This window comes from Cryptomeria japonica, chromosome 6 (genome assembly GCF_030272615.1).
Source record: "Cryptomeria japonica chromosome 6, Sugi_1.0, whole genome shotgun sequence".
In the NCBI taxonomy this organism is placed as follows: Eukaryota; Viridiplantae; Streptophyta; class Pinopsida; order Cupressales; family Cupressaceae; genus Cryptomeria; species Cryptomeria japonica.
Window position 1 is genome coordinate 426,603,588 of NC_081410.1, and position 72,089 is coordinate 426,675,676.

Below are 72,089 nucleotides of genomic sequence, written 5' to 3' on the forward strand. Positions count from 1 at the left end.
TGCGGTAGTAACTGGTGCTGATGCTGCAGGCACTGCCTTTGCCTTCTTTACTGCAGGTTCTTTTCCTTTCTTCGCAGAGGGTTCCTCAACCACTGTAACCCTTTCCAGATAGGTTCCGGTCCTCTTTGCCTTAGGGTCAAGAGGTGAGGCAATAAGGGTAGAGGCATACCCTTCCAGCATGTCATACATCACCTCATAGCCCATTGGCTCAACTTTTTCCTGTCTGGGTTCAATAGCCTCCATTATGCATTGATCCACTTTGATGGTGAAACAGATGTCATCTTCATATTTCTTGATGATATCACCTGATATCCTCATCCTTTGGCTCATTTTTCATCTGTACTCATCAAAATACTTATTCAGAACCTCGGGATAATTGGTTCCCACTGCTTGCAAACTTTCCTTTATCTATTTGGTAACCGGTTGGTCCGTAGACCATTGACTGTCTCCCACTCCTGGGAAGTATCCTTGAAAGTAAAAGAACAACCCAACCAATAGTTGTCCAAACTTGAACCTTGGTGCATTATCTTGTTTGATTGATTTCAGGTTCAATAGGAGTTGCCTCTGCATACCGGTGCATAGGTCAAATGATGCATCCTCCTTTATCATCTAGTAAGTGGCATTTACCACTGCAGCAGATACAGAGTTAATTCTGCTGGCTGAGAATGTCCGGTATCCAATCACCATACATGCATACTTCACCAGATCATCCTTGATTGAATTGACTGTCATGCCTCATGAGTCACTCACTGAACCAATGAGCTTGGACATCTCAGTTTTGCTAATTGTCCTTAGGGCTAGCACATCCCCTGTATTGCAGAAACTAGTGACTGCATGAATTGTCTGCGGCCTGATATCATGTGTCCTCTCTAGGTATATTTTGTCACCATGGACTCTGCTCAAAATGATCCTTATATGATCCTCTGTAAAGTCTTCCAGGAAGTATACAGCATTATGGAGTTTATTCTTCTCCAAGATACTATACTCTGGTTTGATTTTCTTATCCTTTCCACAAAACAGACCTAGTTGGGAGTGGATGGCTAGAGACCCTAGGTCTTCAATCTTGCAATCTATGTAGATAGAAATTCCTTCTTCTACTATCACTCCAGCTGGAACTTGTGATAAGGCATTATACTTTGACTTCCATTGAATAAAACTTTCAGACTCAATAGATGCACTAGAATTGGTATGAGATGCAGAAACCATTGTAGAAATTTTAAGAGCTTGAGAAATACCTTTTAAAACATGTGAATTTAGGGCTTTCCAATTCTCCTTCACTCCTCACTTCTTTGGTAGTTGAATCACCACTTTGTGTTCTTCACTTGACCGTTTGCTATTTGAATTTGAATCTCCTTCGTGGTTTTTCAATTTCTCCAAATCTCTACTCAAATTGCCTTTTTTGTCGCTCTTCTCTTTGAAAAACTTTTCTTCGCTCAAAAACTGATACTGAGAAATGATTTCAAAAATGCTTTTAAACATAGTCCTCACCTACCATCATTAATGCTCGTTCATTAGGGCATAAACCCTAATTTTGCCTTTTTACCATTTCCAGTCTTCTGTCAACCGACAGGTATAACATACTGGTTAAGGTCTTTTACCGGTGAAAACTGGGGGTTCGAAACATTTTGTCATTTTCTCCCCCTAAGCTTTTCAGAAGCTTAGTTTGTCAATTTCGTGATTTCCACACTAGGTGCAGAAACCGGTTCCTCTTGTAACACCACTGGTTTCTTCCTCCAGATTTTGTTCATATTCACTTGAATTGTTTCCACATCAATTTCTCCTTCCAGAGTGACTGGTATATCATCTGATATACTCTTTCTGCTTCTGCAGAATCTTGCAATGTGACCCGGTTTGTTGCAGTCATAGCAAACCAATCCAGGTGCTCTCCAAGGTCCATTGTTCATGTTTCCATTCTTCCTTCTACATGTTGCAGCAGTGTGACCATGATCATGACATACCATACAGTTTGCTCTCCATCCGATTGCCGCTTGATAGCCACCGCTTCTTGGCTGATGATTGAAGACATTAAACTGGTTGTGGTTCCGGTTCATAAAAGGTTCAAGACCATCTCCTTGGGTCCTTTGAGGATATCTTCCAGTGTTATTCATAACAGACTTGCATTCAAATTCTCTATGCCCAAAATTGTTATATGCATAGTAGTTACCATTGAATCTATAGGATCTAGGCTTATCATTTAGAAAATAAGGAAAATTGTTGTAAGCCTTACTCCTACACATATTGGCAGTATGTCCTTCCTTAGACGGTTAAAGCAAACAGGTTTAAACTTTTGCTTACCTTTATTCTTTCATGTCGGTTGTTTCTTTGATGCTCCAGCATTTGTACCAGAGGTCTCACCTTCCTCATGACTGGAATAGCCAATTCCATCAGTATTCTTGACCGGTTTGGTAGATTCAAGCTTTTGCTCTAGCTTGACAGTGCTCTTGTTGAACTTAGCAAGTATTTCCTTTGACTCAGAGAGTTATTTGGAAATAGCAACATTTGTTTCCATTAGGTTTTCATTCTCAAACATGGCACTATTTAGTTCACCTTGCATGTCTTCCTTTTCCACCTTGCTTGCATGGAGTTGATCATTTAGAGCACTCACCTCTTGTTTCAACTTGGAGATCTCAAAATCTCTTTCTTTCGCTATGTCATCAGATTTTCTCCGGTTCTCAATCTCTTGACACATCCGGATAGTCAGTCCTTCCAATTCCTTTCTCAAGTTGGACTTTGATTCATTCAGCTTATTTACTTCTACAATTAGGGCTTCCATATCTGCTTCATCTACAGAACTATTTTCAGATAGCTCCATCAACTTTTCTGCATGTTCTCTCCTTTTTGCTTGAGATGCCTTGTATTTGACCATAAGATCATCATAGGCTTGCTTAGACTGAGTGAGCCATTGAGTAAGTTCCCTTAAGGTGTATTCCCCCATATCTCTTTCCAATTGATTAAACTTATAGAAAGGTAGGCTCTGATAACAATTGATGAATACTAAGAGGGGGGGTGAATTAGTATGCCAAAAATCTTTGCACGTAAACACTTTGCAAGACTGATAGTAAACCGGTAAAACAATTTAGCAAACAAACTGGTTGACAAACATGCAAACCAAATAGCTAATAATGCATTCACCCACAGAAGCACAAATACCATAACACAAGAGATTTTGACGTGGAAACCCAAATGGAAAAAACCACGGTGAGATGGAACTCACAAGTAACTATCTGCATAATAGAAACCAGACTGGTTAAGGTCAGACCGATTAAGGTATTACAATGTTCTTCACTAGAACAGATCATGTTAGGAATCTCAATCGCTATTAGGAGATAAGTCTGATTAAAGACTACCTTGCTAGAGGATTTTAGATCCACAGATGTGAACCACCTTGTTAGAGGATTTACTACAAGGCTTTTGGGCCTACCCAGTTAAGGGCTACAGACTTGTCAAAGATGTGAGTAATCAACAAGCGTTTGATCTATTTAATAGCACAGACTGCTCAGTTAGATCCTTGATAGCTCGATCTTAATGCATTACAGCATTACTTCAGTCTTCTATACATTCATACTCTCTCTAACTCCTCAACCACCTTAAACCCTAGCAACAACACAAACTCTTTTATGCGACCTCATCAACTCTCTAAAACCCCAGACATGATGTCCTTATAAAGGAATCTAATTTCATGTCGGTCCAATAGGATTACATTACAATTTCCTAGGTTCAATGAATCTAGACATACTTGGTACCACGACACAAAAAGCACCGTTATAGTGTCGGCACCATCAAACAATCGGTGGATGGTAACTCATCACAAAATGTCGATTGGTAACTCATCACAGAGTATTACCGGTTCATACAAAATACCAGTTGCCGGTTTGTCAAAATGAAGACTGGTAAAAATGTGTTATGCCACTTTAATCCCTTGTACCGCTTGGTATCCACGAACCGCTTGGGGTCAACATGTCACTTCAGACCGGTAAACACATTCTACAAAACATTAATAGTCTAAAGACTATAATACAACATACCTACAACATACCGGTTGGAACAAATATCGGTTGTGCTCTTACTCGTACATATAAGGAGGATCTTAACGCAAGTGTGTGTCCATCAATGACAATCACAACATGAACATCAAAAATGCCAACAAATTTAACTATGTTAGGACAGCAGATATGCTTGCATCTACCCCAAGTGTATAAAGGATGAAATCCTTCTCATAGTTTGGATTTACTAGGGTAGGAGCCTGAGAAATGGCCTATTTGATCTAATCAAATCCCTCTTTCCCTTCATTGGTCCATTTGAAAGGCAAATATTTCTTAAGAATGGCGGTGAGAGGTTTGACCAAGGCTACAAGGTTTGGAATAAACCTTCTAACAAAGTTGATTCTTCCTAGAAAGCTTTGAAGGCATTTCTTGTGATGTGGAAGTGGAAGAGACATAATGGCTTCCACTCTCTCTGGGTCTATGGCCAAACAATCTTTGGATACAATGTGTCCAAGTATTTTTCCCTGATCAGTAGCAAATACACACTTGTTGGGGTTCAAAGACATGTCATACTCCCTACACCTTTTGAATACCTACACAAGGTGAGAAAAGTGGTATATTGCATGCTTGGAGTATACAATGATATGATCAAGATATACTAGTACAAATTCTACTAATATTCCCTTAAAGGTCATATCCATGGCTCTTTGAAAAGTTGCACTTGCATTTGTTAGTCCAAAGGGCATTTTACAATAGGCATAAGTGGCCCACTTAGTAGTAAATGCAGTCTTAAATTGGTCTTATTCTTGGACTAGGATTTGATTATACCCTAAGTATCCATCCAGGAATTAAAATAATTCTAAGCCACTAACTTTGGCTAAGATTTGTTCCATAGAAGGGAGGGGATAATGATCTTTAAGAGAGGCTCTATTAAGATCCCTAAATTCTACACACAATCCAATTTCCCCATTATTTTTCCTAAGTGGAACAAGGTTAGATACTCAAGAAGAATGCTTGATTAGAAAAATAATACTAGATTCTATAATTTGGATAGATCTCTCCTCATCAAAGGCTTAATTTTGCATTTCATAGGTTTTTTCTTTTGTCTAACTGGCTTAGCATTAGGATCTAACTCTATGGTATGTTGAGCTAAACTAGGGTCAAACCCTTTTAGATCCACATATGTAAAAGAAAAAATATCATTATACTCTTGAAAAAGATTGACAAAAGTACCCTGGTCACTTTGGGAATATACCTTTCCCAAGTTGACGGCTCTACCATCAAATATAGGGACTGATTTGTAGTCTCCTCTCTTTGCAGCTAGGTTCATTGCTCTCCTTTTTATCTGATCATCAGTGTTGAAGATCCCCTCCAAGGTGACATATCCCTTAGGTAGCTTGTTTGAGCTTAGCTACATAGTCTGATCTCCATACTAGTCTTGCGGCATGCCCTACTTCTTATGTGAGAACTTTGCCTCATCTTGTAGAAAGCTCACAATCTACTGATCAGAGTCAAAGACCTACCAATTCACTTGGTTATTAGGCACCACAAGTCTCACCACAAGTCTGATTTGTTGCTCTTTCTCTATTGCAACATGAGATGGGATGTCATGTTGAGAACCAACTGCTACTAATCAGTCATCATGTTTATTATGATTTTTAGACACACTAGAAGTATTGAAGGCCTCAAAACCTTCAATTAGATCACATTCTCTATGCTTGTAATATTTGAGAAGGTTATTCATGGTGGTGCTTTGAGCTCTAATTTGATTCACAACCATCTCAGTGTCTCCATGTACCTTCAAGGATTTGATCCCTCTCTTTTGCATCATTTGGAGACCCAAAATCAGAGCTTCATACTCAGCCACATTGTTAGTGCAACCAAAATAAGGTCTAAAAGAAAAGTAATATTTCTCCCCTTTAGACAAAATAAGAAGCACATTGGCTCCTACACCATTCTTATTCCTTGAGATATCAAAGAACATATCCCATAGACCATGCATGTCACTATCATCTTTTAAGAGATTGGGGATAGGGGAATCCTCTTCATGGATGCAATAGGTACCTAGGCCTATGTCTTTGATCTCATCAATGGATCAAACTGAAATGTATTTTCCCATTCATCAAGTAGGGAATCAGGAACCTCCTCCAACTGAGTTGTAGGCTCTCTTACTAAAATTTATTCCTTCTCATGGAGAGTACAATTCATTTTGATAGGATAGGGAGTATAGGGCTCTATGTGATCATTGGAAATAGGCTCAGCCCTAATACACTAGTACATTTGGAGCGGTTTTCCGACGAGCTATGGGATTTCTTTTTTTTTCAAAAATTACCTTGTGTTTGTCAGAATTCTGACGTTTTAAAATTTCATGTCGGAATTTGGACAAAAAAGAGATGAACATTTCTGACTGGCAATGGGATTTACTTTTCTTTGTCATATTAATTTTATATTTTTTCTAAGTATACCTTGTGTTCGTCATAATTCGGACGTGTTGAAATTTCACGTCGGCATCCCGACAAACACGGATTTACCTGTTGATCGGCATATGTTGGTCTGATGATTTTCACAGCCTCTTGATTTCTTCTTACTCATCGAGATAACAAAATTCAATGACCTCTCTTCTTATTGATAGATGCAAGTTATCCCACTAGTCTCATCGAGCATCGGGATAGCTTAAAATGTGTTCAGCCGATGGGCATAATTTCCTCAATGTCTTTTCCCTCGGTGTAGCTCCTCCTGATACGTTATGCCTCCTCAGCATAAGCTTTGAACCTTTATCATTTTAGCCTTTGTCGATGTGTTTTAGTTTTGCCAGTGTCGAGTGGGATAATTCTTACCGATAGCATCATTGGCTAATGGAAATACAAGATTTCTCCATTGTCACTAGTGTGCGTTCTACCGATGGACTTCATCGGTGTATTTTATCCTCATCACATGCTTCTACTTGTGTGTTACCATCAAGTTGACTTTTGTCAATAGTACATATTTCATATTTCACATCAGAATTCCATAGGCATATGTTGGCCCAATGATTTTCACAGCCTCTTGATTTCTTCTTACTCATCGGGATAACAAAAGTCGATGACCTCTCTTCCTGCTGATCGGTGTGAGTTATCCCGCTAATCTCATCGGGCATCGAGATAGCTTAAAATATGTTTAGGTGATGGGCATAATTTCCCCAATGTCTTTTCCCTCAGCATAGCTCCTCCCGATATGTTATGTCTCCTTAGCATAAGCTTTTACCCTTTATCTTCATAACCTTTGTCGATGCATTTTACTTTTGCCAGTGTCCAGCAGGATAAGTCTTACCGATAGCATCAACGGCTATCGACAATACAAGATTTCTCCATTGCCACTAGTGTGCATTCTGTCGATGGACTTCATCAGTGTAATCTATCCCAATCACATGCTTCTACTTGTGTGTTACCATTGGGTTGACTTTTGCCGATAGTGCAGATTTTGTATTTCACGTCAGAATTCTGACAAACATGTGGTATTTTTTTTTTTAAGTAATTATGTGCCATCATTATACGCGGGCTCCGGGTGTGAAAAATTGGGAGGAAGCGAGCACAATTGCTGCAGATAGATGCTCGGTAGCAACTATACAAGAGGTTGGCCCTTTCGTTCTTGCCATCAAAAAAATTTTGCAAGTTGCTTTGTTTTCCTTGCATTCTCTTGTTCACTTTGTTTAATGGTATCCGCTTTGGCAAAATATTGATCCTCAACCTCCTTAACCTCTCAATTTTATGGCTACTAGTTATAAAGACAAGTCACTTCATAGCTTCTAGAGGGGTCAACAATTCTCTGTTACTATAAACCCTTCCAGCCCTCAAAATAGCCCTTTATATGGAAGCAACTTTTATATGATTATTTAGGACTCTACAAGAAGTTGCTTGTATAATTTTCCCCACTGAAAGGGTCTCTTCATTTTCTACAATTAGTAGATAAAATTCCTCATCCTGGGATGGCTCTTTATATGGTGTTCGTCAATCCTTAAATCCATGTACCAATTCAATATTTATGTCAGCAAGAGTTTCCTGCTTTTTATTGGATGTTCGTTGTTCCACACTTCTAGTATATTCATCAATATCAAGGGCCTTTAACACATGGGGATATTTTTTGACATGTTCAACTACCATTTCTTGTATTTCCTCATCCATGTCATCTATATCTTGTCCTGCATCTTCACAGTATACATCCTCAACCATTTTCTTGTCTAGTTCATATGACTCTAGATGAATTATAGTATCATCCAATGGATCCATAACATGGTTCCCAGAAGTTGCTTGACTGGTCCCTCTAACCCTTTAAAAACCAATAGCATTTATAAAGACAAGTCGCTTCATAGCTTCTAGAGGGGTCAACAATTCTCTGTGATTGTAAACCCTTCCAGCCCTCAAAATAGCCCTTTGTATGAAAGCATCTTTTATACGATTATTTAGGACTCTACGGGAAGTTGCTTGTACAATTTTCCCCATTGAAAGGGTCTCTTCATTTTCTCCAGATAGCAGATAAAATTCCTCATCCTGGGATGTCTCTTTATATGGTGTTCGCCAATCCTTAAATCAATGTACCAATTCAATCTTTATGTCAGCAGGAGTTTCTCGCTTTTTATTGGATGTCCGTTGTTTCACACTTCTAGTATATTCATCAATATCAAGGGCCTTTAACACATGGGGATATTTTTTGACATGTTCAACTACCATTTCTTGTGTTTCCTCATCCATATCATCTATATCCTGTCTTGCATCTTCACAGTATACATCCTCAGCCATTTTATTGGCTAGTTCATATGACTCTGGATGAATTCTAGTATCATCCAATGGATCCATAACATGGTTCCCAAAAGCTGCTTGCCCGGTCCCTCTAACCCTTAAAAAACTAGCAACATTTATAAATATAATTCTCTCTATAGCTTATAAAGGGGTCAACAATTCTCTGTGATTGTAAACCCTTCCAGCCCTCAAAATAGCCCTTTGTATGGAAGCAGCTTTTATACAATTATTTAGGACTCTATGGGTAGTTGCTTGTACAATTTCCCCCACTGAAAGGGTCTCTTCATTTTCTCCGGTTAGCAGATAAATTCCTCATCCTAGGATGGCTCTTTATATGGTGTTCGCCAATCTTTAAATCCATGTACCAATTCAATCTTTATGTCAGCAACTGTTTCATGCTTTTTATTGGATGTCTGTTGTTCCACACTTCTAGCATATTCATCAATATCAAGGGCCTTTAACACATGGGGATATTTTTTGACATGTTCAACTACCATTTCTTGTGTTTCCTCATCCATATCATCTATATCCTATCCTTCATCTTCACAGTATACATCCTCAATCATTTTCTTGGCTAGTTCATATGACTCTGGATGAATTCTAGTATCATCCAATGGATTCATAACATGGTTCCCAGAAGCTGCCTACCCAGTCCCTCTAAACCTTAAAAAACTAGCAGCATTTATAAAGACAAGTCGCTTCATAGCTTCTAGAGGGGTCAACAATTCTTTGCGACTGTAAACCCTTCCAACCCTCAAAATAGCCCTTTGTATGGAAGCAGCTTTTCTACATCCAAGATCAGCTACAAATTGCAAAGGAGAAAACATCCATTCATGTGATGCTACTAGGTTTATGTCAACACCAACTTGGCTGGTTACTATAACCATTACCTATTGGACAACTTCATACTTTTCATTTGGACTAAGGAAATGTTCCAATGAATGAAGCTTCAATGATAATATATCTTTGCCAGGACCACATAATGTTGCAACCATGGCCAATGGATTCAGAAGATATCGACCAAGAGCCACAACATGCCTCACAATCTTTGTTATATATGTTCTTCTCCCAGAAGGATTGATTGATCTATTTTTGATATTTTAAAATTATCATCTATCCATCAAGAGATCCTTACTAAAGTGTTAAGAGATGCCCATGTGCCTACTAACATTCATCCTACCTAATTCTAAGCACCAGTATCCCATCTATCATCCTCTTATCAACTAGCCTTAGATAAAAAGGATATGCTACCGATTGATCCAACCCATAAATGTTTTCCTACACATTGAATTCATCATCATAAAACATAAGGTGGAACGAGTCCTAATGGATATTGGTTCTATCATGCAGAATCGTTTTGAGTTGGAGGATTGAAATATGAATAATTTATCTCATTTTATTTGTTAGTTGCATATTTTGTTATGGGTTAATAGAAATCTGGGTACTGTATATAAATTTAAAAGAAACTATAATCTAATCAAAAACTATATTTCATTTGATGTTATCAAGAATTTTGACTAGTTTTCTTCATAATGTGTATCTTGTAGAGTTTATCTTAATATTGACTTTCTTGTATCCTGTAGCAGTTTTGGAAGAATTATCATAACTTTCATTTGAACTGTTGGATCTTTCTATAAATTGGAGGATAATTTTGTAACAATGATATCAAGAGACTGAACAGAGAGATTGGCTTCATTACAAGGTAAGGGTAGCCTTTTTCATGTTTGTCTTCCTCAAAGTATGGTTGGTGTCTATTAAGTTGTTGTCTTGTAAGGGTGTTTTGAAGATTGAGAAGAGACTTTTGGTGGGTATTAATCCCATTGTTTTCAAGTATGCCTAATTTTAATTGAATGTTTCTAAGATTTATGTGCATTAGAAGGCAAATGATTCCTGAGATTGTCGCTTCAATTAAATAAATACTGAAAAACTTTGAATTGCTTGCCTGTAAATGAATGCTTTAAATAAAAGGTTACTTTATTATAAGTATGATTTTGTAATGTCCCCTAATAAAATTCCTTAAAATATCCCAGTTATGGATCTCAGTTCTTAGTGTAGGGGTTAAGAGAAAATACCTTAGCCTCTGTTGTAGTAAAAAACCTACAAAAATAAACTCAGAAGGTGCTACAAATTTCATGAAGGAATGGTCATATAAATGACTATATATAGAATTAACTGCATATAACATAAAGAGGGATCCTTGTAATAATATCAGAGATAGAATCATAAGTTATGTTAGTGAGCTATGATGCAGGAATTGGTGGGGTCTCTTGATTGACCATTTCCCCTTATCCAATATAACCATGTAGGGTGCCTTACACAATAGTTCTCCCTACCCAATATTGTCATGTAGGGTGCCCTATAGTAGTTCTCCCTACCCAATGGTCCTATAGGGTACCCTATAGCAGTTCTCCCTACCCATTTATCAGGTAGGGTTCCCTTCAGTAGTTCTTCCCACTTAATGATCATGTAGAGTTCCCTGTAGCAGTTCTCCCTGCCCATTTATTAGGCAGGGTGCCCTTTAGCAATTCTCCCCACTTAATGATCATGTAGGGTGCCCTTTAGTAGTTCTCCCTACCCATATTATTAGGTAGGGTTCCCTTTAGTAGTTCTCCCTACTCCATATGAATTGATTTAGTTTATTCAGATTATCAATATTAGAATCATAACCAGCATTAAGATTTGATATCAGTTGTTTGAATTATTATCAGTTGTTGAAAATATTGTAAATACTCAGATTATTACCAGTTATTTACTTTGTTACCAATGCTCAAAATATTGTCAGTTATCTAATCTATTACCAGCAATTAGAATGGTTATTAAATTCTAGTTTATCTGTCAGCACTTACAATTTCAGAGAATTAGTAATTTTTCAGATTATTTCCAATTTTATCTTCAAGTGACATTGGCCACTGAATATCAGTGATCGTTCTAATATATATATGTATATATAAAGGTTATTATCATTATTGTAAGAACTTATTATTGCAGAAGTATTAGATCAATAATATACAAAGATTAATATGGGGGTTGTAGTATATGCAAGTGCTAAACAAAAATACATACCAGAAAAAGGGCGGAAGCTTGGATGTGATATCGTGTGCACAGACCAGATTACAATTGCCTATAGTTTCCTCCATGTTCTATATTAATATTACTATCAAATTATCTTCATATATGCCTTTTGGCAAGAGACACACCCTTTCACCATTATCACCCTTTGAAAGAGTGCACCTCTCATTCCCCAATTATCCCCCTTTCAAATGAGGTTCTCTTCTCCCTTTTATATCTCATGTTTGAGGGAGTCACACCTTTTCATTTTATGTCTTTTGATCATTCATTAACTTAGTATTAAATTTTAATTATATTTAATTTATATTTTAATTTAAATGTTATTTTTTTAATCTTTTGTATTTTAATTTTATTATTATTATATATTATTGAATCCTATTTCAAAGTGGGGACATTATAGATTTCTTAATTGAGATTACTCTTCAAACTCCTTATTAAATTATCTTCAAACAATAGTAGACCAATGCCTTCACCCCTGACATAATGTTGCAATTAGTCTTACTAAATTTAACATTGCTCTTAAAGACCAATAAGACACAATGAAGCTTGACATCCAATCCTTCAAACTGAAACTTAACCCACTAGTAAATTTGGGCCTAATTTCTGATGGCTAATTGTCAGAAGTCCGACGACACCATGTCGGACTTTTGACCAATTTAACCTTTGAAAACTCATCATCGGTCTTCACAACGATGCCATTTGCTTCAAACATCCGACGATGTTATGAACCCTTCTGACGGCAGCTATATTTGCTCCCCCAGACAAAAATTTTGACCGATTACGGTCGAAATTCCGACAGATGCTATGTTTTCTCCTCGACGAATATCTGACATGGAAGTGACGTCAGATATACAGCATCCTTGTCAAATGTTTCTTTAGTTGTCATCAGAATTCCAATGGTATCAGATGATGTGGGTCAGACGGCTTTGTCGTCGGTGCATGAAAGCATTGAATGAGTTCTACTTTTAAAAATTGCATAAAACATTCATTATTTATTTGATTTAGTGTTATTTGCAAAAAAGGATTATCAATGATGTTTCCTTTCTCCAATAATTGTCTAAGATATTTCCGTCAGATAATATGTAACATCTAATGACTAAATCTTTTCTTTACAAATGCTTATTTTATTTAATTATTATCTGAGTATGAATTATAATTTATATATGTGCAGAAGCAGAAGATACAAGTTGAAGACTCGTGCACAAGTAAATTCATAAAAGAAAGCAAGCAAGCATTATCTTGAATGACATGGAAACAAGCTCATCAACTTCCTAGAAGAGAGCAATTGGAGAAAAGCAGAGGAAAGTGTTAAAGGGTGATAAATACATAGAGAGTGGTGCAGGAGCACCTAGCTCATTCTCAGCTTCTTTTTCATCTCAGGTTTGATTTGTGTTATTTTAAGTTGGAAAGTTGTTTAGCATGCTTTTTGAAGTTGTTCTAGGTTGTTTGGATGAGTTTTGAACTCATTGTGTGGTTTTGGTTTCCTGTTTTCAACTTTTGCTCAAAATTGCCAGTTTTGGTGTTGCCTGGCAAAATGTTGTAAAAAGTGAGTTTTGAGTGTGTTTTTGTTTTTGAAAATTTTTAGACATGTTTTATGTTTGGATTTAAGGTATAAGAAGTGTTTTTAGATGATGGTTAGTTTTGGAGGTCAATCTTGCATTTTCTAGGCACCAAAAGTTGTCATTTAGGCATCAAAATGTCAAAATTAAGTGCCTTTGGACATGTACCTATCCATATAGGAGGTTAACCAACTTGGAGAGGTATTTAAACTCCTTTTTTAACTTTTGTAAGGTTTGATCATTCGAAGTTATGAGAAGTTTTGCAAACTTGCACTAGTTTTTACTTGGTTTTCTCTAGTTTTTGGCTCCATGTGAACAGCAGTCCGTACACCTGCTGTACTTGTCTGTACTATTCTTGTATTTTCTGATTCTAACATGTTTTCCTAAACTTTTCCCTTTGGTGGCATTAAATTTGATTAAGTTTTGAAGTTGTAGCAAAATTGTTTTGATTTCACATTTTCACTACCCAGTCTAGGAATTTGGGCAAGAATGCTTGACCAACTTGGTTTCTTGGAGTCTTAAAGTGTTCATGGCTTCTCAAGAACCAGTTGGTCAATTTTTACATTATGTGAATATGAGTTTTGGTTTCAAGAGTGCAGGTACAAGGTGTTTTGTGGCCATGGAGCCCTAGGCAAGTAAGCCATTTGGCTAGGGTCTTTGCACAAGTATGATGCTTTGCTCTCCCATAGCATTTGCATCCTTTTGGTGAACAGACATATGTGTTGTCTAAGTGTTGTGAGAAATCAAAGAGACTTCCTAAGTCTAGAAGAGGAAGGTTACATGTTTCAGTTTCATGAATTGTAAGTCAAAACAATGAGTCACTGTTTGGTAGTTGTTTTCTTTCCTAGTTTGCTCTCCACCATTCATTGGTGTGAAAACCTCTATCCATACTTTGTTTTCTTGTAAAAAATTACAAGAAATGATTAAGCCCTTCTCTTGGGTAATGTAAAAGCCAAGATCAAACAATGATCTCCTTAGGCAAAAAAAAAAAAAATGTAAAACGCCGAGCAGGCTGCCACAGTCAAGTATGACTGATTTTTGCATATTGTTAAAGTTGTAAATGGATTTTCTCCTCTTCAAATTGCAGGTATGAAGGACATAATGTATGAAGAAGACAGTTAATTTCTTATAGAGCACAAACAAACCTTCAAATATGTGTTTTAACATTGCAAAGTGCAGGTCCAAAATGGAAAAACAGTGAAAAGAGGAAAAGTGCAGTCCCATTTACTTGACAATGAACTATTTACCATTTGTACTTGCCTAATGCCTTTTGTGTAGAGAAAATTAGATTCCTTCTTGTCTCTAATGTCGTTTATGTTCATATGCTTCTATTATAATTGGAATTTTGCAAAAAAAAAGTGCTTGTGGAAGGCAAAAGTGTAAAATTGTCAATGTTGCATTCCTTTGTATGCATATCATGAAAATCTTGGTCTTCACTTTGTGAGGTTTAAACCTTTTTGGTTATGGTCTTGTTAGCCAACAGCAAGGTATAAATAGGTGTCTTTGAATCATTTTGAGGTTCCCAAGCTTGAAATGTGGTTTTTGACAACAAACCCTTCCAAAACCCTCCTTTTATGCCCATTTTTGGGACAGTCATGGAGAAGGACTTAGGGACCCCCAAACTTGATGAATCTTCAAAAAATACCAAAAGGGTATCCAAAAATATAAACCTTTCAGTCTGGAAGTCCATCACTTGAATAGGGTGAGCACAAAACCCCAAAAGGAGGGCTAATTGCTTGTAGCCTTTTTAGGCCTAAAAATTGAATTTTGGTCAAATCGGGTACACGAATGGTGAATGAAAAGCACAAAAGACATCAATGCCAGTTGAAACAAGTTGTCCTCACATGAATTTGACACCTTTTGTGGGACGGACCCCAAGAACATAGTTTTAGCAAGCCAGAGTGGTTATGGGGTTGAAGCCTTTCAGCATACAAGAGGTCTTGACTTAGGGAGGTGAAACAAGAGGAAGTTTGAGATGGTCTATGAACCTTTGCACTCTGATTACAATAACAAATCCTTGAAAATAGTAAGGTCCTATACTTAGTGAACATATAAGTCACTTGAGCATTCCACTTGCACTGCCTCCCTATTAGAGAGTATGCAATACAAACAAACAATGTCTGGAGTGTGTCATGTGACGTCTCTAATTTATGTCCAGAGGGACTAACTGGTTTTGGAGTTCTAGCAAAACCTATTGGGCCATGCTTGGAGGAAATCAATGTGTTCATGCAAGGAGCACCTTTTTCCTATTATGAGAATGATGCTTTTGCACCGAAGGATATTTGGAAGGCAATATCCAAAAAAATTTGTAGTGTGGAACCAGAGTTGGCGGACTCGAAGTAATTTTCAGCTTTCAGAAGACCAAGAGGTTATGTACACAATCTCCCAATAGAAGGGTGATTTCAAGAATTACCTCTCCCCCCCATGACTATTTAGGAAGCACTTCCTCAGACAAAGGACTATTGGCCTCCATGGGATCAAAGAAAAAAATTGAAGCATAGACTCTAGACGATGTGGTGGTATCCTTCGTGAAGAACTCTGCACTATAATTGAAAATTCACAAGGGAACCTGCAAGATAGTGAATAGAAATACATTCTTGAAAACTGGGAAGAATGGATCTTGGTTTGGTTGGGTCTAGGTCACGTGGCTCCTCTAGAGGTTGACAAGATAGAAATCATATTAGGATTTAAAAAAGATCACACTCGTGGAACTTTGTGTGTGACTGATTGATTGCATTGTTTGGGTAATGCATTCCAAATAGATACAATTGCATACCATTTATCTGCCTTGATCAAAGCATTTTATCTTGATGGCATTAAATTAAAGTTCTTTCTCTATTTTCTAGTGATCTCTAGAGCAGAGGTTGCTTTGCATCAACCTAGGATACATTTAACTTGTGTTGTATTTGCGGAAATATGTATTTTAGATCGATGCAATGCAACCTCTTCTCCACCAATACCAGATAGAAGATAAATTACTTTAATTTAATGCCATCAGAATAAAAGGCTTTAATCAAGACAGATAAATGGTATGCAACTGTATCTATTTGGAATTCATTACCCAAACAGTGCAATCGATCAGTCGCACACGAAGTTCCACGAGTGTGATCTTTTTTCAAATACTAATATTATTCTATCTTGTCAACCTCTAGAGCATCCACCTAACCTGGCCCCACCCAAACCAATTTCAATTCTTCACACTTTTCAAGAATGCATTTATGTTCACTATCTTGCAGTTTCCCTCGTGAATTTTCAATTATAGTGTAGAGTTCTTCATGAAGGACACCACCACATCGTCTAGAGTCTATGGTTCAATTTTTTTCTTTGATCCCATGGAGGCCAATAGTCCTTTGTCTTAGAAAGTGCTTCCTGAATAGTCATGGGGGGAGAGGTAATGCTTGAAATCGCCCTTCTATTAGGAGATTGTGTACATAACCTCTTGGTCTCCTAGAAGCTGAAAAGTACTTCGAATCCACCAACTCTGGTTTCACACTATAGAAATTTTTGGATATTGTCTTTGAAATATCCTTCAGTACAAAAGCATAATTCTCATAATAGAAAAAAGGTGTCCCTTGTATGAACACGTTAATTTCCTCCAAGTGTGGCCCAATAGGTTTCCCACGAATTCCAAAACCAGTTAGTCCCTCTGGACATAAATTACAGACGTCACATCACACACTCTAGACATTGTTTGTTTGTATTTCATACTCTCTATGTATTTATCACCCTTTAACACTTTCCTCTGCTTTTCTCCAATTTCTCTCTTCTAGGAAGCTGATGAGATTGTTTCCATGTCATTCAAGATAATGTCTGCTTGCTTTCTTTTACAAAATTTACTTGCACATGAGTCTTCATCTTGTATGTTATGCTTCCATATAGATATAAATTTTAATTCATGCTTAGATGATAATTAAATAAAATAAGTATTTGTAAAGAAAATATTTAGTCATTGGATGTTACATATTATCTGACGGAAAGATCCTAGATCCAATTCTTGGAGAAAGGAAACATCATTGATAAACTTTTTTTCAAATAACACTGAATCAAATAAATTAAAAATGTTTCATGTAATTTTTAAAAGTAGAACTCATGCAATGCTTTCATGCACTGACGGCAAAGTCGTCTAACCCACACCATTATCCATAATAGAACAAATCAATATAATAGGCTATTATAAAGAATATATACAAAAATATGAAAGAACATTAAATTACGATTACAAATCCATAAACCATTGAATAGTGATAATAGATATAAATTTGTAAATGTTTCCCTACAAACACCACAACCATAACAAAAACAAAGAAAAATCTTACCCGCAAAAACTAGGTAGCTAGTGAGTTGCAAGTCTACAACATCTCTTAGATGATCGAACCATTTCTTAATTTTGTTCTTTTGATTAGTCAATGGATTTAGTTGCATGTATAATTTTTCTATTTGAAGCCTTATGTTTCCTTCTGCATCATTCTTCATGTTTATAGTATTGGATAGTTGTACAATTTGTGATGCTATAATATCTATGTGACCCTTAATATGCTTAGTATATTTAGGCCATTGCCTTTAAAACATGTATGCCGCCACTACATCCTTTACACTTTTCTATAAAAAAATATGCTTTCTTGTAGTTGGATATGTGTTGTTGCACATCTAATCACCAAAACTTCTAGTCTTTTCTCTTCCACCTTCTTCTCTACATCCTTCAAAACTTTGGCTTCCAATTTGAAAGAATGTTCCTTAAATCCATTAAGCATCAATTGTTTTTTCTCTGCACCTGACAAAGACTCATCCAAAAATACTTCTAGAAGTCCTTCATGAAGGACTTTCACTGCATCATTAATAAGTTATGATCCCTATATTTGAGACTTAATAAAATTATTGTGAGTAGAATGGTAAAGTTTATCACCTAAATAAATCATATGAAAGGGGGACAATCACTTAAGGTCCATCTGATCTTGAGACATTGATGCCCACTTTAGCATGTCACATCCTAAACTGACAAGACTCGTGATTGGGACCCAAAATATGACCCCTCATTTCTTGCCTCATGTGTGAGAAAAAATTCAAACACTTTATGTATGATTAGGTATAAAAGGAAGCCTACCCTATCATTTGAAGGGGTCTACCTACAATTCAAGTGATCTCTTAATTGCAAAAGAAACGAAGAGATAGTTGTAAAAGAGATATTATGGAAACATTACCTAATTTAAATGAAGGAAACCAAAAGAATGCAGAGAGATAAAGAAAATCTATAGAGAAACTATTTTACATACCTCAAATACAAAATTGTAGGGTGGAACAATAAAAAATGGCAAATCAAGGAAAGAATGAAAGATCCACACCAAATTCTTATACAATGCAGTCCAGTTGAAGGATTTTCATTCAACACAAGATAGTGAAGGGGTCATTATGATGATTTATTTGAAGGTTCATAAGTTAAAGGTAGTCACTAACATATAAAGAGTGAATAAATTGAAGAGCCCGATGAATTACCAGTGTAGCATGAGGATGTATGATGTTAACAATAGCAAAATGATATTATGATGGTGGTGAAACTACAAAAAGTTTTGATCGTATTTTTATTGAGCATGAAAGAAACCACCTTGAGCTCATGAATGATAGGCATCATGTTGTAGAGTATCAACCCTTCTTGAACAAGGGTATCACATTTTTTAGGCTCGATCAGTGCAAGGAGACATTTTGTGTATATGAAGTGGTTTCAATTAGCCATTTTGTGTATAAGTAGAAAGGATAGGTTGATGTTGTTGTTTATTTGCTTGCAAAACAATGAAAGAGGTCCTAATCAAGGAACACACACGTCCAAGCAAGGAGAGAATTTGGATTCAGGACAATTCTATGCAAGAAAGGATATCAAGTTATAAAAGATAAAAATCAACAAAGGTAAAGTGGATCCTTAAAAAAGAGGAACAATTGACAACTATTATTCTTGCTCCACAATGTAGAGATAAGAAGAACTAGGCTATTAAAATACAATAGATAGGTATCCGAGCTAGCTACTATTTCAACACATTCTAACACATGAATCTATTTCTATGCAATAATTAGTAGTAGCTACATAGACTAGCATGGTACATAAGTTCTTTTATAATAGTGCCCTTCATATGCAATTCTTTCAAGATTATTTAGCTGTATCTACCTTCTTAGGTTATGCAAATGGAGATTAGATAGCCATGAGTTGCTCAAATGTGTGCACCACAATTGTAAATGATTCAAATACTAATAGTATGAATACTATGGAACATTGTGGATAGGGGACAATTATCTTTGGAGTAGTCTCACATGTTGGAGTAGTTAGTTGCTGAAGATAGGGAAGTGCAATGCTTTGATGTTCTTTGTTGAGCTATTGGCCCTTCTTCCTCTATAATTCTCATTGTGTTTAATAAATTTTTATCCCTTTGGTAAAAATAAAGGAGGTTGATGATAAATATCTATGTTGTCTATTAGTTGATTCCCATGCTAAAACTTATCACACAAGCTGAAATATGATAATCTTGGTTAAAAAAACTCATACAAAAGAATAATGAGTTATGTCTTAAGTTTCATTCCATGGTGTTATGTGACATTGGATAAGTTCACTACTGTTAATCATGAAAGATGATGGACTAATCATGGATGGTGCTAAAAATTTTATGACAAACCCAATGGAGTCATGGTTTACTCACAAGGTTGATCAATATGAAATTTCAAGCAGCTTCCCGGGTTCCATAACAATTGCAGTTGTGGTCTACTTCACTCAAATGTCATGAAAACAAAAAGTGTTAAGATCGTATCAAAATTAATAGGCGAATTTGATGAAATATATACTCCTCAAACTTGGCATTTGAGTTAATGAGTGCTCGTGAAAAGCTTGGTTATTCCCCTAGGATGTGTTTCTTAAATATAGTTCCCAACAAAATATGATTACACAACAATGGTACATCCATGAATACATGACAAGCATGACGAATCTCAACAATAAACATGTCCAGGGAGATGGCCATGAAACTTATGGATATGGCAGCGATGAGATACATTTTCAAAATAATTTTATAACGTCAAAGGTTATTATATGAAATATGTTGATGGTATGAATCTTCTTCATTGGTGTATACACCCAACCATATGTACCCCTAAGACCTTGGAAGTATAGTGTTGAATTGTTGTATAATTCAAGTGTAGCTTTTTTATCTTATGTATATGTTTAGATGTCACCCTAAATTTGACCTCTTTAGTCACTCAATTTTTAGTTATAAATAATAGGGTCTCACTTGCATGCTTGTCTACTCATCTATTCATTGGAAACAGACTTAAAAAGTTATTTCTCTTTGTGTATGTGGCTTTGTGAGTAATATGGCTTCGTTGTTCCATGTAGGTTGTATGTTGTTTATTTGTAAATCACAAGCAAACTCTTTGGCTTAAGAGATGAATAGAGGGATGGGCCACAAAAAACCATTGCGTGTCAAGCCTAAGATCCACTCTTGCTCAAGGCTTCAAGATGCAAGTGATGCCATTATGTGCCTTATGTGATTGGAAATGGAATGTGAAAGCATAAAGTGAGCTACTCATGAAGAGGCCACAATCTGTAAATTGCACTATGACATGCTAGGTTTAACCAATGGTCTTCTTGTCCTTCCCTAGCAATGCACTTGAAGTGATTCACATATAACAAGTACATTGCATTTCCTAAGAACTTGGGTACAATTGAATAATTTCTTTATATTAGTAAACTATCATTACATGTTTCCTGGTGTTGTCTACTTAGGAGGGGACAATTAATATGGAGAACACATAGTAAATATAGACCATAAGTGTGATCAAGTACTAGAATCAGAAATGAGAAACTCCAAAAGTACATCTGGAAGGCAAAAACACCCTAGTGGCTATCCTTGGAAGTTCAACTTTCACCACAAATAATGGTTGTGAATGTATATGGCAAATGAAGATAAGATTTAGTGCCATGATTATCAAATTGAAGGAATTAAAAGTTTGATATTTGTTCATGGTAAAGGAATGTATAGATTTAACAAACAATTATGTGTGAAATATGCAAAAAAGTTAATTCTTGGTTAACAATATGTGTTGCACTTGCAAATTGATGTCAAAATGATTAACTTTTGAAGTCGTTATGCTCTAGTTACGCATAATATGTTTTTTTGATACAAGTAAACTGAAATCATAAAACTAATAGATAACTATACCTGCTCTACTATATTCTCAAGGTCATGACCCAACTTGTTGAGAGAAACAGCATATGCATCAGTAATGCCAAGGTTTCCAATTGCATTTGTCAGTGCATGTCCTTGAAGATATTCCATAGAAAGATAATATGTTTGCTTTCGGTTTTTTAATCTAAAAGAGATTACTTCTAGGTTTATTGTAGAATTTGATCTGCTTCAACCCGCCTCTACCCGTCTCGTGCCTCTGCCCCCATCCCTCTCTCCCCTGTGGGTCCACTTCGAGGCCCAGATGATCATAGTCCATAGCCACAGGCAAGACCAGCAATACTACATTATATTTAGCTCGCTCTGTTCACTTTGTATGTACATCCTCCAACAACAGTTCGAGATATAAAACCCACAAGAACAAGAGCCTCGTTAATTTAGTATGGTTTTGAGTTGGACCGATCAAAATGAACAAACAAATCTAACTCGTTGCATTCATCACTATCTATCTTTGTTCTCGGGATTCCCTTCCTAAACAAGGGTAGTGTGAGATTTTGCCAAGAACAAGGGCACAATGAAAAGCATAAAAAAAGAGACAATAGAATGACAAGAACAAACTGTATTCTCATCAATATGCAAAATGATCAATTGGATTCACCAATACAATGAATATAGGTCTACTTATATAGGCAAGGCCATATGGATGTACGAGCACACAATCATGACATGTGGCTCAATGAGAAACAAGGGTAGGTAAGAAATACTAGGGGTAGGTAGGAGAAATAATATAATATTCCACAAGAGGTGGATGACCCACCGAATGTGGAGTGTAATAGCAAAATAAGACCACAAAAGGTGGAATTTCTCCTACAAGCTCTATCCCTATGTGCACACTTCCCTAAGTGTCTCAAATCCAAACTATGAAGAGATGCATTATCCTAACTTAACTTAAGTAAAGTGTAATAATATCCATAATGAATATTTATTTACACCAACACCCCCCCTTAAGTGCAACTTAGGGGAATGAAGACTTAAGTCAACAATGCAAGATGGGTCCCGGCTACTAGGCCATGATAGGTACCCATGTACAATATGCAAATGCAAGAAAAACTATGCAATGCAATCTCTCACAAATGGAGAAAGGGAGAAAACCCAGTGGGAAAAAACTCCCCCCCAAAAGAGAGATGAATGTACAAAAGACTCTCAAAGAAGATGGACAAAACCTCAAAGAGGAAAAAGTCCCCCCCATAAGAGAGGAAGGAGAAGTCAGCTGACCCCCCCTAATGACACATTCTGCACCCCCAAGAGAGCATGCAACTGCTGGAACTTACTCTCAGTGAAAGGTTTGGTGAATATGTTAGCAACCTGCTCCGTTGTAGGACAATACTACAAATCAATCACCTGCTCCTGAATGAGCTCTCGGATATAGTGCATATGAATCTCGATGTGTTTGGTCCACTGGTACTAGACTGGGTTCTTCGAGATTGCAATAGCACTCTGATTGTCACAATATAGAACTGTCGGTTGTGGAGTGGTGAACCCAAACTCTGTGAGAATCTGTTGGAGCCAAATGGCCTCAGTCACTATGTTAACAGTGCCTCGATACTCAGTCTTAGTCGAAGAGAGAGAAATAGCATGTTGCTTCTTTCTCTACCAACAAATGGGACCTGAACCAAGGTGAAAACTGTAACCTGAAGTAGACTTACAATCATCAAGATCGCTAGTCCAATCAGAGTCTGTCTAACCGACCAAGCGAAATCTTGTGCCTGTTGTATAGTGAATCCCATAGTGATGTGTACCCTAGATGTAATGAAGGATGCATTTGGTAGCTTTCCAATGAAGCTCATGTGGTTCTTGCATGAAGCGGGAAACCATGCCAACTGCAAATGAAATATCAAAGCGTGTATGGGTCAAGTAGATGAGACTACCCACAAGCTGACGATACAAAGTGGCATCAACTGGTGGAGAAGAACACTGAGCCTCAAGCTTGACTCCTGAAAGAAAGGGAGTTGATGCAGGCTTACAATCAGCCATATGAAAGCATGCAAGTAGATCAAGAGCATACTTGGGCTGCGATAGTGTAATCCTAGAAGGTGACTGTGAAATCTCTATCCCGAGAAAGTAGTGCAAAAGACCCAAGTCAGTCATAGAAAATTTATCATGCAAAGCAGATTTGACCCTACTAATGATGGATGCAATACTCCTTGTAATGATAAAGTCATCAACATAGAGCACAAGTATCAAGTGAGAGTCATCATGTCACAAAATGTAGACATTCGGATCAGAATGACACCTAGTGAACCCTGCTGAGAGAAGAAAGGAATCCATCTTGGCATACCAAGCCATGGGGGCCTGCTTAAGGCCATAGAGAGATTTCCTTAGTTTGCAAACCAAGGAAGTATCCTGGATGAAACCCTGCGGCTACTCCATATAAATTTCCTCATCAAGGTCACTATGAAGAAAAGAACTCTTCACATCCATCTGATGTACAACCCAACCATGAGCCGCAGCAATAGCAAGTGCCAAGCGAATGGAGTTGATCTTGGCTATGGGCGCAAAGGTCTCAGTATAGTCAACACCTACAACCTGAGAGAAACCTTTCGCAACAAGCCGAGCCTTATACTTATCCACACTACCATCCGCAGCATACTTGGTCTGATAGATCCACTTACATCGAACCATCTTTCTCCCCTTAGGGAGATGGACTAAATCTCATGTGTTGTTCCTCATCAAGGAACTATAGTCTTCCTCCATAGCTTGGTCCCACTCATGAACCTCTGATGCTTCCCGAAATGTTTGTGGATGGGAAGCAATAGCAATGAATGCATGTGGAAGATCCTGATGTTGTGATCGAGTTCTCTATTTATCTGAAGGATCCCCAACAAGAGAACCCATGGACTCAAGTGTTTGTCGAGCCCAACAAGGTCTAGGTGGAGGTGGAGAATGAGGCTCCTCAACTGCAAGTGGACCCTGCGGAGGTGTAACCCTACGAGTCAGAGTTGAAGGAGTCGCATCATCTGAATCACTAGCATCACTATCCACAATGGAGGAAGGTGGAGGAGGTAAAGAGACTAAGCTAGGAGAGCTTTCCTCAAAGTGAACACTCCTCTCAATGAACACCTCATGTGTCTCAAGATCCATCAATCTATATTCCTTAACACCCTCAGGATATCCAACAAATATGCAAGGCCGACTCTGAGGTTCCAATGCCTTGCGTTTCTACGGAGGTATGAGAGACCATGTTGGACACCCAAAGACTCTAAAATGTCTCACAATCGGTTTCCTACCAGCCCAAGCCTCAAAAGGAGTAATACCTTGCAAAGCTTTGTGAGGAACCCAATTCTAGATTTGTGTGGCACAACTAATAGCCTCTACCCAAAAGGAGGGATCAAGAGAACGTGCATGTATCATACAGCTAGCCATTTCTTTGAGAGTTCTATTCTTGCATTCTGCAACTCCGTTCTGTTGTGGAGTGTATGCTACAGAATGTTGAAGATCAATCCCCTCAAATGTACAAAAATCCTCAAGTCTCTTGTTCACATATTCCCTTTCATTATCTATACAAAGAATCTTGACCACTTTCCCGGATTCCTTCTCCACACGAGTCTTGAAGTCCTGAAATCTATCAAATACTTCACTCTTATGAATGAGAAAGTAGACCCAAGTGAAGCAAGATTAGTCATCAATGAAGGTGAGGACATAACGGGCCTTGCTAAATGAAGGTGCTGGAAATGGACCTGCTACATCACTGTGAACAAGTTGAAGAACTTCCAAAGCTCTCCAAGCTTTCCCCTTATCAAACTTCTCCTCGGGATGCTTGCCCATGGAAGACCCTGAACATACATCTTATGAAAAACTGATTCGAGGTAGACCTGTGACCATGTCTTTAGTGCTAAGCTACTAAAGATAGCGGTAGTTGAGGTGACCAAACCGCTCATGCCATAGCTTACTTTCAGAATTTGAATGAGTAAGCAAGGCCCTAGAAGGTGAACTTGGCACAAAGTGGGAGAATGAATAAAGCCTTGAGTTGTCATTGACTTGTCCCACTGCTACCAAGGCATCATCATCAAGTTCCTTTACCACAACTGAATCTGGTGTAAACTCAACCTTTTTCCCATTCCCATAGTGAGTGATTTCGTAGATAGAGAGAAGGTTGGTAGACAAGTTAGGAACATAGAGAATATTCTCAAATGTTCCATCATCCATGTCAACTAAACCTTTCCCTTCAACCTCTACTTGCGTATCATCACCTATGTAAATGTGAGGTACCTTAGATGGCTCCAATGAAGAAAACTACTCCTTTGTAGAACCCATGTGATATGAGGCACCTGAGTCAAGTATCCACTACTGTGAATAACTTGTTGTAGCCACAAATGCTTTCCCTTTTCCCTTAGACTGTGAGGAAGAGGAACGAGATGAATCCTTCTTTGTGTAGGTGGATGGCAAGTTGATGTTGTTTTTCTTAAGAAGATTAGTTAACTCATCAACTTTCTTTGCATGGCATCGATGCTCATCATGACCATACTTCTTGCAATATGCATAAGTTGGCTTATCCTTCTTAGGTGGTGTCCCCTTCTTGAAAGAGGATGAAAAATCACCTTGTGATGGAGAGGATGATTGTCCTTTTTCCTATTGTGGCTGTGACTTAGATTGCTTCTTCTTCTTGTTGGAATCTTTGCCTTGACTTCCTTGATTCCCTTGATTAGACACCAAAGCCTTGGGCTTTGAAAACTTGAGAAACCCCATGTTCAACAACTTAGATTGTTTCAATATCAACATTTCTGTGAAAGCATCAAATGAAGGCATAACATAGGAACTCCCCACTATCAAACGATGAGTTTGGAAGCTAGACACAAATGTTGAATATTCTAGTGCAAGCTTGTCCAACAAGTTGAATATCAACTGAGCATCCTTTTTGTCAATTCCACAATCCTTAAGCTTTTCTCTTAGCTCATTTGCTTTGGTGACATAATCTTGGATTGTATCAAAACTCTTGGGATCCAAGTTGGTGAGCTCATTGTCAATCTTATAACCTCTGATTTCATCAACTTGACCATACAATTTCTGAAACAAATCCCAAGCATCTTTGATTGTAGTACACTTTTCAATATGAAAGATGAGGTCATCTAATACATACTTGTGCAAAGTTCCAAGAGCCATGCAATTCTTAGTGAGCCATTCTAATTGAGCATTAGGATCAGCCTTAGGATCAGGTGGTGCTACTATTGTTCCATCTATGTAATGCGTGAGACCTTTTTCCATTAATTTGCTCCATACTTTAATTTTCCATGATGCATAATTATGTGGAGTTAAAGGTGGAAATTTATGAGGACTCGTTGCAAGAAAAATGAAAGAGAACAAGGAAAGAGAGGCACAATCACACAAGACACCCCCCCCCCCCCCCCAAATTCACTCAATCAGAGAACCCCCCCAAAAGTGATGATTTGGCACTTTATATTTAGTGCATGTACAATGGGCCACTTGCAAAAAATGGCAAAGTGGACTTCTGACTTCAATTTTACAACTGCCTCAATAAGGCCAAAACAGACTCAAACTAATAATGCAAGAGATCTAAACTAAGATCCAGGCAATTTACAAGTACCAAATAGGCCAAATAAGACCAATATCTGAAAGTGCAATTTCTACTTAAAATCTCTAAAATCTTATCATAGATTATGAAAATAGATGAAAAAACATGCACTTTCAAAAAAAATGGCACCTGAAAAGGAGGTTGTATGAGCTCAAATGAGGCCTTTGAAGTTGCAGAATTGAGGATTGGACAGGTACAACTAAGAGAATCTGAAAATTGCGAAAAACCTACGCACAAAAAATTAGCCCAAAATCAAAAAAAATTGCACCCAAAAAGGAGCAAAATTGAGCAAGTTATGGGCCTCCAAAGTTGACCCAAAAATCCAAACTGCTCAACGGAGAGGGCTCTAAAAAATTCCAAAGAAAATGTTGACTGGGCGCTGATTGGGCGCTGACTGTGCACTGCTGACTGGGCAGAAGGTGCGGATCCCAAAAATAATTTTCAAATTTTTTATTTTTTTTTCAAAAAAAATTTCAAACTAGAAATTTTTTTTTTTTTTTTTTTGAAAAAAATCCGAAAATTCCGTACCGTACCGCTCAAATTGGGCAGAAAATTTCCTCCACACCCAAAAATTGATTTTAGCCAAAATAGGTCGAATTTACACTCAATTTTTATGGAAACGCCCTCCCAGACGCAATGGTGAGGTCGAAAATGCTCTAAGATGCCTCCAAAAAATGCAGTCCCTCAGATCCAAAAATAGAAGTCTTCCACAATGTCTCCAAAACCCAATCAATGAAGCTCCAATGGCTTTGATACCATGTGAGATTTTGCCAAGATCAAGGGCACAATGAAAAGCATAAAAAAAGAGACAATAGAATGACAAGAACAAACTGTATTCTCATCAATATGCAAAATGATCGACTGGATTTACCAATACAATGAATATAGGTCTGCTTATATAGGCAAAGCCATATGGATGTATGAGCACACAATCATGACATGTGGCTCAATGAGAAACAAGGGTAGGTAAGAAATACTGGGGGTAGGTAGGAGAAATAATATAATATTCCACAAGAGGTGGATGACCCACTGAATGTGGAGTGTAACAGCAAAATAAGACCACAAAAGGTGGAATTTCTCCTACAAGCTCTATCCCTATGTGCACACTTCCCTAAGTGTCTCAAATCCAAACTACGAAGAGATGCATTATCCTAACTTAACTTAAGTAAAGTGTAATAATATCCATAATGAATATTTATTTACACCAACAAGTAGAAAAAGATGCGAGGTAGCCGGCTTCATTGGATTGTTCGGCTCACTTGAGAAAGGTTATGGCTCCATCCTCCCAGAAAAACTAGTCGTGGCATTACGCAGACACGACCTCGATACGGTTGTTGGGGTTTGATAGAGGTGGAACTGTGGGCAGGAATACATTGTTGGGGCAGCAACGTGAGAATGGGAAGAGGCCACAAAAAGGATTTGAAATGTCTTGGTCTTTTGTTCTATTTTTTAAGTAATGCTCGTCGTCATTGGAATTTTGACGAACGCAGGCACTTTTTGTAAAAAACACAAATGTCATTGCCAATTCCTTCTCTGCCGAAAACATATATTGAATTATCATCGGAATTCCAACGAATGCCGGCAATTTTTCAAAAAAAAACAAATTTGTTCACAATATACCTTCTCCGTCAGAAACTGTCATCGGAATTTTAGGGCAAATGTATTAGTGACCCAAACTATAATAACATAGGATAGCACATTGAAACAATCTAAATGAAGATATTTATCACAGGGAACTAATCAAACAATCAAAAAGATAAATACCATCAGAGATGAAAAACACTTGATCTTTGTATTGAAATAAACATAAGATAATCAACTGATTACATATAGCACAATGTCTTTTCACCAGTTTGGCATTTCCAAAAAATAAACCCCGAGAGTATTGTATATAATTGCATGTTCGAATCTATCTCTCATTTCATCAAAAGATCCTCTCTCTCTCTCTCTCTCTCTCTCTCTCTCTCTCTCTCTCTCTCTCTCTCTCTCTCTCTCTCTCTCTCTCTCACTCTCTCTCTCTCTCTCTCTCTCTATATATATATATAGCTGAGGATTCAATTTTTGAATGAAAGGGCATACCCCTTCATTCAGAATTGCACTAACTAATATCTTAACTAAAAAAAATCAACTAACTAACCCTAACACAACTACCAACATAACAAACATATTACATAAGACTTTAAAAGACAACAATTTGAAACATTCGGAACAAGAGCTAATTGCCAAGAAGTTCACCACAATTCTTAATATGCTCCAAATAGTTTTCTGACTTATAGGTATCTGCATCATAAATCACACCCTTGACAATGATCTCCAATTTGACAAACCGCTCCATCTGTGCAATAGTTTCCTTTAAATCTATTCCATTTGTTTGGGCAGCATCAAGGGAAACACTGAGGAGACTCTGGCAGTCAGCAATCCATTTATCCTTATCCTTAATTTCACTTTTCTGGTCAACTAACATAGGAATACCATGTTGGATTACATCTTTACACTCATCATATTCATTTTGTAATTCTACATCAAATTTATCATGCTTTGCAAGTAGACTTTCAATTTTCTCAATCTCTTTGGCATCTGCTCCCTCCAAATTCTTCTCATGCAGCTTGACCCCCAGTCTATTTTTTATCATGTTATGTGATATTGCATTGTCCACATTTTTTTGAAACACAACCCAAAAGTCTTCCAAGTGACCCTGCGGCTTTTCAAATATTTTATTCAATAAGAAACAAGCAGTATCAATTCTTACACTTTGCATATGTTTAAGAATTCTTTGATTTTCCTGTTGTAATTCCTCACATTTCTTCTTCCATTTTGATTTTTTAGGAGAAAGCAACATGGGTTTGGACTGTCCACTTCTTCTTATGGCCTTCTCATACATAGCTCTGTACTGATTCCTTTCCCTTACCACTCTAATCGTTTGTGCCTTGTTGAATTTGGAAATATCTACTCCTATATCTGCTGAGACAATAGGATCAATTTCTCCCACCTTCAATTTCATCATGTGTCCAAAATCCCTATCTACATCAATGATTGTTGGTCTCTTGTTTGGTGGATACAATGCCCTTAGCATTAGTTCTTCCACATCTAGATCAAACCTTGACCCAATAAAAATTTCATTAACTCCCTGAATATCCAATTTGAATTCCTTATTATCAGAGTGCAATAAACTATCAAAAATAAAAGAGGCACTCAAGTCCCATCCTGGAAAAAAATTACTCTAACCTCTATCAGTAATTGTCTTCCTCTCTGTGGAGTCATTTTACCAGTTCTGCTTCTATATCCTCTTTTAGTTTCTTCAAGTTGCCTAGCCGATGGTTGGTTTAAAGGAGCCAAATCACATATGGATGGGAGTTGGTCACCTTCAAGCTCCTTTAAATGTAGCTACTCTCAACTTACTGCTTGGCCTATTTTGCAAACTCTAGAGAATCCTAGTGATGTAAAGAGGCTATAGGATTCCTCAAATCTTTGTGAACCTTCTTGATCTTATCTCTACTTTGATCTTATCAGAGTGCTTTAACATTGTTGTAATATAGTTGTTTCTCTTGTGATCTGTCAATGACTGTTGTTCATGATGTTACTGTGTTGAATGTTCAATTGTTTTGGTTCCTTTTGCAATCTTTTTATGTTTAAGTATTTCAATTTGGTATATTATACAGAAACATCATTTCATAACTAACATTTCAAGTTCTTTATAGCTAGTTCTAATAAGACTTCCTTTCTTGCGACATCATTTTTCTTAGTTTGGGAGGGGCCAAATGAGATCCCACCTTCCCATGGCTGGCCCTGTTAAGTAGAGAATATAAACTACTCTTGCAACAAAGAGAAGCTCAATAAGGTAACGCACTTTTCAATATTTCATTATGATCCACTATTAATCTTATTGATGTTAAGAATCTTGTTTGCAGGTTACATATTCAGTGTTGCAGGTTGTGAAAATGTTTCTACGAGATAGTTCCCCATTACAAGTGAATGCATGCCTCATTGGTTTTGTGAGTTTATTTTTTTCTAGAATAGACATACTTTCTTTTTTCATTCCTTAATATTTGTTCATTTTATTTTAGAATAGACACACTGCCCCATTTTTTTCATTCATTGTTCATTTTGAGTTTATTTTGGGTCGAATTTGAAGAAAGAGCATACATAAAAGGAGGTGGAACTACTGGAAACTGATTGTTAAACTAAGTTACTGATTCTTCACAAAACCCCTGAATCCTTATTCTGATTCTGCCTGGGTCCTGGTCCGAGCCTGATTCCCCTTGGATTCCTCCAAGGTCCTTCTTAGGTGCCTGGGTCCTCAGTGATTATTCATCATCTATTGTGCCTAATATTAGGGAAAATTAATAAAGTAGTTTTGGCTACAAAGTGTACAATGTAAATTGCTATCTCATATATGTTGCAACATTTTGTAAGGGGTGTGATCTGACCCAAACTACTATTCAGATTGCAATTGTCATAAATACATAGCTTGTCATCATTGGTGCAATCTAATCTTTATTTCTATTTTTGTTGATTTGTTCATACTGTCTTAAGGATGTCAAACTGTTATTAGTGATTTCTTATTGGTCAACTAGTTGTCATATTGATTAGTAATCAGCTCTAAGATCTTCCAATAGTTATAGTGGCATTATTTATCACTAGATTTTGTTGTCCTGCTATCCTGATGATTAGATCTAGTATTGTCAATATTTTTTGAGGACTTCATGACCTAATTGAGCATCATTAATCAAATCAGTTTTTGAATCTATGCAATACACTATATGAGTGTTTACTTTGATTTCATTTCAGTCTGTCATAAACTAAATAAATTCAATATTACATTTTCTCTCAGCTACTTTTATATCATTGGAGTAGATTGTTGGAATTTGCATGAAGATTGCATTAATGAAATGTTATGTTGTCATTGATGTCAATTAACCTGTAATAATGTTGTTACAATGTTGTTTTCTAACTGGTAGGAAGAGCTAGTGAAGCAAACTGCAACCGGTAGGTGAATTTGTGGAGGAAATCAATATTGCTATGAAATGGAAAGATGAACCAATAAACCCTACCTGATGATATGCTAAACCCTAACCGATGAATTTTGGTGAATCGGTTGTATTGGTTTATGAATAAATGATGAGCGATAATGATTATGCCATGTATGCATGTTGTATGAGAAGAGTTTCAAATGGTTTTTTCTGCGTAGAGATAATAGTTTTTGTCTTCGGAATGACAAGTACATTGCATGTAATGGAAATTGTGTGATGAGTTATAGAGTTCGATGAAGCGGTGATCAAGGAGCAGTCAAAGATATCTTGAATGGTGTGCAGTGATTCTTATGTAATCCAACAATCATACTTGAACCGATTTGTTTGTAATCTCTATGAGAGAATTAGGTTTGTGATGTGTTACCAACCTATTGATTTGTTTATAAGGTCGATGAGTTGTTTTGTTGAAGTGTTGGCAATTTGTAGTTGAGAGTGAGAAAGAGTGGTTGTCGAACAAGATGATGTATCTACAGTTTGTGTAAAGGTAGATATGAGCATGAAAAGGATATGAACAAGCAAGTGTAGTGCTATTCAAACAGATCAGCAAACCCCTCTTTTTTTCTAACAATTACAGTAGTCAAATCCCCTAACCGGGTAAGCTCTAACAAGCTTAGTATTATTCAAATCCTCTAACCAAGTGGTCCATTAGCTTGGATTTCAAATCCTCTACCGAGGTTACTCCTAACAGGGTATTGCTTCTAATAGGGCATTATAGTCAATCTCTTAACCGGGTGGTCCCTAACAGGATTTGTCCTTAACAGGACCTATTGTAAAGCTTTAACAGGCTAGGATCCTAACAGGGCGAACTTTAGAAGAGTTAAAAATACTTGTGGGTATTCATCCCCACCGTGGTTTTTCCCATTTGGGTTTCCACGTCAAAAATATTGTGTCAAGTGGTGAATGTTTTTGTGGTTATGTTTATTATGGTTTAATTGCTTAACTGCTAAATCCACTTTGATATGTTATGTTAACCGGCAACAATCTAAAATATGTTTTAACTATTGTCAGTAAAGTATTTGAATGATTCAATTAAATGGTTTGTGAGTTTCAGAGATGTTTTACAATTAGTATGTTATAACAATCAAACATTTTAACTTGTCGGTAATATTGCATTTGAAGTTCAATGTTTAAACCAGTCAGTTTAGAGTTTGCTTTGAGATGTTGATTTTGAGATTGGTGAAATTCTATACATATTTATATCTACTGATTCATCCCCCCCCCCACCTCTTAGTAGTTGACCAGATCCTTATTCTTTCATCATACCATCAATTGGTATCAGAGCTATTTAGGTCCTCTAAGGTCTAAGCCTAACAGTTTGAGGTAAAGATCTTGTAGAACATGATGAAGAAAGAAGGTCTAAAGTTTAATAGAGAGAACTACAAAATATGGAGTGATAGAATGAAAATGTATACCAAGTGTCTAGGAAGTCAATACTAGGAACATGTTGGTACTCAATATGTTGCACCTAGTGGGATTATGACTGATGATCAGAAGAAAGAGCAACAAGAAAACAATCAAGCATTGGAGGCCATTATCAGTTCTTTGTTTGATACAAAGTATGTAGCTGTCCATGGTCTAGATACTTCCTATGAGGTATGGAAGAAACTTGAAGAGACCTATAGCGGTCATGAGCATGTAAAGATTGCCAAAGAAGAGAGTCTAAGAGGAAAATTTGATGACATGCAGATGGCTGAAGGTGAGAATATACAACAGTATGGTCAGACGATCAAAGAGCTAGTTGGTGAGATCAAGAGTGTTGGTGGTAAAGTGGAAGATGCCACAGTGATTAGTAAGGTGTTGAGAACCCTTCTACCGGTCTACATTATCCGAGTTGCAACCATTCAGGAGCTAAAGTCAATTGACAAAACAAAGGTAACCCTTGACTCCATCATTGGTAAGCTTACTTCTTTTGAATTTAATGGTTATTATGGTAGTGTTCAAAAGTCTAAATCTGCATTTAGAGCTTCTGTTTCTAACCCATCTATGAGGAAAAGTAGAGATGTCACTCATACTATGAATCTAGATACAGCAGAGAAGTTGATGATGAAGACAGTCTGGTTGAGCTTGAAGCATTGTTGGCCAAGTGGTTGCCTAGAGGAACTGGTAAGTACAGAGGTAAATTACCTTTGAAATGTTTTGCATGCAACAAGATTGGACACATTGCAGCTAACTGTCCTAATGGTGACAATGAGCACAAGCGTGAGAAGTTCAAGAAATACAAGGGAAAAGGAAAAAGAGATTGTCTCATTGCAATTAATGGTGGTATCACTGATGAGGAATCTAAGGGAGATTCTAATGAATACATTGTTTTTGTAGTCATTAAAGAGGAGACATCTTATCAGAAAGCATTAGTTTCTTGCATGGATAATTTTGATGATTGGATCATTGATAGTGGTTATTCACACCACATGACCGATAGCCAGAGCAAATTTCTTACTTTGAAGGAATTTGATGGAGGAGTTGTGAGATTTGGCAATGACTCACCCTGCATGGCAAAAGATAAGGGAACTATTTCTCTTAATGGAAAGAGCAGTGCAGATGATGTCTATTGGGTTGAAGGATTAAAGTACAATATTTTGAGTGTTTCTCAGCTCAATGACATAGGTCGTCCATTAGAATTTAAAAATGGAATGTGCAAAATCTATGGGATCAAAGGTGAACGGATTGCAACCGGCAAGCAGACTAAAGGTAACCTATTTCACCTAAATCCTAAAGTCAACAACTGTTTAATTGCTAAAGTAGATGATAGTTGGCTTTGGCATAGAAGATTTTGTCATATAAATTTTGATAACATTGTTAAAGTGAGAAAGTCCAAGATAGTGAGAGGTTTGCCTTAGTTGGACAAACCGATTAGTGCTCTATGTAAGGAATGCCAGTTGGGACAGATGACATCCTCAACTTTTAAGAGCAAATCTTTTTCAGCAGAACCTTTGTTAGATTTGGTTCATACAGACCTTTGTGGACAAATAAGGACCAAAAGTATTCAAGGTGATAGATATTTTACGATCTTTACTAATGATTGCTCAAGAATGGTGTGGGTCACATTCTTGAAGGATAAAACAGAAGTTGTAGACACCTAAAATTAATATTTAATTAATTTAACCCTATCAACATAATTAATTAATTTAATTGTGTTATCCTTATTCCTCTCAGAATTAATTAAATCCAATTTAATTAATGTTGTCACCATTGTCCAATAATTAATTTATCAAATAAATTAATTATTCCCCTTTTGTTCTAAAGTCCCTTCCAATAATTATTTCCTCTAAACCCACTCAGTTAATTAATTATAATTAATTAACCTAGTCATACGATTCCTACAAATCACTTTTCCTAATCCCACTCAACCTAATTAATCCTTCTAGAATCTCTCATAATCATGCTTATAATCATCCCTCAATTTTGAATTGCCACTCATGTCACATCAACATTGAGTCTCTCAAAGAAATTCAAATTTCTTTGAATCCCTCAATGCATCCTTATTTTGGAATTTCTAATTCCTCTTATTTGAAATTCAAATTTCTCCCCCCTTTTCCTGGGGAATTTTATATTCCTGTTTATTTTCCCAAGGCACCCTTGATCCATACCTTCTATCTAAAATCAATCTCAACCCTTCATGATCAAATCAATCTTGGCCATCCATTGGCCTTCTCCAATCTATAAACTGGAGTCTCTTCTCCTCACAAATGATCCATTTCTCATGCATTGTCATGCTACCTATTTCTTCTCTCATCCTCTTCTAATCCAAATCCTCCTATCCATCACTCAAATCCAATCCAATAATCCACTTAACCTATTGATAATTTGGAGAGAATTCCACATCCATCAAGAAGGAGCCCATCCAATCAATTTGAAGAGAGGCACTATTCAACTTCACCGAAGGCTCAATCCAAGGGAGAGGTAAAATAACAAGGTAAAAATGATCTCTTGATGTTTTAGTGTTTTCTTGCTCATTTCATTGTATTTTTTATCATTTAACCTTTCACTCTGTTTTCTCCTCTTCATTCTAGCACACCCGGTGGGACCCACATCCCTAAATCTAACGGTTTTGTGAGTTTTTGTGAGCGTGCAATTCACAGGTATCGCAACAACGTGAGTGCCTACAAATCAGCGCGAGCGACTCGGGTTCAGCACGACACAAAGACCTTTCAATGCGTGCGCAAGTGCACCAGCGCGAGCAACTTAAAATTCAAAAAACAAAATTCTTACTTCCATTTTTGAAATCTTCTAACTCTTTTGGTCTTTTCAGCGTAGGCCCAAGCATTTCAACGCGTACGCCCACATTTCAACGTGGGAGAAATTGTATTAGCATGACTATTTTTGGAATCCCGCCCTTCATAAGAAATTTGAAATTTTTTTAATTTAAACAAAAAATCTAACCGCTAACTTCTTTGGTGCAATTTTCTGTGTCTTTAGCACAAGTACAAGCGTTTCAACGCGTGCATAGGTGCTTCAGTGCGATTGATCCCAAATAGCATGACAAATAGGTATAAATCATGAGTTGTGTTTGTGTTCATTTCCTTTTATTTGTTTAGATTTCAGCCCACTATAGCGCGTACGCAAGCATTTTGGCGCCTGGGCAGGTGCTTCAACGCGACTGACTGCATTTCAATGCGTGCGTTGTTTCCGCAAGCCAGTAGCTACTGATATATTTTTTTATGAGTGTTGTAGCTTTTTGGACTATCCAAGACCTAAGAAACCCAAAAACTACTAATCCAATTATTTTGTATGTTGCCTAGGAGTTCCAACCAAACATTGTGTCTTTTTTCTTAACTAGGAACCTAGATCTAATTAGGGGGTAAATAAACCATTGTCTTTTGTGTTTGTGAAAAGTGTAAAGGTAGGAGAGTATGCTATCATCCAGCTACACGATCAGAAATCTAGACCCTCCAAGATTTTCATGTTTGTTGCATGTTTACCCTTAGTGGGTTTGCCCTCCCAACTTGCTCTTTGAGCCGGTGAGAAGGGAACGACCCAAATGAGTACACCCGGACCTGGGGTTCCCAACTCACTATAATAAATAGGCCATTGATGATGAAAGGGTCAATGGTTGGGGGTATATGAGAGTTCACTCTCACATTGGGTGCTTAGTAGGATCCTAGAGATCTCAATCATGCTTGTGTGACTACTAATTTCTTGGTGCTTCGTTGGGCTATAGGCCTCAATTGCGCTTGTGCAACTGCGAAGGGTAGTTCCTAATGGGAAGCCATACTAAACACCTTGTGCATAGTGACCAAAAACCTTCTAGTCATTGGTGCACGAGGTTAGACCTCTAAAGCCACCCATATTTTTATGGCCCTTAGTAGAAACACAAATTTCTCCGTGAGGAGTTTTCATGGGAATTGATGTTTGGCTGCCCCGGAGAAGTAAGTGTCATGGATGGGAGCCAGTGGGTTCAAGCATCTAAGTGTTCACTCTGGGTAAGCGTAGCTGGGAAACCAGTTGGGATCCAATGACTATTTTCTTTTCTTGCCATAGGATATGTTGTGAAGGAGCATGAGTGTCTTTTGAGTCTAACTTCTTTTGACCATTGTGTTTTCTTCACTTGACATCTCTTGCCAAGTCTATCCCCCACAACCAATCAATCCTCCCTCTTTCCAAATTCCATCTTGTCATCATCAAATCTTTAATCCATTTATATTTATCCAATAAATTCTCCAATCCCCAACCCACTTTCATCCACTCAAATAATCATCCTCCCTCAACCAATATTTTGTCCAAATCATTCATCCAACTTTGGGTAGCAATCCCCCTTTATTCTTCCTATTATCTATCAGTTCTTCCATAATCATTCTCCCTCTAATCCAATTAAATCTCTAAAATTCCGATCAATCAAATCCATCCATCTTCCTAATCCAATTATCCAATCTAGCTAACCAAGCAATCAACCAACCAATCTAATCCAATCCAATCAAGTCCTAATCCAAGGACCAATCCAAATCCAATCAAACCAAGTCCTAATCCAAGGACTAATCCAATCCAATTCAATTCAATCCAATCAAATCCAATCAAATCCAATCTAATCCAATCTAATCCAATCCAATCCAATCAAATCAAATCAAATCAAATCAAATCTAATCCAATTCAATTCAATCCAATCCAATCAAATCAAATCTAATCCAATTCAATTCAATCCAATCCAATCCAATCCAATCAATCAATCATCCAATCAAATCAAGTCCTAATCCAAGGACCATTCCAATTCAATCAAGTCCTAATCCAAGGACCAATCCAATAAAATCAATTCCAATCCAAATTAAAATCCAATACAAATCTAATCCATCATCATTCCAAGTCAAGTCCTAATCCTCAACTTCATTTAACATCATCTTCATAATCTTTCCCCTCCAAAACATATTCATCCAATTCCAATCTAATCCTTCACTCTCAACATGACTACCCAAAATTTCAAAGCTTGGTATGAGAATATGCTCATGGAAATTCACTAACCCGCCTACCAAGTTAATCCCATAATCTCTCACTCGTCTATCATACCTTCATCTATTCCATCTCAACACATTACACCCAATCCCAATCTATACCATATCTTTTATCCTTCATTTACCTTCGACAAGGGAAATTCATCTCATTCCCCATCCATATCTCCATCTTATTCCCCATCAATCTCTTCATATTATCCCTCATCCATATACTCCTCTAATCCGATATGTGTACCTCCATCTCCCCCCCATCTACATCCCAATTCCCATCCTTCTACAATGCATTCATTACCTCTACTCCCCATCCAAGTCCTTTACTCCATAGACCTCCAATAATTAATCCTAATTCCCCAATCCATTATCATAATTCTCCATCCAATCCCAATCCCAATCCCAATCCCAATCCCTCATCTAATCCCAATTCTCCATCTAATCCCAATCCTTCAAAATCCATATTGTCCACGTCCACCAAATCCATTATCCATAATCTTATCTAAGACATGCAAGCAAAGGAGTCAAAATCCTCACCTCAAAGCAAAGTGGCCAAGTCTCATCAAATCCTCCATCCACCCCAATCACCTCCACCTCAAAACAAATCCCAGTCCTCCATAATTCATGACACCCCCATTTCCCTATCTACTCACATCAAAGCTTCCATATCTTCCTCCATCACACAATCCCCACAGCTCCAAACATGCCAAAAGCTTGTTCCAAAGCATGCTAGCATAGAATCCTCTCCATCTCATGATGCATTTCCCTCCACTTCCTCTCATGATCATATGATTCCTCTATCCAACTCTCTACCTCCATCACATGGTCCTCTTCCATCTCATGATCCAATCACCCCTCCCACTCCATCTCATGATACCCCTCCTAGTCAAGATCAAAGTATCCCTTCATCTCCATGTGATGATCCCAATCCATCTAAAGATCCTAATCTTCCTTCCACATCTCATCCCCCTCAAAATGGACTTGCATCTCATTTCTGAAATAATAAGGGTCCTCAAGCTAATGCTAAAGATGTTTGCACATCCTCTATTCTGCTTAAATCCAAATTTCCTTCATACAAATCAAAATCCCATTATCCCCCGTCATCCACATCCATTTTGGGACCCTATATTCCAAAGCTAAATCCTCCATTCCTTCCATCTATTTTAGGTCCTTACGTCCCTCCATCCACCACTCCATCACCTCAAATAATCCCTAAGCAAGATCAACAAATGCACACATCATTAAATGACTCCCAACATGCTCCTTCCATCATCCCACCATCCATAAAATCCTTAAGTCATTCATCCTCATGCACCCATCTCATTTCTATTGGAAGCAATTTGGATGCCCAATCTAAAAAGCATAAAGCTCAAAATCCACAAAAATCAAAGGATCAACATGTCCCCTCAAAATGACATGCTCAAAACAAAAATATGATCTGAAAGAAATAAAAATCAAAAAGGCCACAAAGGCCCCAAAAGAAAATTTCAAAAACTATGTGGATTCCCAAAGAAGCAATGCATCCCAAAGAAAAATCAAAATTGGCATCCAAACTTGTCAATATAAAAGCTCCATCCATTCATAAGTCCTCCAATCCTCCATCTAGAACTCCTCCATCTTCAAAATCCATTTTGGGTCCTTATGTCCCAAAATCCACCATCCCAACTTCATCATCCCCTCCTTCTATTTTGGGTCATCATTTCCCAAAATCCACACTCTATCCCCCATCTAATTCAAAACACTCTCCTCCGCTACTCCACCACCCTTCAAGGTGTGTGCCAATGTTGATCTTCCACAAATTTTTCAAAACCTCATCCATTATCCACTATCCATTTTTCACAATCCCATTCCGTTAGTCCTATCCTTTCCAAATCTTTATCTTTCATCCCCTATCCATTTCATCTCCCCAATTATTGTTACCAACATCTATGAGCATACCTCCAGTTCAAAGCAATACTAAGGGATGCCATCTATGGAACTAGATGCTTGAGTCCTCCCTTCCTCTTTCATGCATCCACTATCTTTCATATCCACACATCCTCATCTTTATCCATCCAAACTATTCTAAAAATTTAAAAACAAAATCAAAAAAACCAAGAAAAAAAAACAAAAAAAATAAAAAAAAAGTAAAGAAAAAAATCCTTTCATCCTATGGTGAAAACCACTCCTTGTGGTGCCTTGGGTAAGTACCATGATGAAAACTTGGCAAAAAAGCATCATGTGTAATCCCCTCATCCTCTTGCACTCTACACTTCAGGGCAAGCTTTATCCACATAATCCTCTCATCCATATGCATCATATCCAAGTCCATTCTCCTTTCCTATTTTTGATCTTGACTATCCTTCATCATATCCCTCATCCTATCAAAATGAATCCTCCATTACTATCTTTTTTCTTGATAATATAGAGGCAAAATAATATATGCAAGCATGTTTTGGAGCATTCAAGCCTTAATCCTCTACCATCCATATCCATTACACATTATCCTTCCCTCTCATACATCTTTATCCACCATCCTTACATCCTTAATTCCACTACCTCTAGTGTGGGGCATTGCACTCCTTTGCAGCATAGTCCTTAGGTCTCCATCACCCTACCCTCCATCCTTTATTCCTCCATATCTTATCCATATCCATCCACTCCATCCACCTGTCTCCTATCCAAACAATAACTCCCTCCTTCCATTCATCCATCCTTTTACTAATCCTTGGTTCTCCCTTGTCATTGGTTCCAGTCAATCAAATCATATCCACCAATCCACCCCATCCTATCCAATTTATAATCCAATCATATTCTCCATCTCTTCAAATTTAATCAATAACCCCATCCCCAATCCAATCCTACTCAATCATCCATCCTCCTTTTTCATCCTATCTAATTATTTATCCTTCTTCCAATCCTATCCAATCCATCAAATTGAGCTTTCCCCATCTACCTGAGCTCTCACTGACTTGTGCCTAATCCAAGAACCCATCCATACTTTGCTAATCAAATCCAAGTGCCAACCCTCTCATCTACAGATCTTGCACATCCATCCATCAATCTTTCCACACCCTGCCCATCGGGATGAATCCTTCCCATGTCTAGCAGTCCATCAATCAATCCATCACCTACCCATCGAGATGTATCCTTCCCTAGTCTGACAATTTATCTAAATTTGTATCCTACTCTTGGAAAGAGATGTCAGTTGGTCATGTGCATGGCGTTGGGATGCTTGAGCTTTTCACTTTGTTTTCATCTTGTGTCCCAGGACTATACTTGTTCAGGATTGCCTTGATCATCCTATATCTCGGTATGTCTTGGCTGGTGTATAATGGGGCATAGTTTTCATGGCATGGTTTGTTTGAAGGTCTTCCTTGTTCAAACCGACAACCCTACATTAGTGTTTATAAACACTTGCATGATTGTGTACAAGGCATTCTTGTTTGACTGAGCGTCACTCCACACCTTGGATCTTCATATCATCCTGGTTCTTATAATTAGTGGTGTAGACTATCCATGGCAATATCAAATCTAGGTTTGTTCTCTATACTTGATCAACAATAAATCCAATCCATTTATCATGTCTTTGACTCATTTCATTCACAACACTCCAACCCAACCTAGTTCCCTCTTTCATTATCTTCATCCTTTCATCACTTATTCTTCTAATTCCTTTCGAGAGCACACCCATGTTCTTCAAACTCACATGTCCTCTCGAGGGGGCATACCACTGCTTCCTCATCATCCTTCCTCCTTATCATTCTTCCTCATCTCATGACTAGAGCATCATGCTACTAGTCCTTATCCTTTTATTCCACAATGTTTTATTCTTCTTTGATATAACATCATTTCACAAAGCTATATCAAAGAGGGGCAAAATGTAGACACCTAAAATTAATTTTTAATTAATTTAAGCATGTCAACATAATTAATTAATTTAATTGTGTTATCCTTGTTCCTCTCAGAATTAATTAAATCTAATTTAATTAATGTTGTCACCATTTTCCAATAATTAATTTAATTATTCCCCTATTCTTCTAAAGTCCCTTCCAATAATTATTTCCTCTAAACCCACTCAGTTAATTAATTCTAATTAATTAACCTAGTCATGTGATTCCTACAATTCACTTTTCCTAATCACACTCAACTTAATTAATCCTTCTATAATCTCTCATAATCATGCTTATAATTATCCCTCAATTTTTAATTCCCACTCATGTCACATCAACATTGAGTCTCTCAAAGAAATTCAAATTTCTTCGAATCCCTCAATGCATCCTTATTTTGGAATTTTTAATTCCTCATATTTGAAATTCAAATTTCTCCCCCCTTTTCCCAAGGAATTTTATATTCTTATTTATTTTCCCAAGGAACCCTTGGTCCATTCCTTCTATCTAAAATCAATTTCAACCCTTCATGATCAAATCAATCTTGGCCATCCATTGGCCTTCTCCAATCTATAAATTGGAGCCTCTTCTCCTCACAAATGATCCACTTCTCATGCATTGTCATGCTACCTATTTCTTCTCTCATCCTCTTCTAATACAAATCCTCCTATCCATCACCCAAATCCAATCCAATAATCCACTTACCTTGTTGAGCATTTGGAGAGCATTCCACATCCATCAAGAAGGAGCTTAACAATTTGCATTTATTCACTTGAATAATATAATAATAGGGCATCAAGGTTTGGCTCTTTCTTTCTAAGGCTTTCAAGTCATTTCTTCACTTGTGTTTCCTACTCTACTTGCATGCTTGCCTATATATGTATGTATTTACAGAGCTCCTTTTTCCTTTCAGATCGGCATGCATTTCTCTTATCACTTACGAGAATCAAGTTGAAGAGATGCGATATTCAACTTCACTGAAGGCTCAATCCGAGGGAGAGGTAAAATAGCAAGGTAAAAAATGATCTCTTCATTTCATTGTATTTTTTATCATTTAACCTTTCACTCCATTTTCCCCTCTTCAGAAGCATTTAGTAAGTTCAAGGCATTCAGAGCCTTAGCTGAAAAGGAAAGTGGCAAGAAGATAAAGTGTTTGAGGACTAATCAAGGTTGTGGATTTACTTCGGTGGAATTCACTAGATATTGTGAATAAAATGGTATCAAAAGGCAGTTTTCTGCACCAAGGACACCATAGTAGCAGAATGTTATTGCAGAGAGGAACAACTAGTCAGTTGTTGAAGTTGCTAGAATGATGTTGATACAAGGAGGTGTTGCAAAAACTTTCTAGAGAGAAGTTGTCAGGACAACTGTCTACACTATGAACGGGATATTGGTAAAGGGAGGTAAGGATAAAACTCCTTATGAATACTGGTATGGTAGATCACCTAATGTCAGTTATTTTAAGATATTTGGCAGTAAATTTTTTATTAAGAGAGGTGACTATGTTAGTAAGTTTGAGGTTAAAAGTGATGAAGGCATATTTCTTGGTTACTCCACCAAGACTAAGGCCTACAAATGTTACAACAACCAAACACATATAATTATTGAGAGTCCTTATGTTCAAGTGGATGAGTATCCTGAGCCCTCAAAGAAAACTAGTGTGGAGAAAAAGGATGAAGATCCTTGCATTCTGATTTTGGAACCAGAACCGGTGAAACCTGAAGCTAGTAAAGAGAATGTTGTTGTACCAGTTCAACTGAAATAGGTAGATTCAAAAGAAGATAATGATAATGAAGAAGAATAATTTGAAGATAATGATCATATCATTCCAAGGTATGTGAGACTCAATCACAATCCTGACCAGATTATTAGAGATAAAGATGTTGGAGTATTAACTTGAAAAATAATTAGAGAAAATTCTTGCATGATCTGCACCATTGAGCCTAGAATTGCTAAGGAAGAATTTGGAGATGATCATTGGATCAAAGATATGGAGGAGGAGCTTGATCAAATTGAGAAGAACAACACATGGACCCTAGTACCCAAACTGATGAATAAAATGTGATAGGTACTAAGTGGGTATTCAAGAATAAATTGAATGAAGATGGAGTAGTAGTTTGAAATAAAGCTAGATTAGTTTGCAAAGGTTATGCATGAGAAGAAGGAGAAGACTATGGTGAGACTTTTGCACCAGTTGCTAGACTGGAAGGTGTCAGGAATTTACTTGCATTTGCAACATATAAGGGATTCAAAGTATATCAGATGGATGTGAAGTCAACATTTTTGAATGGGATACTAGAAGAAGAAGTATACATTAAGCAGCCAGATGGTTATGCTTCGACTGATGAAAAAGATATGGTATGCAAATTGCACAAGGCACTATATGGTTTGAAGCAAGCACCGAGAGCATGGTATGAGAGGTTACATTCACACCTGATGAAGATAGGTTTTTAGAGAACCAGTGAAGACAACAACATATATCTCAAATCTGAAGGAGATAAGATACTGATTAGTGAAGTGTTTGTAGATGATATCATATTTGGAGGCAATGATGACATGAGTGATGACTTTGCAAATGAAATGAAAAGTGAGTTTGAAATGTCTCTAGTGGGAGAGATAAAAATTCTTCATAGGTTTGCAAATTTAGCAGATGAAGAGGTATTTTTATCATACAATCTAAATATGTGAAAGAGGTATTGAAGACATTTGGAATGAGTGACTATAAACCAGTTAGGACATCAATGATTACAGGTTGTAAATTGTCTAAAGAGGATGAATCCACATCTGTTGATGAAAAGGAGTACAGGTCAATGATTGGGGAATTGCATTATGTTGTTCACGGCAGACCGAATATAGCTCATGTAGTTGGTCTAGTTGCCAGATTTTAAAAGAATCCAAAGGAAATACACTTGATAGCAACCAAGAGGATATTTAGATATTTGAAAGGTACTATTGACTATGGATTATGGTATCCATATGTAGGTAACTTTGATTTAAAGGTGTATACAGATGCAAACTGAGTAGGTAATGTTGATGATAGGAAGAGCACAACCGATGGAGCATTCTTTCTTAAAGGAAGACTTGTTTCATGGAGTAGCAAGAAGTAGAGTTGTATATCACAATCCACTGTTGAAGTTGAGTATGTTGCAGCTTATATGAATTGTACCCAGGCTATTTGGATGAAACACATTATGGAAGGATTCAATATGAAGTTTACTATTCTGGTAAAGATCTTATGTGACAACACCAATCCTATAAATATTTTAAAGAACCCTGTTTTGCATGCACGAACCAAGCATATTGAATTGAAGTATCATTTCTTGAGAGAAAAAGTGCAAAGTAAAGATGTGTTATTGGAGCATGTTTCTACCAAGGAGCAACTTGCATATATCTTTACTAAACCTCTGCCTAAGACTATGTTTGAGTATCTTAGAAGTCAGCTAGGGGTTGTACCCCTACATGAGGTCAATTGAGCATGATGTAGGATACATCACTCCCAGAGCTACTTGTTGAATTTTACAATAGGATTGGTGTAGAGTGGAATTATTCCACAAGGGGAGCATCAAGTTGTAGGTTGTTGATGCTTAACAATGAAGTTTGACATTGCATGTTTTACTTTCACTTTGGCATTGTTGTCAAAGGGGGAGAAGAACTATATGATTGGGAAGAATTATATGATTAACAAAGAGAAGATCTATAGCCAGTGACCAACTGAAGACATGGAGACTCAGTTGAAGGAGAGTACATGGTAAAATGTAAACTAGGATTCCTATTCACAATCATAGCAATCAAGGGTATTGATACTTGTATTGCCATCAATGCCAAAGGGGGAGATTGTTGGCATTTGCATGAAGACTGCATTAATGAAATGTTATGTTGTCATTGATGTCAATTAACCGATAATAATATTGTTACAATGTTGTTTTCTAACCGATAGGAAGAGCTAGTGAAGGGAACTGCAACCGGTAGGTGAATTTGTGGAGGAAACCAGTATTGCTATAAAATGGAGAGATGAACTGGTAAACCCTACCTATTGATATGTTAAACCCTAACCGATGAAATTTGGTGAATTGGTTGTATTGGTTTATGAACAAATGATTAGTGGTAATGATTATGCCACGTATGTTGTATGATAAGAGTTTCAAATGTTTTTTTTGCGCATAGAGATAACAGTTTTTGTCTTGGGAATGAGCAAGTACATTTCATGTAATGGAAACCATGTGATGAGTTACAAATTTCAATGAAGCGGTGATCAAGGAGCATTCAAGGATATCTTGAATGATGTGCAGTGATTATTATGTAATCCAACGATCATACTTGAACCGATTTGTTTGTAATCTCTATGAGAGAATTAGGTTTGTGATGTGTTACCGACCTATTGATTTTTTTATAAGGCTAATGATTTGTTTTGTTGAAGTGTTGAAAATTTGTAGTTGAGAGTAAGAAAGTGTGGTTCTCGAACCAGATGATGTATCTACAGTTTGTGCAAAGGAAGATATGAGCATGAAAAGGATCTGAACAAGCAAGTGTAGTGCTATTCAAACAAAACATCAAACCCTTGTTGTTTTCTAACAATTACAGCAGTCAAATCCCCTAACCGGGTAAGCTCTAACAAGCTTAGTGTTATTCAAATCCTCTAACTAGGTGGTCCTTTAGCTTGGATTTCAAATCCTCTACTGAGGTTACTCCTAACAGGGTATTGCTTCTAATAGGGCATTATAGTCAATCCCTTAACTAGGTGGTCCCTAACAGGATCTCTTCTTAACGGGACTTATTGTAAAGCTTTAACAGGCTAGGCTCCTAATAGGGCAAACTTCAAAAGAGTTCAGAATACTTGTGGGTATTCATCCCCACCGTGGTTTTTCCCATTTGGGTTTCCATGTCAAAAATATCGCGTCAAGTGGTGAATGTTTTTGTGGTTATGTTTATTATGGTTTAATTGTTTAACTGCTAAATCCACTTTGATATGTTATGTTAACCGACAGCAATCTGAAATATGTTTTAACTACTGTCAGTAAAGTATTTGAATGATTCAGTTAAATGGTTTGTGAGTTTTAGAGATGTTTTACTGTTAGTATGTTATAACAGTCAACCGGTTTAACTTTTCAGTAATATTGCATTTGAAGTTCAATGTTTAAACCAGTCAGTTTAGAGTTTGCTTTGAGAGGTTGATTTTGAGATTGGTGAAAGTCTATACAAATTTCAAACTACTAATTCACCCCCCCCTCTCTCATTAGTTGACCGGATCCTTATTCTTTCATCACACCATCATAGATCTTATGTATATATATATACATACATATATATATATATATATATATGTACATATGTACATATGTATATATATGTATGTATATATATATATATATGTATATACATATATATATATGTACATATGTATATATATATATACATACATATATATATGTACATATGTACATATATACATATATATACATATGTACATATATACATATATATATACATATATACATATATATATACATATATACATATATATATATACATATGTACATATATATATACATATATACATATATATATGTGTGTATGTATATAAATATGTATATATATATACATATACATATATATATACATATATATACATATACATATACATATATATATATATATACATATGTACATACATATATACATATGTACATATATATATACATATGTACATATATATATATATACATATGTACATATATATATATGTATATATATACATATGTATATATGTATGTACATATGTATATATACATACATATGTATATGTATACATATGTATATATATACATATATATACATATGTATGTATATATACATGTATGTATGTATATATATTGTATGTGTGTGTACGGACGTACCCATACCCAAGGATTTTATTTTGCCGATTTCATATCCATATCGGTACTCGAATCAATAAGTTAGTTGTTAAATTATCTCAAAGCCAACTTGTCTCATGTATGAGCTATGAGGGGCTTCTAACTAATGTATAACTGATGAAATTATACTCAAACCTCCACCTTTTCAGGCCTCAAACTGATGATGAACTTAAAAAACCCACATTTTCTCTAAAAACTAATGCCTAAAATGATGAATGATACGAAGAACTTGCATTCTAACTTGAAGTTCACTTAACTGAAACACCCACCCTTTAGTCATTTCCATGTGCATGTTTATGGTAGTCCAATCTACTAAAAAATGCTATCATGACTGGACTTTCATTTCTCATAGAAGGTGATAATATCTCCATGTTGTATTGTTTATGGAGTGTATGCCTTATGATGGCACTGTCTACTTTGTGTTCTACAATATTCTCATGTCTCCAACTCAAATGATTATCTTTTATGACTACATATATCTTTGTAAGTTATTTCTTTGTTAATCATTATCTCCTTGAGCTGTGTATGCCTAAGAATGAAATAGTGTTCTTAATAGTCTTGTTGCTTACTATTTTGTAGAGTTTTCCTTAGGCACGTGCACTATCACATGTTTCCCTTTAAACAAGGTCTAGGAATATACCTAACCCTACACTGTTATCCATGATTGCATACTGAGTTCCTTTGATAGTATTTTTAAACAACAATATGACTATTTGTATGACTATTTATGAATGCTTTATGTATTGGCTGCAAGACATTTTTTGTGTTTACTATTATGATTCCTTATGATAAGTCTTCTCATGCATTCTTGTAGCTATTTCATCTTTATCTTCCTGATAATGAAGTACCTACTATGCTTAATCCTTTGTAATCTCATTGATATTAATGTTGTTGATATTAATCCTTTGTAATCGGCAAAAGTCAACCCGATGGTCCCACCGACAAGTAGAAGCATGTGATCAGGATAGCATACATTGTTTGAGTCCATCGGTAGAACACATAGTAGCGGTAATGGAGAAATCTCGTCTTGCTAATAGCCGATGAGGCTATCGATAAGACTTATCCTGATGAACATTGGCAAAAGGTAAAATGCATAGGCAAAGGTTATGGCGATAAAGGGTCATTGGTGTAGACAAGCAGTAGAGATTTTATTTTTTTTAAATGTTGGGGAAGGTTGGAATTCCGACATGGGGTCATCCAAATTTTAATGTGAATCCCAACATCAGAATCATCGATGAAAAAATAGAGATGAGGATTTTCTCCCCAAATACATTTGAATTCCGACGTTTAGTTGTCTGAGTTTCGACGAATGCTCATCGGAAAACTGCTCCAAATGTACTAGTGATGGTTACTTTGGTACTATATCTTGTCCTAAACAACATGTGAGACCAATTAGAAGATAGGTAGCTACCTATCTTAGCAATGAATTCCCTAGATAAACAAATGGAAAAATAAGCAGGGAGGTCAATCACTTAAATGTCTTGCAACACACTACAACCTAGGCAGGCATGTAAGGTTAGATATAAATCCTTAATGACCCCCACATATTGAACAGATGTGCCATAAATTTGTACCACCCCTCTTGTTATGGGTTCATACTTGATACCTAGTTGGTCAACTATTCCCTTAGGCATAACTGAACTACTAATCCCACTATCTATTATACGATTATGAACAAGTTTCTCTTATAATTAATAATATGTAAAAGGGGGGAGGCTTACTAATTTTATTTGGATTCTCTACCTCCAAAGGCTGCACCAAGCTTGTAGAAATTGAAGAACTGCAACCTTGACTAGCACCCTCTGCAACATCCATCCCCTTTATTTCTTCTTGAAGTAGGTATCTCTAAGATGGGATAGAAAGAGCATCCCACATAGATACATTGGTGTTGGCCCTCTTCATTTGTTCAACAATATTAAAGGGAATGGCAGCCTTGGTAGGGACCTTTACAACAACAAGGTATGGTTTTGATATTATAAGAGCCTTAGGTGACTCCCCTTGCATGACCTTTTGAGTCAAATCTCATTCTTTATTTGGAGCAGCCACCTTATCAGGGGTCTTTGGCATTGTAGTTTTCATGGCAACCTATGGAGTTTGAGTTGTTGTGGTAGAATAAGCACTAGGGTCTATGAACCTCCTTTTTAATCTTGTATTGTTGGCCACATTGTCCCCACTTGTCTGATTTATTCCACAGAAATCAACCTCCTGCCAATTCATAAAAGTTGTATCTCCTTATGGCTAACCTAAACAATTAGCAAATTGTTGTTATCCTAATGTTGTTGGCTCATTTTGTGCTACTAAGGCCTGAGATAACTAACCATTCCGGCATGCGGCCTCATAATATGGTTGATTGCATGGGACACACCAATCTTGTTCTTGAGCAAGATTGTTCTGAATTGGCACTATAGCCTTTGAGGTACTTGTAGTTGATGGATTCAAGCTATTCAAGGGCCTAGCATTACTCCATTGGTTCTACCCTTGAAAATTGGATCTCTGATGCTGATAGTTCTAATTTTATTGTTGATAATGCTTATTGTTTTGAAATTGTTGCCTCTTCAAGGTCACCAACTCATTGGTAAGTCCCGACATCATAATCTTAAGCTCCTGCAACTCTGATGGCGGTGGAATAGATGTTGGTTTAATTAGATGTCTTGTTATGCCACTAGAATAGGAGCCAAAATAGGCTATCGGGTAGGAGCCTCTAGAAATAAGGGCATTGGAGGCCTAGGAGACAACTTTCATGCATGTATTAAACAATTTCCTATCCTTATGGCAGTATCATATACCTTTGGAAGGTTATCTCCTCCCATAGATTGAATCATAGTGGCAATGTCACTATTTAAAGCCTTAAGAAAATACAAAAACGCATGGTTTGATGAAGGTTTTACCAGTGATGGGATTCTATCTCATGTCTTTTGAAATCTATAATTAAAAGAACCCATGAATTCATGGGGTTCTCTTTTGATTCTAGCTAGTTGCTCCATAAGTGATAGATGGTCACTTTTGTCCTCAAAATGTTTGCACAATTTCTCCCCTAACTCTTCTCAATTATGGATTGAGCCAAAGGGAAAACCCCTATACCATTGAAGGGCTTTTACCTTGAAAGAGGAGGCAAGAAGCCTCACTACAACATTATCTTCAGTGACATCAAACACAGTGAAAATGCTCACCACATCCTGGATGTGTTCCTCCAGTGAGGTAGATGTCTCTCTAGTAAAAAGGGGTGAATCCTTTAGGGCTTTTGCTAGAATGTTATCCTTTTGAGTTAGGACTAAGGGTTTGCCACCATTAAAGGTGACTAAGGTGTGTTCTCTAGTAACCGTCATCGCAAATAGTGGCCTATTGATATGAATGGCAGGGCCCCTAGTCTGAAAAAAACTTATAACAGGAGGGTAGAGAGAGACCTTAGGAGTGTGGATGCTTCTACTTGAGTTCCCCTTGTAGGTGACAAAGAACACCTGCCCCTTCTACTATTATAATTTGAATAAGGAAGCTGGATAAATTAAAAATTACCTCTTGATGATGATCTAGTCTGTATTCTCGGCATAAGCTGCAACTAGTATCACCGAGAGTCTGGATTTTTCCTTAGGGTCACCAAGTGCTTGAATTGATTACCTCCAAAGGCATGGATGCTAAAAGAAACATTGATTCCTTAGAATGAATGTTGAAATACTAGTCCCACTAGGCGTCCCTAAAACTATTGTCACAAAAGTTGCACCCTATGATGGTCAAACTCGATCATCAACCTTGTGAAACATAGAAACAACCTCCTAAGTGTGGGAATTGAAAAAGTGAGGTTGAGTCTTCGGAGAAGGTCGAATTCCAATCAATCTTGAGTGCAATTAGGACCTAATCTAGTGATTCTGAGAGGTAAAAGGTGTTGGTATTTTGATGATGTTTAAGTTGTGATTGTCATTGATGGACACACACTTATTTTATGTATGAGTTATTCTAAACCGGTAATATGTGTTGTGTTGTTCACACCGGTATTATATGGCATTGTATATATAGTCTTTATTTGTAGAAGACTATCGGTGTTTTGAAGAAGAAGCTTACCAGTCGTAGCAGTATCAAGACCTCAAGCGGTGTGAAGACCTCAAGCAGAACAAAGACCCCTAGCGGAAATTAATCTTTTCATCAGAACATTATGTTTCAGTTTTCCAGTCTTTATTCATTAACCGATAATCGGTATACTATGCCAAACCGGTATAATTGTAAAGTATAATGAGTTATCATCCACCGACACTTTAGTGGTGTTTCTATGTCGTGTTACCAAATGTGTCTAGATGCAATATAGCTAGGAAATTGTAGTCTAATCTCATTGGATCGACATGAAATTAGATTCCTATATGAGGACATCATGTCTAGGTTTTTGAGAGTTGTTGATGTATGTGAGGTGTTAGAGAGAAGATTAGGTCTGTGCGAGAAAAGGTATCTCACGATAGAGATTGAGAGTGTAAAGGATAGAAGACTGAAGTAATGTTGTAATGCATTAATGAAGAACTGTCAAGGATCTAATCAAGCGTTTTGTGCTACTTTCTAGATCATTCACTTGTTGATTACTAATCTTTTTGACAATTCTGAAACCCTTAACCGGGTAGGCCTAGCTAAGCCTATTGTAAATCCTCTAACAAGGTGGTTCATAGTTGTGGATCTGAAATCCTTTAATAGGGTAGTCTTGAATAGGACTTATCTCCTAACAAAGATATGAATTCCTAACAGGATCTGTTCTGGTGAAGAAAATTGTAAGGCCTTAACCGGTCTGACCTTAACCGGTCTAGTTACTATTCTAGAGATAGTTGACTTGTGAGTTTTACTCACCGTCGTTTTTCCCATTTGGGTTTCCACATCAAAATATCTTGTGTTATGGTGATTGTGCTTCTGTGGGTGAATATTCTATTTTCTATTTGGCTTATTTATGTTTTAACCGGTTTGTTGTTTAAACTTCTACACTGGTCTGCTGGAAAATTGTTTAAGAGTATGGTTAAGTTCTTAGGCATACTAATCCAGCCCCCCCCTTTTAGTATTCATCAATTGGTATCAGAGCCAACCTTTCTATAAGTCTAACCACTTGGAAGGAGATATAGGGGAATACAACATGAGGGAACTCACTCATCATCTGACTGAGTCTAAGAGAGCCTATGATGAACTTAAGATCAAGTATAAAGCCTCTTTAGCCAAGAGAAGAGAACTTGTTGAGCAATTGATAGAATTTACTGAAAATAGTTGTTCTGATGAAGTAGACATGGAGGCCCTCGTCGGAGAAGTGGAGAAACTAAATGAATCCAAAACTAACGTAAGGAGGGAGTTGGAAGGACTGACTATCAAGATGACTCATGAGCTAGAAAATAGAAGAAAAGCTAAAGATTTAGTGAAGGACAAGGAGCGTGAGATCTCTAAGTTGAAACAAGAGATTGGTACCATCACCGCTCATCTACAAGAGGGTAATGAAGAGAAAGAAGAAATACAAGTAGACCTCAATGTTGCTATCTCTCAAAATAAAACCTTGATGAAAACCAATGATGCTCTTTCCAAGGAACTTGTTGAGTCAGGAGATACTTGCAAAGTTCAACCAGAGTGCGGCCAAATTGGAACAAAATCTGGAATTAGTGAAGCCATCAAAGGATACCACTAGACTTGGTTTCTCTGCATATGAGGAAGGTGAAACCTCTGGAACCAAGAGTAATGCACCAAAAGAGCAACTGGTACCTAAAAACAATAGCAAGATAAAAGGTAAGCCAAAGTTTAAACCTATATGCTTCAACTGTCATAAGGAAGGACATACTACTAATGTATGTAGGAGCAAGGCTTACAATAATTTTCCTTACATGCAAAATAATGTGGCTAGAACTGGTAGATTTAATGATCAGTGTTATGCATGCAACAAGTTTCGGCATAGAGCTTTTGAGTGCAAGTCAGTTATGAACAGCTCTAGAAGTTATAAACCAAGATCTAAAGGAGTTGTCCTAGAACCTCCTATGAGCCGAAACCCAAACCGATACAGAACCTATGACGACTGGTCAAATGGTTATGGAGTGGTGAACAGTTGGAGAGAAACCTGTTTGATCTGTCATGGTACCGGTCACACTACTACAACATGCAAAAGGAAGAATGGAAATGTGAACATTGGACCATGGAGAACACCTAGTATGGTATGTTATCATTGCAAAAAAATAGGACACACTACCAGAGCATGCAAACTGAGAAAGAATTCATCGAGAGAAATATCGGTTGACCCAGAAGGGAAGATCGATGTTGAAACCGTTCAAGTGGATATGGCTAAAAGTTGGAAAAAGAAATCTGAAGAGAAGCCACAAGATGTACCAGTTTCTGAACCCAGTGTGGAGACCCCTAAACCAGCAAACTGAGCTTTGAAAAGCTTAGGGGGAACATATCGATAACAATGTCTTGAACCCCTGGAGTATATCGGTAAAGTACCTTTATTGGTATTGGTTACCTGTCGACTGACAAAAGAAACGAAGTGGTAAAAAGAAAAGTTAGGGTTTGTGTCCTAACGGTGATGCATTTATTATGGTAGGTAGGAGCTTATTTAAAAGTGACTTTCATCATCATTTTTACTTACCTATTTTCAAAGAAGAACTTTTCTAGCTTGAGCATACCAACAAGAGAGATTCATCTTGCATTTGAAAGAATTCAGGAAGATATCTTGCACAAGATTTTGCAGTCATTCAGAGTGGAGGTCAGAGTGGTAAAACAAACTTTTGGAGAAGTGTGTTGCGTTTGACATCGGTGTACCCTAGTTCAAAATCGGTGAATCCTAGTTTGGAATAATAAGGTATTTTTCATCGAATCACTCTCATCATTTGGAATTATCTAGATATGGCTTCTACATCTAAAATCTCTTCTAGTTCTACTAAACCTGAGGAATCATCTTAGTTCCTTAGGAGGAAGGTGAAATACAATGCCCTATCTCAAATTCCCATTAGAGTCATTGTCGAAGGAGTTGTTTCAAGATATATTGATTGCAAACTAGAAGACCTAGGGTCTCTAGTGATTCACTCCCAATTGAGTATGTTCTGTGAAGATGATAAGAAGATTAAACTTGAGTATAGCATAATCGAGAAGAAGAAACTTCACAATGCAGTATATTTTCTCAAGGAATTTACAGAAGAACACATTAGGATTATTCTAAGTAGGGTTCATGGTGATAAGATGTACCTTGAGCGAACCCATGATGTTACACCAAAGGCAATTTATACTGTGACTAGGTTTTGCAATGTTGGGGAAGTCCTTGTTCTTTGCAAGATCACCAAAACCAAAGTGATGGAGCTCACCGGTTTTGTAAGCGACCAACGGGCGATGATCGTAAAGACCATAAAAGATGACTTGGTGAAATATGTGTGCATGGTAATCGGGTATAGAGTATTCTATGCTAGCAGAATGAATTTTGTACCTACAGCTGCGGTGCATGCCGCTTATAGGATGATCAAGGAGAATGTAGAATGTGACTTATGTACCTGCATGTAAAAACAACTCATGGAGAACCTGAAGTCCATCAAAGTGGATAAAACTCTGAGGTTTAAGTTTGGTCAACTACTTGTTGGTTTGTTTTTCTATTTTCAAGGATACTTTCCAAGAGTTGGTGATGTTCCATGGTCGAGTGACCTACCGGTTTCTAGAAAAATTAAGGAGAGTTTGCACGTAGTGGGAACTACATATCCAAAGACTCTGAACAGGTATTTTCATGAGTTCAAACTAAAGATGAACTAGAGAATGAGAATATCAGGTGATCTAGTCAAAAAATATGAAGATGATATATGTTTCACAATTAAAATAGATCATTGCATAATGCAAGCGGTCAAGCCCAGAGAAGATGAAGTTGAGCCTATTGGCTGTGAAGTGGTAAATGATATACTCACAGGGTATGCCTCTACCCTACTTGCTTCACCACTGGATCCAAAGAAGAAGAGAATCGGTACTTAATCTGAGAGGATCAAATCTATTGAAGTACCGAAGCAGAAAAAGAGTAAAGCAGTGCCATCGGCATCGGCACCGATTACATCTATTGCCAGTCCAAGGGTGACCAAGAGGTCATCAACCAAAAAGAAATAGGAGGCTATTCTACCAAAGGTATTTGAAAGGAGGAGAAAAACCAAGAATAATTCACCGGATTTAGAAGACACTGAAACAAAGGTAGAAATGAAGAAGACAAGGCAATCAAGCAAGAAGATAAAGTACACCGGTAATGTACCAGCAACCCCTGCACCTGTAAATATACATGTTGCTTCTTACCAACCTATGACACATTTTCAAAGAATTATGAAGAATGTTAAAAGGAAAGTACTTGACGATCTAAAAGATTATTTTGATGATCTTAGCGATAGTGAAAAGGAAGAAGTAGAGCTAGAGGTCATTAAATATTTGTGTGATAATGATCGGTCTCTGATTGACATTAAATCCATTGTTCCTAATTATTTATATAATTATTTGGATAATAAATGGCGCATTGTCATTGAAAATGAGCTAGAAATTAGGGAAGAAATTTTTGCCCAATATTTTCCCGATGCCTCTAATTCAAAATTGTTTGAGATTCTTAATCCATACAAAGGCATCTTTTTCATGTGAAAAAGAAGACTTTAGCTACTCGGTGGCAAAACCTCTGAAGTGGAAAAAGACACCCATCTGCAGGTTAAAGAAGCTATCAAAATGTAGAAAGTATCTAAAGCTAATCAATTGGTTGAGCAATATCCACAGCCAAATCAGATGAAATCTTTGACAATCTGGGTGAAAGAATAGCATATCAAAATGACCCCATTGATGTTGATGCACTAGATGTTGAGGACACCACTCCAGAGAAGGAGAAAGCTGAAAAGGAGAGAGTGGAGAAAGAAAAAGATGAGAAAGCGGGAAAAGAGAAACTAGAAAAAGAGAAAGCAGAGAAAGAAAAACAAGAGAAAGAGCAAGCAGAGAAAATGAGACAAGAGAAAGAGAGAGCAGAGAAGGAAGAAGAGAAGAAGAAAGAAGAGGAGAAGAAGGAAGAGGAGAAGAAGAAGGAATATGAGAAGAAGAAGGAGGAAGAGGAGAAGAAGAAGGAAGATGAGAAGAAAAAGGAAGATAAAAAGAGGGAAGAAGAGCAGAAGAAAGAAGAAGAGAAGAAGAGAGTGGAAGAGGAGAAAGAGAAGGCCACCAAGGTAGCCTAGGAAAAAGAAGAAGAGGAGAAGAAAAGACAAGAGGAGATCAAGGAAAAGGAAGGAGGGCAGACTCCTAAGGCAATCGGAGATCAAGCCAAGCAGGTTGATCCCACCGGTCCCACCGATTTGACTCTTGCCTGTCTTACTCAATCGGTTGATGAAAGTGTGCTACTAAGGAGTATTCAACTAGCTTAGGTTAGATTGGAAGAACTGAGGAAAAAGAAAGAACATGATGTCATTCAATTTGTTGTTGACACTCTTTCCAATCTAAATCCCGATACTAACCTTCCCAGTACCGATTCCTCACTGGCCAAGTTAAAACTTCTTTGCACGGTGGTAGATGATTAAGTGCAATCTTTAGAAGATGTTGCCCAGGTTTTTGCAGAGAAGAAGCATGAAAAATCTCTAAAAGTTTTATTAGTAAAGAAAATGGATGTAGACAGAGCAAAACTACTTAAGTAGAAGGATGATATAAGTTTAGCTATGGGTGAAGGCAACCTACTCTTGAGCAAAATTTGCCAACCTCGCCTATTTTGTGAAGATGCTTTGAAATAGAAAAGTCAACTCCAGTCAGATTTCAAGAAGTATATCAGCAACTTCAAATTTCCATATGATTCGTTTGTGGTGTATGGATAGACCGTTCACACTCACCAACATCAGATTGCAAAGATTGAATTAGAGATCTGCAAGCGGACTCAAGATTTGCAAGCGGACTCAAGATCTGCGGGAGCTCCAGTTTCTTCTATTACCAAAATTGCAGGTTCTTCAGAAGTGCTTCCTGAACATGGAGGCTATTACTGTAACACAGGAGATGAGCACTATCGATGCAATGGAAGAATTATCCTTCCAAATGAAGACCAGGAGTGAAATTGCTGCCTCACTCCTTGATTCATGGTATTTAGACATGAAGGATTTTTTGAAAAACTTCAAATCTATTTTTGAGTAGTTTTATTCCTTATTGTCATAGACATATACTCTGTTTTCATGATTTTGTAATATGTTTTTGGTCAATTGCTTAAGCATGTTTCACTTTGTCATTGTTGGCAAAGGGGGAGTAGTATTCTGTCATGAAAATTTTATGGGGAATAGCACATGCTTGTAATTTTGGCAAAGTGGGTAGTGTATATGCTTAGGGAGAGTAATTTTGATTATGGCATCTATTTTTGTTTTGTAAGCACTTAGATGTCAAATTTTCCTAAGTGTTGTCATCAATGCCAAAGGGGGACATTGTTGGTATTTTCATGATTTTTAAGTTGTGATTGTCATTGATGGACACACACTTATTTTATGTATGAGTTATTCTAAACTGGTAATATGTGTTGTATTGTTCACACCAGTATTATATGCCATTGTATGTATAGTCTTTATTTGTAGAAGATTATCGATTTTTTGAAGAAGCGGCTTATCAGTCGTAGCGGTATGAAGACCTCAAGCGGTCTGAACACCTCAAGTGGAATGAAGACCCCGAGTGGTAGTTAATCTTTTGATTGGAACATTATGTTCCATTTTTCTAGTCTTTATTTGTTAACTGGTAATCGGTATACTGTGCCAAACCCGTATAATTGTAAAGTATGATGAGTTATCAGCCACCGACACTTTAGCGATGTTTCTGTGTCATGTTACCAAATGTGTCTAGATGCACTATACATAGGAAATTGTAGTCTAATCTCATTAGACTGACATGAAATCAGATTCCTATATGAGGACATCATGTCTAGGGTTTTGAGAGTTGTTGATGTATGTAAGGTGTTAGAGAGAAGATTAGGTCTGTGCAAGAAAAGGTATCTCACGACAGAGATTGAGAGTGCAAAGGATAGAAGACTGAAGTAATGTTGTAATGCATTAACGGAGAACTGCCAAGGATCTAATCAATCATTATGTGCTACTTTCTAGATTATTCACTTGTTGATTATTAATCTCTTCAACAAGTCTGAAACCCTTAACCAGGTAGGCCTAGCTAAGCCTATTGTAAATCCTCTAACAAGGTGGTTCACAGTTGTGGATCTAAAATCCTTTAACAGGGTATTCTTTAACATGACTTATCTCCTAACAAAGATCTGGATTCCTAACAGGATCTGTTCTGGTGAAGAACATTGTAAGGCCTTAACCGGTCTGGTTACTATTCTGCAAATAGTTGACTTGTGAGTTTTACTCACCATGGTTTTTCCCATTTGGGTTTCCATGTCAAAATATCTTGTGTTATGGTGATTGTGCTTTTGTGGGTGAATGATCTATTTTCTATTTGGCTTATTTATGTTTTAACCAGTTTTTTGTTTAAACTTCTACATCGATCTGCTGGAAAATTATTTAAGAGTTTGGTTAAGTTCTTACGCATACTAATTCACCCCCCCTCCCCCCTCTTAGTATTCATTAAAAGGGAGAAAGGGGGAATGCTTGAAAGAGGGAAAAAGGTTTGCACCTAGATGGAATGTGATCTTGTTGCCTACAACTGCACAAAACATCAATAAAACTACCCAAAGATACACTAGTTTCTACCTAAATCAGCTCCCTAGCTGCATAAGTGAAGGTTTGAATTCTAGAAAATGACAAGAGGGACTGAAGCTAGTCCACAGATGACATTCAAAGAGGGATCAACACAGTCATTATGAAAAGAAAACAAATGTTGTTCTCAAAATCTAATTCACTTTAAAACCCTTATAGTGATATGATAACTCTGTATGCAAAAGAGAGATTAAAGAGAAGGAAACTTTCAGGACAACATATGACAAAGTTTTATCAACCTTCTACACTTTGAACTTATCCAAAGTTCAGGCGGGTATACCTTTGTGAACTGAATTCACACTTTAAAAAGATAAATCCACAGCAAACTAGTCCAAAAACCAGTGGACCTTATCACCTTAAAATCAACTGAAACAAAGAGATGAAACTTGTATTCATGTTCAGTATTGACCTACAAGATTTGTAATAGACAACCTTGATCTACACCAATACCTTATCCAAGGTCACAGAGTCATCTAAGTTCAAACAATACTTCCACAATCAAATATCTCTACATTATTCCATCGGTTTGGCTTCTGCAGATCCCTATACATGCCTGACATACATAAGAATTTATTCATACCAAATTAAACTATGTTCATCAAAATTCAAAGTATCCCACAAAGAATTCACTAGTAAAAATGATTCCTACGTATTTAATTCCCCTCCTGAAGAGAAAAGATAAGAAACATATTTACTGAAAATTTCCTTGCAACCCATATTCAAAAGGAATAGCCCTAGATAACTCAGAATGAAATAGTAAACATTTGCAAACATACTTGAAGACAACACAAAGTTTAAACTCAAAACCAATGGTTTGTGTATTAATATTTCTTCTGAAAGTATTACAAAAACAATCAAATATTCTCCATCAAAACTTGAAAAAAAGCTCAAATAAATTTCTGCAACGTTTTCTTACAATTCCTTTCGATCCCTCTTTTACTAGTCCTAGTATCCATTTATAACAATATGGATGCACACATAGCTTCAGACTTTCCTAGGAGAGTTTGTTACAATCATTACTTCTTAAGAAGAAGTTACAAAACCTTTTACAAATGCGGTTATAAGTCTCTTTCAACATCTGTGGCTTCTTCCTCTTGTTGTTCTGTTGCAACATTTTCTAACTGCTCCACATCAAGCACTGCATACTTTCTTGTCCATTCCTGATACACCTCATCAATAGGCCATGAGAAGTTAATTACTTTTGCTTTTGTCTTGGCTAATCTTTTCCAAGAATTCCTCATTTTATTGACCTCTAAATTCAGGAAACCATAATGAGATTTGATTTTCTCAATCTCCTCAATTGTTTTGACAAATATGGAGGCATCCTCTGATTTAACAATTCCTTTTATTCTAAGTGACAATTTGGCTTCCAATTCCTTAAGCCATATTTTTTTGTCCTTTAATTGGGTTGGGCTAACAAAACCTCCTGGGAGTAATTCAAAAACTTAATCAGTGTACTCTTTCTTGTACAAGTTGATCTTTCTATTTGCATTATCTACTCCTTCTGCCAACTTTACTAAATCCTTTGTAATATCATTGGTGGATTTAATAATAGGGTCAGCCCCTACCTCATCATATGATACACAAATCAGTTCTATATCATGCTCTCTGGGTCTCCATTTATCAAAAATAGGCATTAATATAGCCTTGTCCCCATTTAACTCATTCCACATTCCCAAAATCTTACTCATGTTGTTATACATTAGTGAAGACCTTATAGTATCAGCAAAACTTAAAATTGTAGCCTTTACTCTCTCTTCATATCTCTTTGCATATAGGGCCTGAGCCTATTTTGAATTCTCCAACTCATGGGGAGTGATCTCAATCAACTGAGAACTAGAAGGTGTTGGAGATGGTGGGAACTCAATAATGGGGCTAGTAGGTGGAGGTCTTGCAGGAGAAGAGGAGATCATCAATGTTGAGGACTCACCTTGATGGTATTGTCCTGCCAACTGGCTTTGTAGCTTGGTGATGATGCTATCTTTACCCCTTACCTCTTCCTTGGCACTGTTGTAAGCTTTCAGAATTGTCTCCAATTTAACTTGGAGATCTACCTTTTCCTTAGCCTCTCTTTCTGCTACTGCAACACTAAACTTTGCAGTCTCTAGCACAGTGCTAGCAGCTTCCACTACCCTAGTGCTCTACACTCTTTTCACTATCATTCCTCCAAGGTAACTTGACCCTGGGGTGTCCTCATTCCACTTATTTTCATCTCTTTTAAGAGACCACATGACCAATGCAGCATTATCTTTGCTGAAAGTGACTCCCTCCATAGGTTTGGTCTCCTTTCTTATTGCCTCTAGAACTAAGGCATCTGCTATGTCCCATTCGGGGAGAATGAGTACCCTAGCCTATGCTACCATGTCTCTTCCCTACTTGGGAGTGATGGTCTTAAACTCATCAACCATTTCTTTCTTTATCTCTTCCTCCACCATAGTTGAATCCTTGTGGGGCTACTCACCTTTCCTCTTTTCACACCTAGCATTAAATTTATCAATGTTCTGCTTCCAAACAAATTGCATGAAAGCTCCTAATGTGACAAAGTTATTATCAGCCAAGAAATCCTCACTGGCTTATTTGATCTTAGGATCCCACTCCTGGCCTTTGAACTCATTAGTAGTGATGTTCATCTCAGCAGTAAGGGGCTCTTCTGGCATTCCCTCTTCCACTTCACCATATATGTATGCTATCTCTCCAAGACTGCCTAACTGTAACAGTTGCTCAGTTGTTGCCTGTTCATCTCCTATATGAATAGGGGATTGAGATGGGGAATACAAGGGTTCATCAGATTGTACTTCCCTTCCCACTCTTTGTTTCTTTGGGCTATCTTGAATGTCAATGACATCCTGTATCTTCCTCTTCCCTTTTGAGGTAGAAGGCTCCCCTATTGTTGGCATCAACACACTGTAGTTGGACTTCTTATGCAACATGTAATCACCAGGAGGGATTGCTTTGGTAGATGCAGACCTATTTAGAACCAGTCTTGCTTTCTCAGGGCTATTCTTAATTACAACCTCCCTCTTTTCTTTCAATGTTTCCATAACATCCTCAAAACAAAGAATTAAGAACTTTATCTTCTCTTCAAAGGGGTGAAAGCTAGACAAAGGGTCATAGCTAGTGTCAAATTGGTGCACAAAGTCTAAAGCCTTTTTGTAGGCCACCCACTTTTCCTTCCTCAGCTCTTGCTCATCTAAATCAAACTCATTCCTAATGAGGTCTTCAGGAAACTAGAATTGGTGGGGTCTACCTCTGCATATTGCCCTCTTTTTGAACATGTTGTTGAAGAAATCTTTAGGGTCAACACATCGGGATACTGTAGTTGACAAATGGTACGGTTGAAGGAAATATTCAAAAAACTTCCAACCTCCTTTAATTATCACAAATTGATGTGCTATGGTAACTGTAGGGAAAATGGTCCCTTTACCTCTGCCTGTTAGCTCTGCCTCTTGCACACTACCAATTTGCCTGAGGATTTCTGCAATTCCCACTTTAAGAGGGACCTGATAGGGTAACAAAAATGGAGTGCCTTTGAAACCATATACTCTGAAAACTGTGGATACAGGGTATAAGTAGATATCACCCCAATTGTGGACAATTTTAATATTCTCAACAAACTCTTTTGGCCTAATGAATTCCAAAAGAACCTTAGGGACTCTTGGATTCTCTGAATAGATAAGAGTCCTAATCTTAGATGCAAAAAACTTATCAAACTTTAAGAAGCTAGCATCTTCTCTGTCCCATGACAGCACTGTACTCCATAACTGCACTGGCATCTTCTCTCCATCTTTCTCTTTCACAATATCCATTCCACTTGCAAAATAGTCACCACCCTTGAACAAAAATAAATGCATGAGGAGGGAGTACCATCCAAAAGGCCTATCCACTTTCCCATTCTTTATCCCTATCAATCCTTCATGGATAGCATCAGTGATAAAAGAAGCATAATCAAAGGTCACTGCCAAAGAAGGATTCAAAATTTGAGCAATCATTAACATGTAATGAGTTGGCATATTTGTCTCAGCATCTTCCCCTAAAATTTGGCAGAGTGACCAATATAATCCTTTGGCCCTAAGGGTGAACATATTTAAAGAGAAAGGCTCCTCAGTGTTGGGTCCTACAACTGTTAACCCACCTATCTTCACAAAGAATTCTTTAAGAGGCCCATTTCTAAGGTGATTCCTCTACACACTGTAAACCTGAGCTAGTGATTTAAAGTTAATCGACTCTAAAAAATTGGTAAACTCACTAAGCCTAAAAGCATTTTTGAACTCCTCATTATTTACTTCAATGAGGGTTTTCCCACTTATATCCTTAACACTTCTTGTGATTGGGTCATAGTTGTGTGCAATCTGAATTAGGAGATCCATATCCATGAATACTCCAGGGACTACCAATTTGCCTACGTCCAACTCCCATATACTGTTCATTGGGGCTCGGGAGTTTCTCATACCAAATCCAACTTTAAATAATCCCAACCCAGACAACCCAATTTGAGGGTCTCTTAGCCAGCTGCCCTTATCATACAATCCTTCTCCTATTTTTAGGCGAGGAGCTCTTGGCACTAATTTCTTTACCTTCGCTGCCACATTAGTTGACATTGTCAACTGTTCTAGGAAATCGTCACAGATAGCCCTCTCCTGGTAAGTAACTTTTCCTGAGAATTCTCTTTTAGGTGCCATCTTAAACAACTATGCAAGCAATTTAATTACCACCCCCAACTGTTCTGTAATAAATCAAAACCTCAATTAAAACACACTGTCAAGTAATTGCCAAGCAGGAGTACAAGAGAACCTATTTTTTGCTTGAAGAAATCTGCTCTGCAACTAAAGAAATTTTCTTTGCAAGTGCTTCTCTGCAACAACTTTTCAAAATGATGCCGTCATTCAATTGATCCGAGATCATATACAGTAGTCAGGCTCTTAACTACAACATTGATACCGCATGGTTCGGTCATCCTTTCAGAATTGAATTCATAGAAGAATTCATAAATTTCGCTCAAACAGGTCATAACATGCCTGTATATTTTCTTTTCACTCTTTTTCCATTTCGTAGATCATAACATCCTAGCAATTTTGCCAAACGAAATCACACCAGCCGTCCGATCAAATGAGAGTTGATCGGTCTTTACACTGTTTTAACCTCTTTGCCTTTGCATCAGGCCCTACCTCATTTTTGCCATTTCGCAATCTTTATCCCGCGAGCACTTTCCTTTCGCGAAGCTATGCCAAGCATTAGATGAAACTCTAACCGCCCGACCTTTAACTCCTACCGAGACCGTCAACTTTTTCACTAACCGCGCCTCATCTTGACGACTAATGGTTTTTTGCTATTTCGCAGAGGTTAATCCACTTACATCTTCAAGCCACAAAACAACGAGAAGCGTTGGATCAATCTTGAGATGACCATCCTTTAAGTGAGACCTTTATCTAGACATTGCTTACCCTGCTTATTCACCAGTTAACAAATGCCAATAGCCCTGGAAAACTTGTCGGGTTTAGTTCAGAGTCAACCATGTGTCTTACTTCCTACATAACCGTCGATTACACCTTGGCGGGCCCTTAATCACCTTTTGAAACTACGTGTCAATCGACACATCACCATCAAGCTTTATAAGAAGTAATAGCTGTCACTCCACGTCATGTCGAGAAGAACCTTTCTTTCTCTTTCGCCATTTCACGGGCCTTAATCCTTGGTTGATTTGCAGCCATGAAGCAACGAGAACCCTTGGATCAAAATAGAGTTGATCCTCTTTTACCTTTATGCTTTATCTGTTCTTCAGGCCCACTAGCTCTTTCGCCATTTTGCAGACATTAAAACAATAGCATCTTACCTTTGCGAATACACGCGGACCGTTAGATTATATCAGACTTGCTTGATGCTTAACAACCTACTTGAATCTGGCAAACATGGGTTGTCTGACTTAGCTTTATCCACCTGGTGTCTAGTCATTCCCAAACTGACATGTCAAGTTTTTATTCGCTGAGAGAAAACATCGAGATCCACCTCATCCTTGCCACCTATATCTGCCAGGTCACTTCTTATCCCGTAGCATGACTCATCTTCTTGGACCCACCCTTTAGTCCTTAGATCCAATTCGCTAACCACTTTAATTTTCAACCACGTGTCATTATCTTACTTGCCATCTCAACCAGTTGGACTGCTTGCTTGGAACGCTATGTCATTTCACTGCTTCGTGAAAGCTATCCTTCGAGCATCTTTCTCCTACAAAACTACGCTAGCCGTTAGATCTTGAGGACCTGCACATCTGTTATGCTTCTTATGGACCTCTTTTGCCTGGGCCAAAAAACCTTTCATTGTTTCACAGAGCAAAACATGTGAGCATCTATCAACCGCGAAACAATGCGAGCCGTCGATTTCTTTTGAACTTGATCACCTTTTAGCCGTGGGAAAGTCTTCACCACTGGGTCCCACCAAACCTTTTCGCCATTTCGTAAAAGGTAATTTACTTGCTCGTTTCGGCTACGAATCAACGTCGGTCGTTAGATCTAAAGCGAGATGGAGTCTCGTTAAACTAGATCCAATGCACACAGTCAAACATGCCTTTTCCTTTCGCTATTTTGCATAGCTTAACACACTTGCAACTTTGCGTAATGAAATAGCGAAAGTCGTAGATTCATCTGAAAGTTGCACAACACTTACTAGGCTCGATAACATTAGAAGGAAAAAGACATAACGCATAGATTTTTTACAATTATTTAACGATCGCCTAGGTAAATAACAAGGGGGGACACTTCACACGACCCCAAGACCCATTACTTAAGTGAATAAAGTAACGCAGGAATAGAAACTAGAGGGTTTTGATTAGATATTTGAGCAATTAAAACTAAAAACCCTTAACCCTTAAATACCTAACACAGATTTGAAATGATTAATAGCACACCTAACTCAAAATTTCAAAAACTTAGCCAATCATGGGAAAAGAAAACCCATTTCTTAAACAATGATAACAACAAGAAAGAGATGTATTCAAACAAAGAGGTAAGAAATACACACATTTGTTCAAACTGAATCAAGGTAAGGAAAGCAATTCTATTAATGGAAGTTAAGAAAAAATTTACAAGTGCAGAAGAGCATAGTTTTCTGTAGAAGAAAAGAGAGAATATCCCCTTGTACAAATGTTAAAAATTTGTCTTTATAGTTCAGGCATAACTCAGATAGTTACAGTTAAGAAACCATAACCCTAGCCAGGGTTAGGTTACAAAATCTCAGGGAAAAGGAAAATTAGATCAAATGATCTGATGGCATGTTGAAACAACCTCTAAAGGTGTCCTCTTCCTTTGAAGAAATAAAATCTCTGCACAGAAAGTGGGAAATCTTTGCACAAATGCACTAGATGGCCTTTGCAGGCACAAAAGTCTTCAATCTGCATTGAAGAGGCATGGGTGGCATCTTAAATCTACTTATAGAGTCATGTTTGGAGTTATGGCAAAAGAATCTGGTAGTTGAGTGAGATCGGATCGAATTTACGGCATCAACCGAGCAAGAAAAGGGGTCTTAACAACCAGGTCGACAACCACCATGTGCGGAGATTTGAATGCTAGTGTTTACTGTGGGTTTGAAAAATGGTTATCGATCTAAGAGATTCGCACAAAGATGGATGCACGAGATCTCTCCACATAGCCCTCCAAAGGGCTCAAAAGAACTTTAAAATGTGGCCCTTGATCGGCATCTTAAGTGAAAATCCACGGCCACATGCATGCCATGTGGCAGGATGGGCTCACTTTCATATGTCATTATTGTATCCTACCCCACGTAGCTATCCTTTTATGCCTTTGATCTATGCGGGATAGTGAGGAGGTCATCTGCCTACTCCATATTCTTATCCCTCAAGGACCCTTCTTTACTTTTATTCACTTTGCAGGATAACAAGAAGACAATTTGTGTTGTTATTTATTATTCTACAAGACCCTTCATCTGTGCTTTTGCTCAGCATGGGATAAGAAGAAACCATCTTCTTTGTTATTTTATTATCCCCCACAGTTGTTCTTTTTTACCTTTCTTCTTTGCGGGATAAGTGGGGAAACCCTTGCTTACTTTTGTTATTTTGCACGGTGTCGCTTTGAACTTTCACTCAATCATGGGATAATGAGGGAACCCCTTTAGCCCTTTGGGCCTTATCCCGCACGACCCTTTGATTGACCACTTTTGCCTTGCGGGATAACAAAATAACCTTACTACCAACTAGTAAGAAAGAACACAGAGATCGGTCCGCCAATGATAGGGAACCCTCCAGCAGGTAGCCTTAAGTGATTTTACTAGCCAATGGAGGTCAACTCAAAAATAGAAAAAAGGAGCCCACGGAAAGTTGAAAAGGCAAAAAGACCCCTTTCATTTGATAATGTGCATAGCATGCATGTTATGCAAAACTATTAGGCAAACAAAAAGCGCATAAGATGAAGGTTATGCAGAAACTCTGGATTTCTCAAATTGGTTATCCTCGGGATAAGCTGACAGAAAAAGGTCAACGAATACATCTTAGCTAAAATTTGACATATGGATAGAAAATATTTTTCTTATGGTTCACGTTACAAATAAATTGAAGATATAAAAATAGAAATGTAATTTAGAGGCTTCTATTTGTCTATGTACACCTTCATCGTAGACACACAAGATGATACTATATAAAAGAAAAATACTATAATTTAATTTTTATTTCTATTCAAATGTAAATTAAGTTTTTTTCTTACAAATAGGAAATGTACATAAAATAGAAATTCAACACCTAGTTATAATAATCACATGAAGAATTATTTCTCTTAACTAAAGAGTAAATGATAAAAATTAGAGGGTTGGATGTTGTTTAGTTTCTATCTTAACATCATAAAGTTACTAATATAATCCAATGATTTTTTTGTTCAAGTGAAACATTTATATTTCGTATTCAATATATTATTACATTGAGATAATAATGACTAGTTTGCACATGTATTATTTTCAAATTAATATAAGAACTCAACTAATGATATTACTCGTATATTATTTTTCTCTTTCATTAAGAAACTTATCTTTAGGTAGTATAAATTAAAGAATAGTTGATTACTATACATTAAACATAGTTCAATTTTCAAACAAATTGAAGAAAGAAACATAGAAATATAACATAGAGGCTTCTATTTACCTATATACACCTTAATTTTAGACACACAAGATGATACTACATAAAAGAAAACAACATTATAATTCATTTTTTGTTTCTATAAATGTACATTAAGTTATTTCTTGCACATAGAGAACACACTTACAAATAGGAGAACATGTGGTTATAACATACACATTTTCTCTTAATTAATGAATACATGATAAAATTTGAAGGTTTAGAGATTATTCAAATTGTATCCTACTATAATAAACTTAATAATATAATCCATTGATTATTCATTTATCTTAAGTGAAACATTTATATTTTTTATTCATTATGTTGGGATAATATTGACTAGTTCACACATGTATTACTTTTAAATTAATATAAAAACTCTTCTAAAGTACACCCATATTATTTATTTCCTTCTATTAAGAAACTTATCTTTATGTTGTAGAGTTATGATGAACCATGATATTTCTTGAAAATAAATGCAAAATTTTATAAAATATTAAACAATTTCAAGGGGGTGACCTCCAATAACTAGATAAAAATATATAAATTCAATATTTTATGATATTATCTTTCTTATGAGAAACATATCCTCCTTATTTATATCCTTAACTATGTAAGGGCATATGTCCTTATCTTAATTAAGAGGTATTAATGTATTAAATAAAATTAATATTAATGTGAGGCATGTCATAAGTGTTTTACTTTATTATATTTAGAATAATAAAGTATTGGGAACATATTATGCTTCTCCCCTTCAAAAAAAAATATTATAAATTATGCTTATCCACATAAGTGTTTTACTTTATTATATTTAGAATGATAAAGTATTGGGAACATATTATGCTTCTCCACATTGCTTAAAAACTCTAGTTTCTTTATTATAAATTATTCATATTCCCATATTGCATCTTCAATTCACATATTATTCTACTTGATTAGGATTTTGTAGATACTTTATTTCATAGCTATTTCACACTTTTCTTTGTATGCACCTAAAAATGGTCTGAAGATAGTTAATTAAATACGCAGTTATTTGATTAATCCCCCTTCCCAATTAATTGAATTCACAAGCAATATGATTAATTTCTCTATTCATCTACTAGTAAATAAATCTACATGATTTATTTATATAGTTCATTTCATATCCCCTTTTGATTAATTAATTTCCCCCCATATAAATCAATTCTTCTAATCCCTAATTAAGATTAACAAACTCAAGTTTGTTGAGATTAATTATCATTTTCCAATTATTTTAATTTCTAAATTCAAATGAGCACATGGCTCCTAACTTTAACCACCTAACCTAACCATCCCCTAACTTAACCCATTCAATCTAATCTTGGGTCTAACTAACCCTATCCTATCTTGCACATTCTAACCTCCTTATCCTAACCTCCCATGGTGTGGATATTCTCTCCTTGAGACACATGGCACTTTTGCCACGTCTCCTCCCTTGGACACTTGCCCTCTCATGAGAAAGGCTCCTTGACACTTGTCACCACAAAGATGACAAGTGTCCCTTCCTCCAACCTCTTCTCCAACTTCCTCAATCTTGGCCATTGATATCTTCAGATCAGATCTAGACCGTCGATTCCTGCCACCTTAGCTTTGGCCTTGGAAATCCTATAAATATCCCCCATTTTGGAGCAATATGGATCCCATCTCATATCAATTTAGGCATCATTACTATAGGCAATTTGCATTTCAATTATCTAGTAATTAGCTTTTGGATTTATCATAGCATGTTAATTTAGTTTCTTAAATCATGCATTTCATATCATCTCCATAGTCAATCCTGATCAAATAGCTACTCGACTCTTGAGTTTCCACTTTGGAGGTCATTGCTCCGCTGAGAGCCCATCAATTCAACACCTTCAAGGTCCTCAAGAATAGAGGAAAATGGGACATTTCAAGGAAAGCTTATGGTTTGCATCTTTGATTTCATTTTGAAATTAAGCTTTTCAATTATACTTTATATTGCCTCATAAAATGTGTATGCCTCTTATACTAACAACATTTTTAGCATCACATTTAGTTGGCGCCCACTGTGGGGCCTAACCCCTTTGATCTTTAACAAGTTTTCTTGCAGGAAATTTCATTGATAGGTTGATTAGCTCTTTCAGAGTGCATATTAGCTCTCTTGGGCTCCTGAATCGCATTCTTGGTCTCTATTGTGGCGTTCCGGCACCTCAAATGGCGTTTATGGGAGATTCCTCAACTCTGTTTTTATGCTTTTCTATAATTTAGCGCTTTCAGTCTGTACTTTAGCATTTTTGGTATGTATGGTGGCATTTTTGGTACATTTTTCAGCTTTTTCAGTATGTTTTATAGCGTTTCTGGTGTGCAAAGCAGCGTTCTTGGCACATATGATGGCATTCTTGGTCAATTTGATGGCGTTTTCAATTTTTTATTGATTTTGCAAATATTGTATGTTGCATTCCTCATTTCTACTTCTGGACTGTCATTTTCCTGAACCTAATTCGCAGATTGTTGGTTTTGCAGGTACTTATTTCACTGTGAAAGACCGATCACAAACTATTTCACCACCGAAGAATGTAATATAAACTACTAACTTTGTTTGCAGCCACGGGATTTTGCACTTATATTTGTTAAATTAGGCACATAGACTAATTACAATGGAAATGAACAAACATGTCTTATGTGTTTTGATGATAGGAGAGTATGCTCTCACCTTTCTTAGGTGATCAGAAAACCAGACTCATCCTTTGCTTTCAATAGTGCATTTCTTTAGCAGGCCTGCCCTCCCGAGGAGTTATTAACTCTTAGCCCTTAAGGCCGGTGAGAGGGGAACGACCTAAGTGGGAATGGCTAACGCCAAGTACTCCAACCCATTATAAAATAAATGTGTTTTTGATGAAAATCAAAGCAACAACAGTGCTTGGGAATAGCTCTCCTCCATACCTTTGGGTATATCAAACCTTG